Source organism: Pecten maximus, chromosome 2, assembly GCF_902652985.1.
Source record: "Pecten maximus chromosome 2, xPecMax1.1, whole genome shotgun sequence".
NCBI classification, from domain to species: Eukaryota; Metazoa; Mollusca; class Bivalvia; order Pectinida; family Pectinidae; genus Pecten; species Pecten maximus.
The window spans coordinates 7,427,014-7,495,721 of record NC_047016.1 but is presented as its reverse complement, the minus strand read 5'-3'; the positions used below and the strand labels follow the sequence as shown (position 1 = coordinate 7,495,721).

The 68,708-nt window shown below is 35.8% G+C and overlaps 3 protein-coding genes and 1 long non-coding RNA gene across 4 annotated transcripts; 3 read left to right on the top strand and 1 right to left on the bottom strand.

Moving 5' to 3' along the window:
• The first annotated feature begins 16,934 nt into the window (after positions 1-16,934).
• On the top strand, positions 16,935-41,647 carry LOC117315616 (tetratricopeptide repeat protein 25-like). Its single transcript, XM_033869886.1, is given in 15 exon segments — positions 16,935-17,043; positions 17,184-17,311; positions 22,027-22,816; positions 31,229-31,360; positions 34,947-35,097; positions 35,274-35,332; positions 35,885-36,173; positions 36,427-36,833; positions 36,836-37,074; positions 37,076-37,143; positions 37,588-37,795; positions 38,289-38,375; positions 38,837-39,033; positions 39,278-39,346; positions 39,676-41,647. Coding segments are annotated over 13 exon segments (2,778 nt in total). The 5' UTR covers positions 16,935-17,043; positions 17,184-17,311; positions 22,027-22,363; the 3' UTR covers positions 40,095-41,647.
• Positions 38,702-44,565, bottom strand: LOC117315622. Its single transcript, XR_004529728.1, has 2 exons — positions 44,454-44,565; positions 38,702-39,054 (listed from the first exon to the last, which is right to left on the bottom strand). It is a non-coding gene; the product is annotated as an uncharacterized LOC117315622 (long non-coding RNA).
• A 910-nt stretch (positions 44,566-45,475) lies between these two features.
• On the top strand, positions 45,476-53,039 carry LOC117315597. Its single transcript, XM_033869861.1, has 3 exons — positions 45,476-45,655; positions 49,694-49,823; positions 51,049-53,039. The coding sequence occupies exons 2-3, from the start codon at positions 49,703-49,705 to the stop codon at positions 51,879-51,881; spliced, it is 954 nt and encodes a 317-aa protein (XP_033725752.1). The 5' UTR covers positions 45,476-45,655; positions 49,694-49,702; the 3' UTR covers positions 51,882-53,039.
• Positions 53,040-53,152: 113 nt separating this feature from the next.
• LOC117315607 lies at positions 53,153-59,567 on the top strand. The gene is given in 4 exon segments (XM_033869873.1): positions 53,153-54,983; positions 57,127-57,256; positions 57,516-57,733; positions 57,735-59,567. Coding segments are annotated over 3 exon segments (783 nt in total). The 5' UTR covers positions 53,153-54,983; positions 57,127-57,135; the 3' UTR covers positions 58,179-59,567.
• Positions 59,568-68,708: the final 9,141 nt, after the last annotated feature.

Here is a 68,708-nt window from a genome sequence, read left to right as displayed (position 1 = left end):
TGTAATATGTCACCTACATATACAAACAAATAAACCACTGGAAACTGTAATATGTTACCTACATATACAAACAAATAAACCAGTAGAAACTGTAATATGTTATCTACATATACAAACAAATAAACCACTGGAAACTGTAATATGTCACCTACATATACAAACAAATAAACCACTGGAAACTGTAATATGTCACCTACATATACAAACAAATAAACCACTGGAAACTAATATGTCACCTACATATACAAACAAATAAACCACTGGAAACTGTAATATGTCACCTACATATACAAACAAATAAACCACTGGAAACTGTAATATGTCACCTACATATACAAACAAATAAACCACTGGAAACTGTAATATGTCACCTACATATACAAACAAATAAACCACTGGAAACTGTAATATGTCACCTACATATACAAACAAATAAACCACTGGAAACTGTAATATGTCACCTACATATACAAACAAATAAACCACTGGAAACTAATATGTCACCTACATATACAAACAAATAAACCACTGGAAACTGTAATATGTCACCTACATATACAAACAAATAAACCACTGGAAACTAATATGTCACCTACATATACAAACAAATAAACCACTGGAAACTAATATGTCACCTACATATACAAACAAATAAACCACTGGAAACTGTAATATGTCACCTACATATACAAACAAATAAACCACTGGAAACTAATATGTCACCTACATATACAAACAAATAAACCACTGGAAACTGTAATATGTCACCTACATATACAAACAAATAAACCACTGGAAACTAATATGTCACCTACATATACAAACAAATAAACCACTGGAAACTGTAATATGTTACCTACATATACAAACAAATAAACCACTGGAAACTGTAATATGTCACCTACATATACAAACAAATAAACCACTGGAAACTGTAATATGTTACCTACATATACAAACAAATAAACCACTGGAAACTGTAATATGTCACCTACATATACAAACAAATAAACCACTGGAAACTGTAATATGTCACCTACATATACAAACAAATAAACCACTGGAAACTGTAATATGTCACCTACATATACAAACAAATAAACCACTGGAAACTGTAATATGTTATCTACATATACAAACAAATAAACCACTGGAAACTGTAATATGTCACCTACATATACAAACAAATAAACCACTGGAAACTGTAATATGTCACCTACATATACAAACAAATAAACCACTGGAAACTAATATGTCACCTACATATACAAACAAATAAACCACTGGAAACTGTAATATGTCACCTACATATACAAACAAATAAACCACTGGAAACTGTAATATGTCACCTACATATACAAACAAATAAACCACTGGAAACTGTAATATGTCACCTACATATACAAACAAATAAACCACTGGAAACTGTAATATGTCACCTACATATACAAACAAATAAACCACTGGAAACTGTAATATGTCACCTACATATACAAACAAATAATGTGAGCTATAAGGAGATGGACCATAATAATTATGTTAAACATTATTTCTGTAATAAGTGTAACTTTATCGGTAAGACATCACATCGTGTAAAGGGAGACAATACCGACATCCTCCACACGGTGGCAAGCTAAAGTGAAGATTTAATGTCTAGACGACGTCATTATAAAATTGGTGACAAGATCTTGCAAGAAACTATTGACAATAACAACACAAAGTTTCGAGTGGTGCAGTTTGATGAAGACCATTGGGAAAGTATAATGGTCGAGGTGTACAGCTTGATGAATGCCACTGAGAAAGTGTTATGGTCGAGGTGTACAGTTTGATGAAGACCACGGGAAAGTGTTATGGTCGAGGTGTACAGTTTGATGAAGACCACGGGAAAGTGTTATGGTCGAGGTGTACGGTTTGATGAAGACCATTGGGAAAGTGTTATGGTCGAGGTGTACAGTTTGATGAAGACCATGGGAAAGTGTTATGGTCGAGGTGTACAGTTTGATGAAGACCATGGGAAAGTGTTATGGTCGAGGTGTACAGTTGATGAAGACCGTGGGAAAGTGTTATGGTCGAGGTGTACAGTTTGATGAAGACCACGGGAAAGTGTTATGGTCGAGGTGTACAGTTTGATGAAGACCATTGGGAAAGTGTTATGGTCGAGGTGTACAGTTTGATGAAGACCACAGGAAAGTGTTATGGTCGAGGTGTACAGTTTGATGAAGACCGTGGGAAAGTGTTATGGTCGAGGTGTACAGTTTGATGAAGACCATTGGGAAAGTGTTATGGTCGAGGTGTACAGTTTTATGAAGACCACGGGAAAGTGTTATGGTCGAGGTGTACAGTTTGATGAAGACCAAGTGTTACGGCATCTTCGCTAGCCAAGGCTTCTGATTACGTTACACTCCACGAACCCTTGGCAGATATAGTCGTGTTCAAACCGTCGCGCCCTGGAATCCCAGGGCACCCAATCAAATCGCGTTTTACATTCTGGCTTGGTTTCGCAGTAAATAAAAAATGCGGCACCCAGTACAGAGCTACATTGCCGACTATGTCATGGCATTTTACCTAAATACAAAAATCACAATCTTTGGGGGAACATTCGCAGTGTTTGATCAATTCATATAAGTCATTGATCACATATCTCATCGAAATGACGCCAAGCCTCCATGTGTGTTTGTAAACATCACCGATGAAGTAAATCGGTAACGCTTGTTTTGATTGGTCGAAAATTTCATGCGTGAAGGGTGGTAATTTCGAATCACCGCTAGAGGGCCAGAATTGACGCCTATATCTGCCAAGGGTTCGTGGAGTGTAACGTAATCAGAAGCCTTGGCTAGCGAAGATGGGACATGCTGGACTCCCCAATATCATCAATGTACACTGTACCACATAATACCTGGACATGCTAGACTCCCCAATGTCATTATCAATGTACACTACCACATAATACCTGGACATGCTAGACTCCCCAATGTCATTATCAATGTACACTGTACCACATAATACCTGGACATGTTAGACTTCCCAATGTCATTATCAATGTACACTGTACCACATAATACCTGGACATGCTAGACTCCCCAATGTCATTATCAATGTACACTGTACCACATAATACCTGGACATGCTAGACTCTCCAATGTCATTATCAGTGTACACTGTACCACATAATACCTGGACATGCTGGACTCGCCAATATCATTATCAATGTACACTGTACCACATAATACCTGGACATGCTAGACTCTCCAATGTCAGTATCAATGTACACTGTACCACATAATACCTGGACATGCTAGACTCGCCAATATCATTATTAATGTACACTGTACCACATAATACCTGGACATGCTAGACTCCCCAATGTCATTATCAATGTACACTGTACCACATAATACCTGGACATGCTAGACTCCCCAATGTCATTATCAATGTACACTTGTACCACATAATACCTGGACACGCTAGACTCCCCAATGTCATTATCAATGTACACTGTACCACATAATACCTGGACATGCTGGACTCCCCAATATCATTATCAATGTACACTGTACCACATAATACCTGGACATGCTAGACTCGCCAATATCATTATTAATGTACACTGTACCACATAATACCTGGACATGCTAGACTCCCCAATGTCATTATCAATGTACACTGTACCACATAATACCTGGACATGCTAGACTCCCCAATGTCATTATCAATGTACACTGTACCACATAATACCTGGACATGCTAAACTCGCCAATATCATTATCAATGTACACTGTACCACATAATACCTGGACATGCTAGACTCCCCAATATTATTATCAATGTACACTGTACCACATAATACCTGGACATGCTAGACTCCCCAATGTCATTATCAATGTACACTGTACCACATAATACCTGGACATGCTAGACTCCCAAATGTCATTATCAATGTACACTGTACGACATAATACCTGGACATGCTGGACTCACCAATGTCATTATCAGTGTACACTGTACCACATAATACCTGGACATGCTAGACTCCCCAATGTCATTATCAGTGTACACTGTACCACATAATACCTGGACATGCTAGACTCCCCAATGTCATTATCAATGTACACTTGTACCACATAATACCTGGACATGCTAGACTCCCCAATATCATTATCAATGTACACTGTACCACATAATACTTGGACATGCTAGACTCCCCAATGTCATTATCAATGTACACTGTACCACATAATACTTATACATGCAAGACTTCCCAATGTCATTATCAATGTACACTGTACCACATAATACCTGGACATGCTAGACTTCCGAATGTCATTATCAGTGTACACTGTACCACATAATACCTGGACATGCTAGACTCCCCAATATTATTATCAATGTACACTGTACCACATAATACCTGGACAAGCCGGACTCGCCAATATCATTATCAATGTACACTGTACCACATAATACCTGGATATGCTAGACTCCCCAATATCATTATCAATGTACACTGTACCACATAAAACCTGGACATGCTAGACTCCCCCAATGTCATTATCAATGTACACTGTACCACATAATACCTGGACATGCTGGACTCGCCAATATCATTATCAATGTACACTGTACCATATAATACCTGGACATGCTAGACTCCCCAATGTCATTATCAATGTACACTGTACCACATAATACCTGGACATGCTAGACTCCCCAATATCATTATCAATGTACACTGTACCACATAATACCTGGACATGCTAAACTCCCCAATATTATTATCAATGTACACTGTACGACATAATACCTGGACATGCTGGACTCACCAATGTCATTATCAGTGTACACTGTACCACATAATACCTGGACATGCTAGACTCCCCAATGTCATTATCAGTGTACACTGTACCACATAATACCTGGACATGCTAGACTCCCCAATGTCATTATCAATGTACACTTGTACCACATAATACCTGGACATGCTAGACTCCCCAATATCATTATCAATGTACACTGTACCACATAATACTTGGACATGCTAGACTCCCCAATGTCATTATCAATGTACACTGTACCACATAATACTTATACATGCAAGACTTCCCAATGTCATTATCAATGTACACTGTACCACATAATACCTGGACATGCTAGACTTCCGAATGTCATTATCAGTGTACACTGTACCACATAATACCTGGACATGCTAGACTCCCCAATATTATTATCAATGTACACTGTACCACATAATACCTGGACAAGCCGGACTCGCCAATATCATTATCAATGTACACTGTACCACATAATACCTGGATATGCTAGACTCCCCAATATCATTATCAATGTACACTGTACCACATAAAACCTGGACATGCTAGACTCCCCCAATGTCATTATCAATGTACACTGTACCACATAATACCTGGACATGCTGGACTCGCAAATATCATTATCAATGTACACTGTACCATATAATACCTGGACATGCTAGACTCCCCAATGTCATTATCAATGTACACTGTACCACATAATACCTGGACATGCTAGACTCCCCAATATCATTATCAATGTACACTGTACCACATAATACCTGGACATGCTAAACTCCCCAATATCATTATCAATGTACACTGTACCACATAATACCTGGACATGCTAGACTCCCCAATATTATTATCAATGTACACTGTACCACATAATACCTGGACATGCTAGACTCCCCAATGTAATTATCAATGTACACTGTACCACATAATACCTGGACATGCTAGACTCCCCAATATTATTATCAATGTACACTGTACCACATAATACCTGGACATGCTGGACTCGCCAATATCATTATCAATGTACACTGTACCACATAATATCTGGACATGCTAGACTCCCCAATGTCATTTTCAATGTACACTGTACCACATAATACCTGGACATGCTGGACTCGCCAATGTCCTTATCAATGTACACTGTACCACATAATACCTGGACATGCTGGACTCGCCAATGTCAGTATCAATGTACACTGTACCACATAATACCTGGACATGCTAGACTCCCCAATGTCATTATCAATGTACACTGTACCACATAATACCTGGACAAGCCGGACTCCCCAATATTATTATCAATGTACACTGTACCACATAATACCTGGACAAGCCGGACTCGCCAATATCATTATCAATGTACACTGTACCACATAATACCTGGATATGCTAGACTCCCCAATATCATTATCAATGTACACTGTACCACATAAAACCTGGACATGCTAGACTCCCCCAATGTCATTATCAATGTACACTGTACCACATAATACCTGGACATGCTGGACTCGCCAATATCATTATCAATGTACACTGTACCACATAATACCTGGACATGCTAGACTCTCCAATGTCAGTATCAATGTACACTGTACCACATAATACCTGGACATGCTAGACTCGCCAATATCATTATTAATGTACACTGTACCACATAATACCTGGACATGCTAGACTCCCCAATGTCATTATCAATGTACACTGTACCACATAATACCTGGACATGCTAGACTCCCCAATGTCATTATCAATGTACACTTGTACCACATAATACCTGGACACGCTAGACTCCCCAATGTCATTATCAATGTACACTGTACCACATAATACCTGGACATGCTGGACTCCCCAATATCATTATCAATGTACACTGTACCACATAATACCTGGACATGCTAGACTCGCCAATATCATTATTAATGTACACTGTACCACATAATACCTGGACATGCTAGACTCCCCAATGTCATTATCAATGTACACTGTACCACATAATACCTGGACATGCTAGACTCCCCAATGTCATTATCAATGTACACTGTACCACATAATACCTGGACATGCTAGACTCCCCAATATTATTATCAATGTACACTGTACCACATAATACCTGGACATGCTAGACTCCCCAATGTAATTATCAATGTACACTGTACCACATAATACCTGGACATGCTAGACTCCCCAATATTATTATCAATGTACACAGTACCACATAATACCTGGACATGCTAAACTCGCCAATATCATTATCAATGTACACTGTACCACATAATACCTGGACATGCTAGACTCCCCAATATTATTATCAATGTACACTGTACCACATAATACCTGGACATGCTAGACTCCCCAATGTCATTATCAATGTACACTGTACCACATAATACCTGGACATGCTGGACTCGCCAATATCATTATCAATGTACACTGTACCACATAATATCTGGACATGCTAGACTCCCCAATGTCATTTTCAATGTACACTGTACCACATAATACCTGGACATGCTGGACTCGCCAATGTCCTTATCAATGTACACTGTACCACATAATACCTGGACATGCTGGACTCGCCAATGTCAGTATCAATGTACACTGTACCACATAATACCTGGACATGCTAGACTCCCCAATGTCATTATCAATGTACACTGTACCACATAATACCTGGACATGCTAGACTCCCCAATGTCATTATCAATGTACACTGTACCACATAATACCTTGACATGCTAGACTCCCCAATATCATTATCAATAGATCGGCAATCCATTTTTAAATATTGTTGACCAAATCAGATTAATGTGAGATAATTCAAATTGTCTTGAATTTTCCATTGGAAATAATGATTGATATTGAAAAGGAATGCACATTGTTGTGTTCATATACATTGTATAGCGTAATGCCTTGCTTCGAATTGAATTCGTCTGAAGTAAATAGCTAAATATTAGCTGTACACCATAAGCTGATCTTTATCTTTGATAAGGATTCCACGAGGGTTCAAAGGGGCATCATTGTAAATATCAAGGAGGAAAGTTAGACAATCTAAATCGTCTTCACCAAATTAAAGAAAAGTTCAGAAAACATCAAAAGATAATTCATTATTCGCAATTATAACTAAAATCAGTGAAATATGGACAGAGTGCCTAGTAGATATATAGGGAAACCATTGAAAGGTTAAAATGGGGTTTAACCGAACGGCATGACCAGGTATATTGGTTGATATTCGAAGACAACTCATCACCAATATAACTCCTGGAGACCTACACGACTTGTAAGATGAGCTTTAACCACGTTTAAACGATCTTACTACATTTCAGTATCTTGTGAAAACAAATATGCCAAGAATGGGGCAACTTTTTCCCTTCCTGGGCATAACATGATTATCATCATTATTTTTTCTTAGAATATATACTGTGATATTTATAAATATTATTTATGGGAAAGAATACATCCTCTCAATTAATTAGGGTTGCATGAAGAAAAGAAAATAATACTTGTAGAAGAAATTTTCCGAGGAATCGATGTTTAAGATTGATCAAACTTTCAATGGAGTCCTTCAAAATGCAGTCTCTGATGTGACTACTTTACTTCGAATGGTAATAAGCGTGGGTAAAGCTTGGTTAAGCAACTAGAAAACATGACTCTTTGTCCCGATTTCTTTCCTGTGAATCTTGGAAATTCATTATACACAAGAAATCACGTCCTATTATTTCACCTATTCGAGATTTATTCAACGTAATAGGGATATTTCAAGACATTAAATATCCAGGTTATAACAGACGTGTTTACAAACACTATGACTAAATGTGGAGCCCTATGTAGTCTCCATGCTACATCACTGTACAATATAACAAACACTATGACTAAATGTGGAGCCCTATCTATAGTCACCACGCTACATCACTGTACAATATAACAAACACTATGACTAAATGTGGAGCCCTATCTATAGTCACCACGCTATATCACTGTACAATATAACAAACACTATGACTAAATGTGGAGCCCTATCTGTAGTTTCATTGCTACATCATTGTACATGTACAATATAGCTATTAGTTCAATTTGTCACATTGTGATTGTGAATCTATCGCCAGAAACACAATAACAATTACACCAGTGACATCCATCGCTGTCTGAAAATGAAACTTAACACGTATATTAAAACGATTTTAAACGCAAAATGTGGAATGAAATCTATTATATTATCAAATGAGAATGTGATCAATATTCAGTGTGGAAACAATGTGGGTGTCACGTTGATCCAATACTTTATTTGAATATGATTTATATCGTTGAACTTTCTACTCAACTCGAATGCATACAAAGAATTCTAGTTAGCTATGCCCAGATATCCATCGACCGAGGACCATAGTAAACAGATACTAGAATCGAAGCCTTTATTGTGATGATTATATTTAGCACATTTTGGTGTGACAATGCAACATAATGGGGCTGTTACTAATGACAAACAAATTTGAGTTTTTAAGGATATATTGGAAAATCAATTAATCAAATTGTATATTAGTCATTTACTGCTACAGTTCGTACATATATAAAGATGAGACTCTGATAAAATAGCTTTGTCTGTATATACCGCGAAGGACCGTTACAAAAATAAGCTGATATCGTTGGAACACACTCCCCCGTCAAGTTGAAATGCCTGGATATACATATATAAAATACAACGTTAACATTTCATTATATTAGATAACATATATTGGATCTGAAATGAATTTTCTTTTCATACGAAATTTTACGAAACGAGTATTAGAATTGTTATTTTTGCTTGCCTGGTCGAGAAACAAATAGAATTTTGAGACGAGTTTCATAAAAGTGCATGTGAAATGAAAACGTTGTGCAGTTCACAATTCATGACGTCAGGTAATTTTGCAAATAATGATGTAACGTTTCTGACGAGCATAGCAAACGAAAAAAAACCAAAAAAACAGCGTATGGTAAACTAGTGTCATATGCAAAAGTATTACAATGGCAAATTTAATGCAGAATAGGTCGCTTATCTGATTGATTTATATATCAGAAGATATATTCCGACTAATGGTTCTCTCTTGTTGTCTTTCCTTCATGATCAGGCTCGGTGTAAAATTTTCTTCCAGATAATGTAATTAAATCCCACACACATATATTTCTTACTCTATATTGATTTTCGCAAAAAAAAAAAAAAAGGGGGGGGGGGGGGGGGGGGGGGGGGGCACTTAATCTGCAGCAAGGCGACCGGAACGATACAAGGCAGCATTAATTGAACAGGGGGGTTTAGGTATAGCTTCGACATGTAAACAAATTGATTGCATGAGGAAAATGTACTTGCAAGATATCAAAATTTTGAGGTGTTACAGAAATAAATGTATGTTTGACCTTTATGATCATATTACACTGCCTTTCTATGGAAACATAAGTATTTCTTAAGGTTGGGTTTAAAGTTTGTCATGGAGATGTTGGTGTAGAAGAATTCATTTTCAGTGTCTAATTCTTTTACTTGTTCTGAGTGATATTTGTTGGTGACTGCGATTAGTACGCCTCCATGTTTGTTGGGTTTGCGATCTTCACTGTATACTGCGTATTCTTGTAATGGAAAACATAAGTATGAGGATATTCTATTATTTAGCCATGTTTCTGCGCCTACAATGATGTCTGGTTTTGGCGAAATAATTATTTGGTCTAGGTCCGGTTTTTTGTTTGATATTGATTGAATGTTAACTGTGGGCATGCGTATTGGTCTGATGAAATTCTTTTTGTTGGTGTCAGTTTTGTTGCTTTGTTTGACTGGTAAGTAAGATGCTCTGCGTGGTCTTGAACTTGTCGGGTTGCCATTACTGCTGCGTTCTTTGCTAGAGTTAAATTGTGAACATCTCTTTGAAGTGTTGATGCATGTGCTGTCAAAACGTTATGATGAAAAGTTTGGTAACCCACAGTTTAGACAGTCGCAAGACACCCGACTGTAGTACAGGTATTTTAGGAATGGTGGGTTCATTCCTTGGCAGTCAACATGGAACCAGGTGTCACATGAATCACAAGAGATAGCACTCGATTTCCATGTGACTGCCTTACCACGGGAGCCATAGGAGTATCAGGGCTCTCGGGCCGGGATAGAGTTCCGTTTCGGATGATATTGACACTAGTGATATTTAGAGGTATGTGCAGCTGGATTTAATTGTTTTATATTTCATGGGAGACAGGAATGCCGAAAAGCAGTTGTGGGGTGTATGTGTTTTCGTGTGGGGACGAGATCATGATTTGTTGTGTCGTCGGTGTCTGTTTTGTGTGTTGTTTACAAAATAAGAAGGGCTGTGGCAAGTAAAAGGGTGTACAATTCATTCCGATATGTTGGGGGCATACCTGTGGAATTCACGAAGTGTTGCAAGTCAAGAGATGCTCGGCTGAGAGACCCAGAAGTTTACAAGAACGGTCGCGAAATGGCGGGAGATTTGGTTTGGGTTTAAACTAGAATGAAGAATAAGATTGATTGGGAGTGGAATGATGGCGGGATTTGGTCGGAAAGAGATGATTATGTAAGGATAATAAGAGGGCTGATTGATAAGTTGTGAGCCTCATATTGAAGGATTTGAATTTTGCCCGAGATATTGTATTATTTTTCAACATAATCCCCTTCAGTAACAATACACTTTTACCAGCGGTGTTTGAGGGTCTCAATGCCACTTTCATAGAATGCCTTTTCTTGGCTGTTCAGAAAGTCACCCACTGCATGCTAGGGTGCCTAAGATAGCTGTTTTCAGTGTTTGAAATAGATGAAAAGATTGATGGAGCGAGATTAGATGAAAAAGGCAGATGCTCATTCAATTTAAATTTAGCTACAATCGTGAATGGCAGCCATGGCAATGGCAGACTTTTTCACCCTAACCGATTTTGTCCATTTTGCAAAAGCAACTTTTCTTATTTATAAAATATGAATGCAAAACAAAGACATCATAAATAGGTTTGATTGGATTTATTAGTCACAACTTTACTAGAATTGGCAGTCGTCCCAGCATGGGTATAAATGACATGCCACAAATCAATATAAATACAAACAATGATAATTAACGGTTTCTGGGTGTACAGCTCCCCGTTAATTATAAAGCAAATTCAAAGAAAAATCAAGTAATCAAATCAATCAACGGTTCATGGGTGACAACTCCCCGTTAATCAATAGTTTACAAATAATCAATATTTAACAGATTGTAGAGAAAACTGGTGTGGGTTATCACCAGCCTTCTCTAAAAGACTAATGAATGCTCCCGTACCCCAAAACCCATACAATACAGTGACGAGTACTCACGTTTAGTGGCTGTATGTGTGCATTGCAGGGTTCAGGATCAAAGAGAGCGCTCTCTGACACCCCGCGGGATTTTATACTAGCTCACGTGCGGAATGAGCTCCAACCAAGGGAGATAACTCCCCCGATTTTCACTACAAGATTCTGGGTGCCAGCTCCCTGTTAATCAAGATGCCAAATCATTGAAATCAATATTCAACAAATCAATATGCAGCTGCAACTGCATTCAATATAAACAGATCAGCAGAACAATGTTCACAATGAATAAAATGTCCAAATTATTGTAAATTAGACAAATCAGTTAATAAACTGTATCCTGGGCAGCAGCTCTCCAAAGATATATAGCGAAAGTTCAATAAAACCTACCTAAAGTAACTTGTACCGCGAACTATGCCGCGAACTATGCTGAAATACCGGTAAGTCCTGTATAATACACAGCGAATACATGAAGTCCTTAAGGTTGGCATCATTTGTTCCAAACTTCATGTTACAACAGGAAAGTTCCAAAGGATCACAGCCATTTAGTGTTGAAAACAGGTGCTCATGTAAAGACATCAAAGTTGTCCAATAAATATTGTCTGTAATACAGAATAAGAAAAAGACAGCAGCAAAATACCAAACAAAGGGTGGGATATGGGTGGGTTTTGAAATCTTATTTCCTGCTAACAAACAGTTTCTGATACTTAATTGAACGAATTTGTTCCACTGCCAAATTGATTTCATCTTCTTGTTGAAACCGGAAAGAGCTTACAGACAAGGGAGGTAACTCAGTAATGTATCCTATGTTTTATATTAAAGCGTCGTGCTCCAAACTTTTTTCGTTAATACATGCAAGTACAAGCTTTCTTATCTAAACAGAAACAAGCAGTATCTGCACCCAATTTTATAACGTGAATTGCGGGTTATTCCGCAATACGTATTACTTTAGAGCGCTACCTGGTTGATGTAAACAAACTAAATGAGGCCAGTCGTTGGCACACGGCCCTACATAGTCAGAGAATAGTAGGACTTAAACAGAACATCCTTGAGTACCTTCTTAAATGCGAGGCTCACAACATATCAATCAACCCTTGTACTAAGGGGCGGTTATGAGTAGTCAGGGAATAGGTGTTCGAATAGAAATTTAAGGAAGAAGATCCCGTGCCTAAAGGAAGACATCATGATGGTCACGCATGCGCCAACAGATTATTGCAGAATATATTGTAAACAATCTTTTTAAGCCACCTGACTCTCAGCCAAAATACAACAATTCAATAATACAAAATAGTCCAATCAACATACAAATGTATGTCACTGTCAGCGGTGAAATGTGGCAGGTCGGCTGACCGCGAGTTGGGCGGTCTCCCTTTGATGGTGTATATATAAGCACTGGGCCATACTAATGGTATCAACACGTGCTTTACACGAAACCTACTTTGTATATATTATCTAGTTTACTCTGAAGAATGGTTATAGAGGGGTGGGTTCATGAATATGAGTATATTACCGAAATGAGTACTTAATGAATTATATTTAAAGACATAATATGCAAGTAGAATGAATGTAAAAAAAAAATATGTAGCGTGGACATATATGAATGACGTGTGCAAGCCCTCCTGTGAAAGGACATATTTGTAATATATCAACATGTTTTGCCTGAATAAAAAAGATTTTAATAAAAAAAATAAGAAAAAAAGTAACATCACCATACCAATTGACAGACATATTGTGATCAGTTTAAGGTTTTTATTGTGAACAGTTGTGATGCCTTTATGTGGTCATTTTGATAAATTAGATAAAAACATGAACATCCTATAGTTCTGGAATATATTGAATTCTAAACATTTTCATTCGGCTAATAATTCTTCTAGATATTCGATGATTTGTGATTTACCTGTAGCTTTTACTTCGTGAATACCTGACGATTTGTGTATTACCTGTAGCCCTTACTTTGTGAATACCTGTCGATTTGTGTATTACCTGTAACCCTTACTTCGTGAATACCTGACGATTTGTGTATTACCTGTAACCCTTACTTCGTGAATACCTGCGATTTGTGTATTACCTGTAGCCTTTACTTAGTGAATACCTGACGATTTTATTGTATTACCTGTAGCTTTTACTTCGTGAATACCTGACGATTTTATTGTATTACCTGTAGCTTTTACTTCGTGAATACCTGACGATTTTATTGTATTACCTGTCGCTTTTACTTCGTGAATACCTGACGATTTTATTGTAATACCTGTAGCCCTTACTTCGTGAATACCTGACGATTTTATTGTATTACCTGTAGCTTTTACTTCGTAAATACCTGAGGATTTGTGTATTACCGGTAACTTTTACTTCGTGAATATATGACGATTTGTGTATTACCTGTAGACCCCCGTCCTGATGGCCTGTGTAACTGTTAGTAATGTGCTATTGTTTTAACCAATGATCTGGGTACACGAATATCTGTTACACCCAAATCGCAATTATACATAGCGTAGATCTTTTCTACCTAACCAATCAATACGCTGTCACACGTAGGGGAAACTATGATATGTACGTAGCGACTCCTACGGACAAGGCATGGATTGTATGGAAGATCGACCGGGCAAAAGAAATAAACTCAAATCGTGGTACAATGAAATATATTTCTGATGATTTTTACATTACCTTCCTTCTGGGACCATACCGGATTTGGTTGGTTAGAGTTTCTCTTGTAGTAATCCAGTTAAATGACTTTTATACTTGACCCGAATACGGCTGCATGGGAGCTTGGGCCAGCTCAGCGAGATTGCCTTATGATCCAAAATCAAAATGTATCTCATTTCGTGGATAGTTAAATTTCCAAATCGTTTCTACATATGTTAAGTTTTGCTAATTCTACATGACATCAGTACCTGCTTTATCTTTAATTTTCCATAACTTAATTTTTTTGAAATAAGAAATCATTACAGAAATAAAGAAAAGTGACTTAACTTTTTCTTAAATCGAATAATGCTTTCTCATGAAAACTGTTGATCTAAGATATTTCCTTAAGACGAAACCGGTCTTCCTGGCCATTCTTTCTCCTAATCAACTGAAAATTCCAATATGATAACAGTATTTATTACTCAATATCGATAAAATGTATGCAAACTATAACAAAATATGGATTTGTTTGGAGTCCCTTGAATAAGTACAAGGAAATGAGACTAGGTGTTTCAAAAGTGGGAACGTCTTCTGCTTTATCGGAGACACCCGCCAAACAAATCGAGGTCATTAAGTAGAATTCCTAAACCGAGAACTAGCCAGCTATGGTAAAGACACGGATTCTATATAGCAAGCATTGACATGCCTGACGTCATATTGGACAAGTAAATATGATATTTCCAACTGAGGTCATGCTGCCGACCAAAACACTTCCTCGTGGTCTTTATCAACCTACATTTCTCGAGGCCTTGTATTGTTACTTCTCCGTCAGCGGTCGATATCTGACAGATAATGAGATAACAAGGCCTTTGATATCATATCAACACTGTAGGTTGAGAGAGGGGGTGGGGTAGAAATGGAGAATTAATAATTCATATCAACACCGAAGGTTGAGAGAGGGGGTGGGGTAGAAATGGAGAATTAACAATTCATATCAACACCGAAGGTTGAGAGAGAGGGTGGGGTAGAAATGGAGAATTAACAATTGAGAAATTGATATCATCATGCTTATTATACAACTTAGTTGTAAGTTGTCCATTTTTGTACGTCTTAGGTAAAGATCGATACAAGCGGCTGGTGTTGAGAGTCTATAGCATCCTTGATTTTTAGTTCTTCGGGGTATATTTGATCGAAATATTCGATACAGATAATTTTTAGTTAAAAGTTTACACATCATCAATATACCTAAAGATAAAATTGAAGTTCTCATATAATTACTAAGCCTTGTATGAGGCATTAATCGTTAATCTATAGACAGATCTAATCACAAACTCAAAAGTTGTTGTCACTTGGACATTGAATTGTTCTCATGATTTGCTTTGTGGGTTTTCTACGGGCTCTACTCTTATGCTTAAAGAAACATGATCTTGCATAATTAACTTTGTAATATAACGCCGTTTTGGAAAAGAAAACTCTCATTTTGATAGAAAAGAGTGTTTCTTAAGTTTGAAATAGGGAATGGCAGTGTAAAGAGTATACAAAGTAAACAGTTTGACAGAAGACCGTTTGCAAAGCGTTAGTATGAAAACAATTGACGATAAGGAAAGTTTTGTGAAGCAGAGATTAAAATAACCGAGGACACACGTCATTGTAGTTATCAAACCTAGGACACACATTATGGTAGTTATCACGACCACCTATGGATCCTCACTATAAACCACATTTGATTGTAGATTACTGCATACGAGATCACAAACATGATTATCATTTATCTATTTCCATTATCGGTTTGTTAGCTGCATTCCGATGAAATACCTTCTACTGTATCATCAAAACTTGGATTATCGAGCTTAGTTTTGTAATACTTTTAATAATGAAAACATGTAGCTCAATATTCCAACTAATAACCTATCTTAACTCTAGTCCAATTTCCTATCCACAATTTGTTTTATTCATATATTTTATGTGAAATTAATTATTTCTATCGACCACACATGCCGCACAATGATCTTAATCATTTCTTACAATAGCTTGATGTATTTATTTTCATAAAAATAAATCCATTTGTGTTGTGTTTAATGTCATGATAACACACTATACCTACTGTTCAAATTATTGAGTAAATCATTGATCGAGCTGTCCGATCGAAGAGCTACTCCATGCTGTCCCCGAGTAGGTTCCATAGTAGGCTATTTTTACTCTAGCAGTGTAGTGTTTCCTCCTAAACCCTAATCCTTTGTAGCTCTCTGAAGCGCATCGCTGCGTGGCCGGAATATCAGCACATGGACCTCGTTTGATCGCACAACCGACCAGTTACCCATTGTAAGTAGAGTAATTTAATAACTGATTACCCCTGCTTATTACAAGTTCTACTCACAGATAACCAATACCTGTTCTCGTAAAACGGTATCAATGAGTGCGTGTCTTTTGTTTTAAAACTTGGTTAATGTGTTTTTCTACAGATTTTAATTTATCCAAGGGTTGGTACTGTGTATACATAGTAACAGGGTGAAGACGGCCGGAGCGCTGGACGCTACGGAAAATCTCCTGCTGAAACTGACCACAGTAGTCACGACTGACCACAGGTCAAGTGAGTATCTACTAAGAATTTCCTTTTCATAAAACAGAAGTATACCTGCGAATAATTTCTTCTTACAAAAACACCATTTAGGGGATTTTTTGTGTCGGTATCATAAATACTGCTAACCATTGATACTGCGTATGTAGTGATAGGTATAATAAACTGACGTTCATATGTGTAAAACATGCGGCAGGTAAGATATTACGAGACAACGTGAATTCACATGCAGATTGCTGAAAATTGTATTTGGATGGCACAAGGTGAAAATTAATGTATATACAACAAATGTATTGGTAATTAGTGATAGTCAAAGCATATTTTGCATAACCAATGCACATTACTGGAGCAAGTAAATTTCTACATATATATTTTATACCTTAAGTGTGTTGGTAAATAGTTTATCTAATGTTCTATATTTAAAAGGATTTATTAAAAACCTAAAGTCTTGTTGAATTCCATTTTTGCAAAGTATGTTTTTTCTAGGAAACTTTATATATGTGTAAATAATGTGTATTTTTGATACATGTCATAATATATTGCATATATATATATATATATGAGAATTTTTTTTCTATTATTCGTCAATGTACAGCTCGTCAGTTGTATCCTCATTGTCATATTCCCAGTAAAGTTAGCCATGCACGTCATCCTCCCACACATACCATCGGCATTGTTTGCTAGGTGTAATAGTTAGGATTGTAATTTCTGAGTAGAATATAATGTTTTCTTTGTAATGGATTTGCTCTGTATTAAATTGTTCTGTGTCAACCAACACTTCCATCGTTTACCTGAATATTAGCACTTTTCAAAACTGGTTTTGTTAGCGATCACCTGCCTTTACTGATTTGTTAAAAGCAATTAAACACCTTTACAGGGATAATTTCTAGGACAGGCTCTTTGTCGCAATTCATGTATCATTATTAAGAGATAAACGTTCGCCTAACCAAATATTACACTCAAGGTTACAGTTACATTAGTATAAAAGTTGAAAGAACTAGACTGATCCGTCTACAATGTTTTACACGCTCCTGTTAGGTACCAATTATCTGTGATTTATCGTGTAACTGTCAATAATTGGACATACTTTTACTGTGGAAAGTGCGTAACAAATCCAGAATAGTACGGGCGATATTATCACAATGTAATAAGATATATAATGTATCTATAAATGTATACAATAACAGGAAATCCGTAATAAATCCTTTTTACGATTTGATTTATTAGCAGATCCAAAGCTTTAGCTATATTGAAGCTTCGGGGTGGTAGTAAATTTTACATAGTTTCCGTTTGTATCGATATGTATATGAAATTGGTATATTGTGCTGACAGAGGGTAAATATTGACACATTGAGTGTATGTATACAAATACACGGATTAGATTTCTTTCATATTATGTATAAAAACACGAGTCCGGGGTTTAAATAGTGTTTGCCTATCTTTGGTCATGTTGATATTTTCGTCGTTCTGTCGAAGAACGCACTATATAGTTGACGTATATAATGTAAAGTCAACTTCAAATCAACTTTGAGTGACTTCGACCGGACAAAGTGGTCATCCTACTTAATATCACCAGTCAATTATACTGAACTTGTCAGCAGTAATGTCTCATACCAACATCTTAAAAGCCACGACTAAACAAACATGCGTGCCAAATAAAGTGATACAGGTAGCCTATAACAGCAAAATTGATTAAAAAAGTCATGTGATAGTAAAAATCATTAATGAAAATAAAAATATATGATAGTAAAAACCATTAATGAAAATAAAGATATGTGATAGTAAAAATCATAATGAAAATAAAGATATGTGATAGTAAAAATCATTAATGAAAATAAAAATATGTGATAGTAAAAATCATTAATGAAAATAAAGATATGTGATAGTAAAAATCATTAATGAAAATAAAGATATGTGATAGTTAAAATCATTAATGAAAATAAAAATATGTGATAGTAAAAATCATTAATGAAAATAAAAATATGTGATAGTAAAAATCATTAATGAAAATAAAGATATGTGATGGTAAAAAAGTCATTAATGAAAATAAAAATATGTGATGGTAAAAAAGTCATTAATGAAAATAAAAATATGTGATAGTAAAAATCATTAATGAAAATAAAGATATGTGATAGTAAAAATCATTAATGAAAATAAAGATATGTGATGGTAAAAAAGTCATTAATGAAAATAAAAATATGTGATGGTAAAAAAGTCATTAATGAAAATAAAAATATGTGATAGTAAAAATCATTGATGAAAATAAAAATATGTGATAGTAAACATCATTGATGAAAATAAAGATATGTGATAGTAAAAATCATTGATGAAAATAAAGATATGTGATAGTTAAAATCATTAATGAAAATAAAAATATGTGATAGTAAAAAACCATTAATGTAAATAAAGATATATGAGAGTAAACATCATTAATGAAAATAAAGATATGTGCCAGTAATTACCTGTAATGATAACAAAGATATTTAATAGTAATAATCTGTAATTACAACAAAGATATGTGACAGTAATAATCTGTAATAAAAACAAAGATATGTGATAGTAATTACCTGTAAATATAACAAAGACATGTAATAGTAATTACCTGTAATAATAACAAAGATATGTGATAGTAATTACCTGTAATAATAACAAAGATATGTGATAGTAATTACTAATTTACTAATAGCTCCGTTTTCAAGTCAGTGTTTCAAAAAGGAAAAAATACATAAGATGTATCATTAAAATAGTATCACCAATTTATACTATATTGAATTCTATCTATATATGTAAATATATGCGGTGACTGTAAACACAGTGAAAGTTTACAGAAGGCAGTACCCCTACCACCATAAACATGACGATATAAAAAAGAACCAAAAAATATTAGCATTGCTATTTTAAGTAATTTTTATGGTATTACCAAAATAAAAAATTAAGATGGCGATTATGATATTATTAATTATTTCATGATATCGTACGTCATGTTAGAATCCTAGACATGTAGATATCAGGATGAGAATCATTACATACCAACTATACAACTAGTGTAAAAGCAGTAATTGAAACAGAAGGCACAACTACATAATTATTTCTAACCCAATCCCTATGTACTTGTCAAGTACTGTGACAATAGAGTAGAAAGTGTCATTGAACGATCTGAATGCCCATGTTGATAAATCCATATGCCCTAATGTAAAATAGATTTACAGTTTAACAATTTCACACAAAATCAATTTCTTTGCGAAAGAATGTATTGTTTTACGCACGCAATTTCATAAAAGTGCATTTGAGTACATCATGCATCATTTTACAGAATAAATAATGACATCGGTAGATCTTCAGTAAACACGTGTTATTTCTAAACCAATTAATCGGAAACTTTGGCTAGGGTAGACAGTCAGGTAGTATACCTTCACACTATACTACAGATTACCCATTATAAAAAAAGGAGCCGCGGTGGCCGAGTGGTTAAGGTGTCCCGACACTTTATCACTAGCCATCCACCTCTGGTTTGCGAGTTCGAAACCTACGTGGGGCAGTTGCCAGGTACTGACCGTAGGCCGGTGTTTTTTTCTCCGGGTACTCCGGCTTTCCTCCACCTCCAAAACCTGGCACGTCTTTAAATGACCCTGGCTGTTAATAGGACGTTAAACAAAAACAAACCAAACCCATTATAATTGATTGTGTGGGGTCAAGACTGACCGGATGTCGACCGCGGCATGACCAAACTGTACAGACGGATTACGATTAAAGCATTAAGGTGTGAATAGGTCAACCCAATATCGAAAATCGTCACACAATCACATATATTCTGGCAAAATAATCATACTGCAGCTTCATTGGAAATAACAAAAAATATGTTAATTATGTATTTTGGCAATGAGCATCAATAAATAGGAGGTTAATGTATCATGCGGCCTTTACTGTTCTCTCAAATACGCCATAGAGTGTATTGGGATACGAGAGCACACTCCGTTAGTGTACCTTAATGTTCAGCTGTATGGTCGGTATGCAGGTAAATGGTTTGAATTCTTATCATTTCGTTCTACACAGTATCAAAATTGTCGTACGGACCACTTTAAAATACGACTAAATTATTTGATTCTAGTAATACTGATCCGTATAAAGCCCTACTCTTCGATTCACGATGACGTTTATATGGTAACACCTGCATGTCAAAAACTTAATTAAGAATTTAAAAAATAATGTCGCATTATGTTTAAACTAACCAATTCTGCCTCAGAATTGGACCCTGATAACCTTCGATTGGTCTAGCTATATATTTATATATATGCATTTAATTTTTTTCAGTTCGATGTTTTCCTTCATTTCTTATCAATTTGATATTATCTTCTCCAATTACAATGTGATCAGGTACGAAATCATAACATACCTGGTTCTATTTGATTAAAGATTGTATCAGTAAACAAACTTGAATCATGCCATGGTCTATATTTGAGATATACTTTGTTTATCTCCTGTATAGTAACCGCCTGTTAGATCACGACACTCAGCCTGGTTTGGTTTGGATACAATGTGTCATTATTCGACATTATATCACAACATCATACCATGCCGGTCGACATATATAATCTTGGGAACAAACATTAGCCCGGCCATTTAAACGTGTATATCGAATTCACACACAAAGCCATTTTCACCATGCTGTATCACAACATTTCAAACTAGCGATAAGGAATACTATATCTGATAACTTTCATTTTCAGACTGGACATTGACAGTTTCCGGCTCGCTAAACATTAGCCCTGGTATGCGCAGAGAGGAGAGTTTAATTGAAGCTCAATATAGACTGTTATAAAGATGGAATTTCGTTGTATCCTCATGTTGTGCAACTGGTCTGGATGTTAAAATTGATTGAATGTGATTTAACAACAAAAACCAAGATGTGACGTCGTTTTTGCGTCATACTTTTTTCAACACCACCACTCACAAATAAACGGGATGTGATAACAGTAACAAAAACAAACGTTTGGTGGTGGTACTTTACATATTGAACTTCGTTGTGTGTTAGGTCTATAACACTATTAAGCTTAGGTTATCGCCATGACAGTTACCCTACTCGGAAACAGGGGATCATCCCCCAAACATATCAACATTCCTAGGAATTTACGCAAGTTACAGCACAACTTCAATGATGCGCACGCACCCCGATCGGGAAGAATGCTTCCGGTTCCACCAAGTAAACCACCGGAAGCCCATACTGGTGCTCGTCACACACGTGCCTTGCCGAAAGTCCCCCGACCCATGGGAACGTCGGTAAACTCAATATCGGTGAACATCCTCAGCAGTACCGATACGGTGGCTCTCCAGGGCCGTGACGTCAACCCTGCTGCAGTCCCCACAATTCCTCGGCATTCACGTCAGCTTCCGAAACTGCCAGCCGCGGGCGGCAAGACGCAGGAGCGGAAGCAGTTTATGTTAGAGATGTACCGTGCGGAGGGTGATAAGTTTGTGGTAGAAGCAGAGTACGAAAAAGCCATGGATTCCTACAGCTCAGTAAGTACCTATGTCCTCATTTGATTTAATATGCATCAAAAAATCATTTAAACCCATATACAGCTTATCTAATAGATAACTTTCAAAAGTAAAGAAGAATATATCATTTTTTCCGATTGAATAAATATATGATGATGGATGAATCATTTCGACAGAAATAAAGGTATAAAAACGACATCACAAAGGGTATCTAAAGGAGTTAAAACCGAGACCTATCTATACATTGTTATTTAGTTCTCTGTCGTATAAACCAGCTTCACCATCAATCTGCAATTTGAAATCCAAATTGAATAGGTGAAGTGATGGTGCAGATGTATACATATAATTATAAATATTTGATATAAATAGCTATCATAATTAATTTATATGAAAATTGATGGAACTTTAATGGAACCATTTGGATTTAGGAAATATATTATAAATACGCATCTTCAAGCGGATAATATATATTTCTCGTTATACAGTTTGTATACTTTAATATGCAAGATATGAATTGTCGTCAGTAAGTCCTTTTGTACAAAGTACATGTGTACTATGTTTAAAGTTGATGGAAGGGGAGACTGAAGTAAGTGATTAGCTTCATCAACTTATTTAAACTGGATAGCGCTTTGTATGGGATTAAACACGTAAAAGTTTGTTAGACTGCATTTATTGTCAATATCAATGCAATCTGGGTGACATAAAGATAGAGTAGATAGTTAGAGTAGATAGTTAAATTAATTGTTATGTTTACATTTCCCTGTATGCTCATTTGAAACAATAGCATATTGAAATCAAATCCATTACTAATCTAACACACAGTTCAAAACCTTGCCGTGACGAAGTTAAGCATAGCAATTAAATGACGTCATAATTACGCAATTGTTTTCAATCGCAATCATAGCTGCATGTGATTCATCCGTAATGCAGTGCGAAGCAATTCGTGACGTTGATCAAAACAATCCCGCCATATGTTACCATGATTTCAGCACATAAATACATCCCAGATCGATTAACATTGAAGTAACGGTATACTGCGGCGCCAGGTTTGAATATGTAGAGTTCAAGTATATATGAAATATGTGCATTGTTTTTACTTGTAAGATACCAACAAACTGACTCTGGCAGTTTAGATGTTACCAACCAGGACCAAATATGGGCTAAGTGGTCAGATCCTAATAAATGTAAATGGTTCAACTTTCATAAATATTCTCTAACTAAGGAACTGTCTTGACTAGCAATTTCCATCACAAAGCATTACAGAACTAAGGGAAAGTTCCTTAACAAAGATGTATTGCCTTAAATTTAATAATGATTTCTTTGGTTTGTAGGATAACGAATTTCTTTAAGTTAAGTAGCATTGCTTCAACCGAAGCCGCTTGGTAATTTTATTTTTTTTTAATATTTATGCCAAAACAATTTTTGACAATCATGAAAGTTGTTATACTATCGAAAGTTTTGCGTGTTTTGGCTACTTTGGTGATATGACATGGATTAAATGTAATTTCAATATACAATGACGTTTTAGAGCAGGGACATCACATCAAGTAGAAATAGCACACAATACAGCTGTTGGTTAATATGAACAGTCGGAAAAACGCACGTACATATTCAATCATTTTTCACAAGTAAGGAAAGAGAGGATTCAACTAAACGCGACTGTCAATCACTAAATGACAACAGATCAATCAAATTCCATGTGGCCCATGTAAAGTATAAATGTACAAAATATAATAGTGCTCTATAGAAGAATGCCAACACTCCTTTTTTGATTTAATTAAAAAAAAAACCTTAAAATCAAATAGAACGCTGGGTAATTGTTTTGTTGTTTTTTGTTGTTGTTTTTGTTGTTGTTTTTTTTTTTTTTGGGGGGGGGGGGGGGGGGGGGGACGCTTTTCAATTTGGCTAGTTTTGTGCCTTTGCTAGCAATGCTTACCTGTGGTATTATGTAGTTACTTATGAGACCTCCTACCCTACTCTCCCCTAAATATAATAGTTATATACACATTTCCCAAGAAATAAAAGCTGAAATTAGGATTGAGTGTTGAGGGAGCCAACAGATATACAAGTAAAGACAACGAAAATCCATATCAACACAACAAAACAAAATAAAGCGCCCTTTTAGAATTCAGCAAAAAAAGCATTAACATTCTCCATGATTTTTTTCTCTGAAAAATCATGAAAATGTTTACATTAAAAGGAACAATCAGTTTTAAATAACTTACCATCTGTTCAAATTTATTCCTAACCTAGCAATGGTCTGTGAAATTGTGATATCATTTATTTTAACTGATAGTAGTTTTACATTGGTAAACGGATTGTTACCCGATGATAAATGCACTAAAATGATTAACTGAATTTCAAAATATTGTATTGTTCTATTCATCCACAATTTAGATATACCCAAATCCAAAAAGAAGAATTAATCATTCAGTTGTAGATTCATTATTAGTCCTACATATACAAGATACAATATTCAAGAAGATTTATTTAAACTCGTATATGTTAAACAAAGAACATCAGCTGTGTAGAGCTATTTCTACGACTATAGGTGTTCAATCATGCATAAGCAATAGGTCATTATAATTGACATCGAACGAGTATGGAAACATATTGGTAACCTTTTATACAGGTCGAGTGAAAATGGACATTTTCATATTAAGGACCCGGTTCAGGTTTTCGTAATACATTTGAACGCGACATGAAATTGGTGTCATACGAAGAAATATTTCTCTTAAAATCTCGTAGCATTATCAAATCTTAAAACAAAGACATCAACAGTAACCATTTGCCAACTCACTCGAAGTACATTATGGGAACATGATTTAGTGATGAGATATGGTCGCTATGACACAATTCCAGGTCTACCCGCAAATTAACGTGTGTTAACAACTGTTGCTATCATAATTACATCCTCGATATCCCCTTACACTAAATAGACTTGCTCCTGATCAAAGGAAAGTCAATCCTATTATGGACATTTGGGTATTGAGAGCAACCTCTTAGGAGTACCATTGACTTCCACGGTATCACCTAATTTACGGGAAGGATTTAGATTAGCTTGTTTCTATAGGCTTCATTCAAGAGCCGAGTTTAACTATTTGACTTCCAGTCGTTGCTGAGTACTTCAAGATGGTTCGAGCACACATACTTATCAGGACGCTGCTGGAAAAGGCTTGAAATGTCAACACGTTTAAATATTTCTTTTGATACATTGTCGCCTTACCTATCGTATGTAAGACTTGACTCTCGTGATTCAGGCTTGTCTCCACTTAAACATAGACAAACGATTTACAGGTATTTGTGTAGAAATATTTCGAAAGATATTAAAAGACACACATGGAAATTCCAGTTGCCAGTCCCCTAACAGAACCAATTACAGATGAGAGAGAAAAACAACAAAAATAAAAGCAATAGCAGCAATATTATCTGATCACAACAGATTTGTACTGAATTGTAACATCGCCCATCTTCGCTTCATTTCCTGTAACAATGGATAACAATTGATGTGTTATACCCCCGTAGCGAATTTAGAGGCAAGGTGGTGTGGTGGGTGGTGGTGGTATGAGTTGGCCCCCGGACGACAGTTCTAGTTCTGAATTGTAACATCGCCCGTCCTCGCTTCATTTCTTGTAACAATGGAGCACAATTGATTTGATTATCAACATCATTATTCAGCAATAATGTGGAATCAATACAAATAAACATTTGTTTCCCAGTTAGTTTATAGTATGTTAACCTGTATACAATAAAGTAACAGGATGTCAATGATATTCATCTACTTGACATATTCTGAAATATACATGTACATCTTATTATGGACCTTGTGTGCGTCTCATAAATAACCCCTTGTTCTGTGGACACCTTTACCACTTTTGAACAAATAAATTGTCACTTCCTCAGTGGACAGCTTTACCACAAATAACCAAATAAATTGCCTCTTCCTCTGAAGATCGTGTCGTCACGTTTCATATGTCAATAATGATACCAATCACCACATGATACAGATTTACTGTCGAGGTAAAATGTCTTATCAAAATCGAATGTAATCAGGTTACTAAATTTAAATTGTCCCGATAGGTTAGCTTTTCTTTACAAACACCAGCAACCCCTAATTAGCCCTTCTACATATGATCTGTACATTCTTTTTTATCTATATGTATAATATTATCTTTTTTAATCTATATGTATAATATTGTCTTTTTTATATATATGTATAATATGGTCTTTTTTCGTTTGGAGTTTCAAGCTTATATAATGACTCCAAGTAATCCGATGTTAGACATAAACAGGACGCATTAACTATACATTTTGAAACACTTTAATTGCAGTATTTTATTTATTTTACCCCATAATTATTCATGTTTACCTTTGCTCTGTCCTAATCGACTCGGATGTTAGATTCAATACAGCTCTGTCACTTGACAGTCCAATGCCCATGGGATCAATATCATATAGGCCAACCCTTAACATGCCACAATTCGTTAAAACTCCGAACACAAATTGCAGCTTGATATCAATGTGGTTTCTGTGTACTTGGAACAAAAGCCTAACGCGGTGACGGTTATGTATGAAATATTGACAGTACCACATTAGTAAACATCGAAATTAATAAACAGGATAGAACCTGATCTTTCTTTATTAACTTTAACACAAGGATCAATACATATTGACGAATAAGCAATATAACATAGATTACGATATTGGTCAGTTTGGCCGAAATTGGGATATCAAAGCTTGGACACACAATCACGTTTCAAGGTAAGATCCTTGGTAAGATCCTTGATTACGTCTATCAGTTGTGTGATCAAATTAAGGGTTCTTTCATCAATTCGCTAGTGATACATGTATATCATGTTACAAGGTCACTCACCATAGATCCCTGCCGTATACGTCTTCCTCGTGTGGTACATATTTGACATGCTGAATAAATCTTTAATATAAACATACAGATGTTATTACTGGATTTTTTTGTGTGAAAACAAGACTGAAATATGTACTGTTTATTAGACGGTTCCGTGAGACAAAATTATACATTATTTTCAAGTTGTGTGCAAAAAGCTACCTAAGATAATAATTTTAGACATATGTTCTAGAACAATTTGGTTAAAGTGTTGTGGGACCACTGGGCGATTTCGCTATGCGTGGGTTGGGACGGGGGTCAAATTGGTTGATTTGCTTTATGCTCAGCTTCATATAAGTGTGTCTAAAATTCTCAAAATAAACCCATATTCATACGGTCGAAGTGAGCCTTAGTGAGGTCATCGCATGTCATTCAGTGTTCAAATTTGGTGTGAGAAACGTTCACGGCGATTCCAGTTGTCATATATCGGCGACATGTATTGGGTACCTATATCAATGTGATATCAATAAAACAAACTAGTAAAACTCAAGCAAATCGAAAGTAGAATTCTCGTAAAAAAAGATCGTTTAAAGCTGGATTAAAAAGCAATGACATCGCCAAAGGTCTGATGCATGCACGATAAGATTGTGAACAGATATTTATTTTTGTTTTTACTAATCTATGGACCGTGATAAATAATTTTAATTACTCTGAAAATGTTTCATGCATAATTGTATCTAACGACAACGAGATTATATCAGAACGATGTACTGCTCTGTGACGAATAGAAGCGAATATTGTCATTTACTATAAGTATGTTTAACATTAGAATTCCGAGTCTAACTAATAAAGCATTTTGTCAGTAATTTGACAATATTACGAGGATCTCGAATGTAAAATTGATGTTCCTGATGTATCCAGTCATAACGATATAATTGATGACAGTATACTAGGAGAATACATATGGTCTGACAGTAACCAAGCTAATACATATGACCTGACAGTATACCAAGAGAATACGTTTGTTGTGTTTTCTCTATGCTATCAAGCATAACAGATTATAAACATTTTTCAGAATACCGAGTCAACAGATCAAACATATGATAATCTTTTACAGTAATTACGTCATTAACTGATATCGGGCTGACCCCTGTTAGACCTATCAGTGATATTGAGCATGATAAACTCTTTCATTGATATTATCTTTCCCATATTTAACTTCCATATCGAGACTACTATGAACAATTCGCCAGTGTGTTGCCTCTAGCTGGTGTAATTCAACTTAATCTTAAATCATATTATATAACTACAGGCATTTTGTGTGAGGGCATCGTGGTTATGCCAATACTCACTTCATACGAAAGTACGGTTATATCTTCTAATTCATTTTATATGCAACAATAGATAGTCATATATAGATATATAAATAAGTGGTTTTAATGACTTTTGTAAGCAAAACTATGCACACTACTCATTTGTTGGATCAGGACACGGCGTAGGGTACCCTTGTTTTAACGGTAGTCACTCAAACACCGTTTGTGATAGGACAACAAATTCGTCAAAATATATTCAGTAATGATGAAATAATCAAGACAGCCACACCATGAACACATCATCAAAGAATCATGTAAAACAATAACTATCGAAAAAATGTTGCGTTTGCTTCTCCGCTAGTATATCATATTATTTTGTCATTATTTATTTTATCCTGTTCAACAATACATACATGAAATGCTCTAATGTTTGGGTTGCTTTTTGTTTTCTTAGTACAAACGCGGGCAACTTTTTAATTACAGTTTTTCTCATTAAATGTAAATATTTAGCAATATCAAAAGCAGATAGATTATGTCGGAATGGTATCGACGTTCATGGATAAAAAAAAATATATTCACCAGTTAACTGACCTACAGTACCCATAGCTATGTACAACCCGCGCTTTGGAATTCTGTACTTACTGTAGTGAGTTTCTACTTGGTATGGGTACATGTATTTACCCCCTTATTCAAAATTTGATGGAAAGTTAGTGAACCGAAAAATATTGACGTCAGACATTGAAAACACATCCGATAGTGTATTCTTACCACAATTGATATTTGATTTGATATATTGAAAATATATTAGAATTGTAATGACACTAGAGATAAGCCTCTACTGATCGAGGGTATGTGTGTAGTGGTATATCAGACTCTGTTGTTGTTAGGGAGCATTGATGCAGACACATCTGTCATACTGATAAAGTACGGGGAATTGTAGGTATAACGATCTGGGTACACGGCTAATTACCCATCGACAGTAACATTACAAAAACTCATAGAAATATTCACAGTCCAGCGTGTCTTGATGTCGATTGCTACCAAAGAGTTAATGGAAGTAAGGTGTGCACAGAAAAAAGGCTATTTAATGGAACTAAGTCGACGTGATTTCATTTTTTAATCTATGAATATTTCCTTGGGGTTTAATAAGATATTAGTTTGATGAGAAATTAAGTACACTGCTGTACTTTCATTATCTAGTCAACCATATATTCAGTTTAATAGTAAATAGTTTAAAGCATGATTTAACTACATAAACAATAACAGGTGAAAGGTTATCTAACCAATGTCGTTCAAGTCACAATGTCCCTTGCATGTGTTTGTGTAATCTTAATAATAATTACAAAAAAAAAATGCCACATTATCACAGCGCGATTTGTGTGATCTTAAAAATAAAATATAAGAAATAAATATAAAAGTAAAATATTTTTACGAAAAGCTGTCAAACTATCACAGCGCGATATATGACGTTTAAGAGAATCGAAGGTGTTGTATACATATATGATCACTTTGCAAGAAGAGCGATTTTCTTATATTATTAAATAATAGAATCAAATAAAGGATACAGAAAATAGGTCATTGTTCAACATGCGTCTAAAATCCTATATTAAAAAAGTTGAACATCAATGTATTAAATTCTCATTAATCCACGGATTATCAAACACAGCTTGTCGCCATACGACAATAGCGCATACCTGTTCAGGTAAAGGCTTAATGCAAAATCTGGCCTAAATCCCCGTTTGTTTATCTCGGCTACACAAAATAGGCCGACGATTGAATTATGAAACATAACATAAACTGTTATTGTAAGTAACGAAGCACCAGACTCGTCTATATTTAGAAATCATTTTAGAGATAATTACTTCGACTGTACAAGTGTTCCGACTTTGGAGAAGTTGACAGTGATGTCAGTGTTCCTTTCCGTATTAGATGGGATATAACGGACCCGATGTATGATATGAACGTAATATTCATGGAGGGCCGGTTCCCCGCCACCGGGGCGGCAAAACGAAAGGTACATATCAACTCATATACCTGTCAGCTACTGTTTTTTGTTGTTGTTTTTTTATTAATCTTCTTTATTTTCAGTAATTTTGTTGAGAGGGAACATGTTTTGTGTGTAGTTTGACGTCACGATAAGTTGCTGAAGTCGATTTATCCTACCATATATCCGTGATGACAACTTCGTGTTGTATCTATAACGTTCTAGATCTAGATAAATGAAATCTAAGTTACCTCTATCGTTAATTTCAGAAGTATTTCAAATGTATTTTTCAGGCACTAAAACTTGTTCCTGACAACAAGGAGACTTTCGTGGCCAGGTCACGCTGTAATCAGCTGCTGGGCCGAAACCGGAAGGCGATGTTAGATGTGGACTCCGCATTGGCCCTAGATCCGCTCTGTCATGAGGTAGATAGATTTAATTATATTTAGACTAATCATTCAGACAAAACAGTTCGGTGATGATAAAATTAGGCCTTTCTTTCTCTTACTATACATTTTTTTATGTTGATATGGTGGAATAGTGTACTGAAATGTTTACTTGATATTGCTAGCGCAGAGGAGCTATGCTTTTTAGTACAATATCCTTGTATCCTACGCTATGAAGGCGGTAGAACGGAGGAGCTAAGCGATTTAGGATAATGTCCATGTATCACAGGCATAGTAACCACATGGTATAATCCATCCGAGCAGGATGTTTATCCAATTTAAGCCTTAATATTGATTAACTATTTTGTTTGAACCTCTAATAAGTATCAAGAAACATTGTGATACGTCTGACAAGGTTTTCCTAACGAGGTTAAATTGTGTTAGAAGTCAGTATGTTTTCAAACTGTTAATTGAGTACATACAAAGGACGCAATATTTAGATGTAGGCTTACATTGCCTCGTCATTGCAAGGCATTAATTTGTCAAGAGATGCAAAAACTTAAGGTATTTTAAACCGTCACAGTGTTTCTCAATTAGGCTAAGCTTACCGCCCGTCAGTTAACATGTACGGTAGATAATCTGTAATTAAATTAGATTAAAAACCTCGGTTTGTTGATCACAGAGTTGATAACAAAGGTTAAATGTCCATATTTCTATCATTTTATCATCCGGTTTATGCAAAGATATTTTACCGTGAGATTTATGTGTTAATTCTTACGTTTAAATGCGTGTCCCACTATAGACGGAAGAAAAGGCCCGTTGTTTGTTGGCCGTTAGAGCTGTTATCGTCGACCATACGTAGCTAAATGAGGCTGATAAATAAAAAAAAAAATACATTACGTATCGGCCAAGGAGTACTTCGGGCGTCTATGGGGTTTCTGCGTTACTGTCCAGATCGCCAACATGATAACACGCGATCATTCCACCACCAGTGGTCAGGGTATTAAGGATATCTCTGACAATCAAAATTGACGATTGAATCAGGATATTGTGAAGTGTAGTCAATAAATACTTAAATACCTGTTTATTATCCTGGTTTAGTGATTTTTCTGTGTTCCATTTTCAGATTGAAGGTTGATTGTAGGTAATCTAATGGTAATTGGTAAAGGATTATTATGATTCAAACATTAAAGGTTGTATGCAGTTAATTACTGATAAAACATTTCCCTGTTTTGTGAGGTTGTGTTGTTCCATTATCATTCCGGCTACCAAAGGCCAAACAACAACTTTTTTTGCCATATAGATTCAAATGATTGTACAAAAGACACACAAAATATTTGCACCAAAACAAGTTAAAGTTAGATACAGCAGAACCAAAATAAATTAAACTGTGTCATATAGCTGCTTTGCTTTGAAGTTGTTCCATCACAAATGATGATATACACTGTAGTAGTATTTGTATTCAAACATATTACTTAGCTCTTGCTGACCTTGGCAAAAGACGTCTTTTTTTTCATTTGTCAATTGATAAAAACAACAATAAAAGAGAAATATAATTATTGATCATGTACACTGTAATTGCTGTATAGGGGTTACACTGATATATTTTAGAGTAAGTAGAGTAACAATACCTCAGGTTTTGAATAAAAAAATAATAATAAAAAATAAAAATCTCGAATTTTTGCTAAGCTTCCGTGACATCAATGGACATCTAGGTAACAATGAATCATGGCAGGTTAATTACACCACCGACTGACGTAAACATAGTTACCTCAAAATATGGGCTTGTGTCCAGCTGGAAACATGAAACAATTTTAATCTAATTAAGTTTCAATTTCTTTTCAAAACTGATTGACACGAAATAATGCATGACACATCGTATACACGGACCACAAATTGCCAAAACTCCCGTTTAAATCAGATTACGTTTAAACCTGCATGTATAGAACCGCGGGACAATCGCCAGATATTTAAAATGCGCACATTCATTTCAAATCTAGTGTTTTGACAACAATGATATTTTTATTTATATTTATGTTATGTCTAGCCAACTTTAGAGGAATCAGGTCCAAAATAACATTTAGAATGCCCTTTGATCTTTAGAGAAATAGCGGGTCACTATCCATAACTTAGATATGAACAAACTAAAGGTTATCTTTAAACAATGGACACTGTTTCATTTTTTTGACATTTTGCATTAAACTCACAGATATACTTCAGTAATATTATCTGATATCACACGATTTGTCGTGATACTGGAATCATACGATTTTTGAACCACGAATCAAAAAGAATTCACTTATATTTGAATGCACAAAATCTATACACGAGAAAAGATAGTATCTCTTTCAAAAGGCGGTATCGAGTGTAATGTACATTGTAATATAAGCAGAATGAACAAGAGATGCGGTTCAATGCTTCAAAAACAAAACGAGTTTAGTTTAATGCTTCCAGTCCCAAAAGGATGTGATTACATCAAAAGGATGTATGTCCCTGAAATATTTCAGAAGAAATACAACTTTTGGTGATACCTGGGAATAAGTCTGTGATAAATAAGTAATTAGAGGTATATTGTAATTGTTACGTCATTAATACAGTGTTTAAATGATTATAGCAACTCACTTATTAACAATGTTACATGCTTATATTAGATATGGTCCAGTTTTCCTCAATTCTCATTTGCTAAAACGTGATCACGTGGAGATTAATGTTTTGAAATATCAACATGATATTTTTATTTTCAGAAACGCCGAGTCGATATTGTATCTATGACGTCAAAATCATTGTGTCAGCACAATGCCCCACTGTAAATGTCCTGTTATCAAGATAGATATAATGCAATTCCAGCCTTTTGCCAACAAGTAACCTATCGAATAAGATTAGGGACATTTAAGACGGGTAATGCGGTATTATACAGATATGTTGTATCGAGAATATTATTTGGGGTTGATTCGCTTCTACCATATTGGTATAACATCATATCGACCTCACCGAAGGTTCATAATTGATAAATATATTAACGTCATCATAAGGATGGATATTTAGCACAAAGTCCTTCCTTGATTGTATTTAGTTTTATTCGGGAGTACACTGACGTGTTGATAAATGCTGTGCTATCAGTTTCAGCAGATGTCTAGATATATCGCATGGCCCATCCATCCTCTCTCTATCATGCAAATAAAGGGGACTTCAACAACGCTGTTTTCTCACTTTTGTTAGTAAATTTATGTTCCTGTCTATATAGTTATCAACCCCTCCATCCATCTGCAATAGTGAAAGTGTTGTTTCTCTTGTGTACGTATTTAATACCTTGTTAACTCAGGTGGATATCATATAGGCTATGTTCTTTTAAATAGTCATGGTAAAAAGGAATACGTGTCTCCCTCCTCCACCATGCCATTCATATAACGTTTAATCTTCATAATCAATAGTCATGTGTATGGCATGTGCATTAACTTACAACATCCCTCACCTCCTAATATACGTGTTTATGGGGATTTAAAGATACTTAATATCTTTAAATGGCGATATACTAGTTGGTATATAAAAGATGACATACTCTCCTGATAATCCAAACAATATATGATGAAGACAAAGATGAAATAGAAATGTTTTGTTGTTTCAGGCACTTTTCCAAAAGGCTGAATTGTTGTTCTTAGAACGGAATTATGAGTCGGCATATAAATACTACACCAAATTATGTAAACAGAGACCGGATGTACGTAAGTTCCAGGAGGGATTGGACAAGGCCACCGACGCCCTCAACAACACTTCCGGTTAGTTTTTACTTTCTATGTGGATAAAACGAGTGTAAACAATAATTAAACGAAATACAGAAAAAAGGTGTTTATTCTGCATTTTTACATTTTGCATCAAAACAGATATAATGTTACATATCCTACTTATGTTTAACATCAATAATGCATTGTTTACTTATGATTTCATGGAACAGGCCGACGAAGGCAGATGACACAAGCAGGAGATTTATCTAAACTGGGTAACAACTCCAAGGTAATATCTCTATGTGAAGGAAATTGTGATTGATTTACTTCATCATATTGTACTTATTTCTTTTAGCAATTCTTCTTACCGGGAAATAAAATACAGTAAATACCCTTAATCGCGTTTAATAGATGCATAATTGTATCTTCAAATTTAACAACAACAACAAAACAATAAACAAATAATAAAACGATGAAATACTACTTATAGATAATGAAAAATCACTCAGGATGTCTTCAATAGATAGGCACAGGACTGTCCATGTCAATGAAGATAAAAAATCGAACTGGATATATCAGAAGTATAACGGAACTCATTCAAATCTTAGCTACACAGAAAGGTGTCAAATCATTCGTGTGTTTATAGTAGAGTTCTCTTGTCCCACATCGGGGAACATAAAAGATACACATCATTCGTTACATAATGTGTTTATATTTTGGAAGACACAATTCTACCGAGTCTTTTTCTGCCTGGAGAAAAATCATTCAGGAATGACAGTATACATGTATTTTCACTGTATATGTTCTTCATTTTAAAACTAAATTTTGATATTCATTCCAGAATCGCAAGGATCCCATCCGAAGACGAGAGAGAAATAACATAGCAAAGTTGTCTCCTATTGCTAACTCTGTAGAGAGAGATGCACCAACACCAACCTTTGCCCAGAGACAACAAAACCCATTGGTCCGCAGGGAACAGGGGCGTGGCTCAAATGAAAATCTGAACCACGCCCCAGTCACGCCTACTAACCTTTCGGGTGAGCAGGATGTGACGGAGAAGCGGATAAAGGAAGTGTTGGGGAAAATGTACAGTGATAAGAAGTACCTAGAGAAACTCATCGAGCAGACAGGTGCGTCAAGGAATTCATTCAGTATATTTTTAGGCACATAGTAACACTCCATATTACTTCGATGAATACACTTTGCACTATCATCATACCAAAAATCTCTTTTAAAGTTAAAACATTTTTTAACTGATTCATATTATCTAACTTTCAATGCGATAGGTAGGGTGTCAATAAAGTACCCTCAAAAACGTATATGAGAAGTGTTTTGTTCCATGTAAATAATTGTTTTCTTTATGGTATTGTCGTTCCATTGTAGACGTGCCGCGCGGTAGTGTAGATCTTACCAACATGGCAGAGACGGGTTTAAACTTTCTGTACGATCGTGTGTTGTACTGGGTACGACAGGGACGCATCATTCCCCCTGAGGCTCCCACCACACGACCCTCTACTTACAAATCCCAGAGCAACGCCAGCACAGTGAAGATGAAATCGGCAAATACACACAAGGATGGCAAGGAAACAAAAGAAAAAGATCCAATGCCACCTGGTTCTTGGTTCAGGTATCTTGATAAGAAAAAAGCCGCCGAGGCTAACACTCGAAAAGCCAATCCTCCTCAGTTCCTTCACGTCCTTGAAGGGCAAAAAGTACATTTAAAGGATACTGTGGACCCACAGCGTTCTCAGCGACCCGTCATTCGGCGACCCAAACAGGAAAACACCCTTAAGGCAGGAGAAGGAGGAACAACACACTCAAAGATAATATTAGTCAGCATCACACTTCATCTGACTCAGACTCCGGCCTCAACATTAGCTTTAGCACTTACAAGGGCCACAGTGACCTTGACCTCAAGTCAAATGGAAGTGAACGACGCATGTGTCAAAATGTTACGGAGGAAACTCGGAGTCCTGAAAATACACTCAAACCCCCCAATGCAAGCACAGACATGTCCAAATACAATCGGGGTCCGGCGTCGAATCAGACGAGAACCAATCATTTCTTATATAAATAAAGTAATGGAGGATATTGAATTTGGTAAGTATTGGAGGCATTTAGAAACTAGAATAATTCGATAAGCATTGGAAGCATTTACAAATCCGGAGAAAGTTTTATGTTGATGTTGGTTAACTTTTCAGATTGTCGCACACTATTTTCTTTCAAAATGCATACAACTGTTTAGGCCTATCTTAAAGCAGTCTAAAATATAATCGCGTACTCGTTCAATACTCGACATCTATTGTCAACACTTGCGTCCCTTAGCATCAATGCGAGTCCTAGAACAAAACAGGAGCATTAAGCAGTTCATTTCATTTTGGCTCAATTAAGTCTATCGCATTATCTCGTTTGTCTTTTGTATCACCCGTTAAAATATTTCACTTTAATATTGTTGAGAACGTACGTGTTAGATAAGCTTTTACTGTCGTGTTCTTCAGTAGAAGAGTATTGTGTCGCGCTGACCTTGTACAAATATCATTACAGCCTACGTAGAGGGAAAATATTCCGAATGCGCCAGGAAAGCTGAATCTTGTTTGAACACTATGAACAGTTACAAGATGGATGATATCCCGAACGTGACGTCAATTACTGCCAAGATTTACTCATACATTGGAAACGCTGCCATTGAGATGAGGGATTACGTCACTGGTCTCGAATACCACAAACGGGATCTCGAAATCGGCGAGAAAAGGTAAACGCTATACTATTAATTAACTAAAATTTAAATTCGTGTTCTGCTGACCCTATTTGTCCAGCGACAAGAAACGCCAATATAATGTGTTTGGCACCAATGTTAAAAATGTCGATTAAACCAGTACATTAATATCGCGATGTGTACGTATTTACTGAATGTGTTTACAATTGTATTAAGACTAGGACATTAGAGAGGTTTCAGGCTATAGATACATACATTGCATAAGTCACGTGATCATTTTACTATAGATACCATTGTATGGCACAATATTACAAATATAAGGTAGTCTCCATTTCAGATATGAATGTCATGGCCTAAGTGTTATTGGTTATAACCGCTTGAATCTCTTACACAACTACGTCCCATACCAACTGAACACCGGACTTTGGCAAACCAAGAAAATTGTATATATCATAAAAATAGTATCATTAAAATATTAACATAAGTATATAACTTTTTTATCTAATCAATATATATCCTATCGTTTTAGCAATGATTCGGAAGCGATATCACGTGCCCTTGGAAATCTCGGGAGAATCTACGTGTTCCAAAGCAAGCACCAGAAGGCACTGGACGTGTAAGTATGCCATAGAATCACGCTTCATCGCTAAGTGGCATATCTGTATTCTTTAAACGGCTAGGAATAAATTTCTAAGGAAATAGTTGATTTGTCAGCAGATATGAAAAAAAGTGATTTTCACAAAAATAATAAATGTAGATCCTCAATATTATCATTTTCCAATAAGTGATACTGCTTGTCAATTTCCTATACTAAGTATATTCTAACATCTAATATCGCTCTTGTCGTATTTCAATAAGCCGACTCCCCACCACGTATTAGCTTTCTCTTTATAAATTACATCCAAATCACATACACATAGATAATATTGGGATTTTATTTTAATTTCATGTGAGAAAACGGTTCCCAGTATCCTATGAAAACTACTTTACATTCTAATGCTTAGAGCTATAATTATAAAACCTCTGCAGTTAAACGCATGGTATTGTACAAACATTATGTACGTTTTCCGTCCAAAGATTTTCCCGGAAGATACAGTTGTGTACTACCCGAGTCGAGTCTGCATGGCTGTACCACGAGATTGGCAACTGTTTCCTGGTCCTGGGGCAGTATGAGTATGCCCGCGAGGCGGCGCGGCGATCGGTGGAGGCGGCGGAGGAGGCACTCGACTGGAACTACCAACTGCAGAGTTCAGTTCTCCTAGGAGTCGTAGAAGGTACATTACCCGCCATTCTTTCTGAAACAACAACATATCCGAAAGGAATTGAAAAACTCGTGTCCATTTGATATTAAGATAATGAGTATTCCCCAAATAAATATATTCGCAGTCGAAAGTGAGAAAGGCTAATAGAATATACTGTATAAAGATGCGTTAACCGTTTCGAACATTTTCATGTCAGGTGGTTTGTAATCCTGTCATGACACGCGTAATAATGTATATTTGTGTGTCTACTTTGCAGTTAAGCTGCGTCATTACCATGCAGCTTTCAACACTTTCGAGAAGGCAATGGATCAGGCAAGAATGCAAGGTAAAACTCACCTTTGCCCCTTGACACCCTCTTCAGTCTTGCACTGTATCTCATACCCTATATACTCGTGATCACTCGAAGAAGGGTGTAATCAAGAGTATTAGGACTGGTGTGACAGAGTGAACTGTGTTTTCTATGGTTCGTTTGATATTGCTATTCCCCACAACCTCATATCAACTAAACGGCACATTTTATATAACATCATTAATATAGATAGAAAATATTTCAACACATGTTAACTGGATATCAATTACATGACTTCTACTTAAGAGAAAGACCAATGATAATAATCACGCTAAAAAATCATATGTGTGTTTCTTTGTTACCAGGCGACACCAAAGCGGAAACTGCAATTCGTGATGCCTTGAACGATGTAAACGACAAGATCGTTGAAGAACTTAAAACGAGGTCAAGATCACAGGCCGACTTCACAAGGTCAAGAGGAGACTATGCTAAATCTCGAGCGGAGTGGTCTGACTATTCTAGTATTTATATCCCAGAGGACGACGGTGACGTGTCATTGACCGAAACCGGATATGACACAGAAAATTTACAACTTGAACTTGACCGTCTGAGGAGTGACCTTGACACTGCAATGTTTGGATCAATAGCACAATTACAAGAAGGCGGAAGAAGATCTGGTGGCCACGTGTCCTCAGAGCTCAGAAAACCTTTGCAAAATGTACAAATGTCAGGACGCAATTCTGTCACAAACTCTGTCATCAGATGCAGCACAGCCCTGGCATAGGTGTACATTACGTCATCAAAATATGTGCAAAGTTATTAGAAGCAAGGCACTTAGTTTTGATTTAAAACATTATGGTTTTTGAAAAGAGTTGAAGAAATTAGTGCTGCACTTCCATAAGTAATTAACAACGACAAGCATTTCGTAGAAATGTGAGAAAGGACAACGAAATGGCGGCATGACTGATATTAAACTTGTATATATTGAACGCTACTTTCATCGGGACAAGATGTTGATGGTCGTTAATTCAAACACTAGTTTACCTTTTGTGTCAGAGTGACGTCTAGAACGTTGATGGCGTATTCATCAACACTTTCCCTGATGATAGAGTACACGGGTCTAATTTGTTTTATAGAATTATAGCAATGATGGATGTGCCGGTCTGTTAGTCCTTCTAACCAAGGGGGGACTATTTACATATCTCATCACAACAGGAGTTGTGTGTATTTTAGATGGTCTTAATGTTTCGTTTCGCAATTAAGATTTCTAAAACAATATGTTTGATATGTAAAAGCAGAGACGGATATCATCTGACGGCACTACTTTGTCCGTTTGATAATGTAGTTTCAATGGTGGATACACTACGTGTGATTTTATGAGTTTCGTTAACCATATTTCGAGCTATTTTCGATCACCTGGTCTAAAGTTATTATTGACTTTATCCAGTTATTCGTGTACAGTTGGCAACACATATCCAAAGACCCTGGACCGATTTTATAATTACTGATACTTTCGGTTTTTGGATTTTACACGATCTTCGGTTCAGGGTCAAAAGTCATGGTATACTGCATGCTATACGTGTAATCCTGTCTAATTCTAACCTCCAGAACCACGGGCTTACACCTGGTCGTTTACAGGGAGTGGTTGCACTGTTTTCTGGAAGTGTTCGTTTAGACAGGTTTGAACCCGATACGTGCAGTCGTTACAGTGCAGATATTGTTCCAACAAGTACACATTTTCGCAACGAAAGCATAAAGCAGGCGATATCACACATCTGAAGATCAACACCAACGTTAAAATGGATTACACCTACAGAGTAGTTCATCGTGATCTCGATGCCAAGCACTCTCCTCTTTCAAACACATTTGTTTTCGTCTAAGAGGAGATAATTGGCGTGATGTCATTCTTATCGCAATCTAATTAAAATCTTAATGCTTATTCTCACTACATTCCATGAATGTTCATGGAACGAAGTGAGAATGAGCATCTAGATTTTAATCAGATTGTTATTATCTACGCAAGCGAACCGTCCTGGTCACTGTCGGTTCACAGATTCATACTAGCCATATCACAAATAAACCACGTACATGGAGACCATGGTCCATCACGTGCATGTGTTCGCAATATGATGGTTATGCTTTATTTTATTTCGCTTTTATTTCGTTTCGTATTTATATACATTTCGAGTCGAAATAATGCATAACCTGAAATTGTTGATTATTTTTGTTTTATTTTCCATTCTGTTGTTTGACTTTGCTAGCATCAGTCAGTAGTTTATGTTGTTTGACACTGTTTATAAACAACTGTACAATAAATGTCTGTTGTTTCAATATCAACTTGGTTTTATCATCTATAAAAAGGCCAAAAGCAAGACAAGACAAATGTCGTCATTGATATCACATGTCGTGTACAAACACTGTACTATCAGATAAAACAATATAACACAGTATCACCTGTCGTGTACAAACATGAAATATCAGATAAAACAATATAACACAGTATCACCTGTCGTGTACAAACAATGAACTATCAGATAAAGCAATAAAACATTGTATCACATGTCGTGTACAAACAATGAACTATCAGATAAAACAATATAACACTGTATCACCTGTCGTGTACAAACAATGAACTATCAAATAAAACAATATAACACTGTATCACCTGTCGTGTACAAACAATGAACTATCAAATAAAACAATATAACACTGTATCACCTGTCGTGTACAAACAATGAACTATCAAATAAAACAATATACCACGGTATCACCTGTCGTGTACAAACAATGAACTATAACATAAAACAATATACCACGGTATCACCTGTCGTGTACAAACAATGAACTATAACATAAAACAATATAACACTGTATCACCTGTCGTGTACAAACAATGAACTATCAAATAAAACAATATAACACAGTATCACCTGTCGTGTACAAACAATGAACTATAACATAAAACAATATAACACGGTATCACCTGTCGTGTACAAACACTGGACTATCAGATAAAACAATATAACATGGTATTACCTGTCGTGTACAAACACTGGACTATCAGATAAAACAATATAACATGGTATTACCTGTCGTGTACAAACACTGGACTATCAGATAAAACAAGATAACACAGTATCACCTGTCGTGTACAAACAATGAACTATCAGATAAAGCAATATAACACTGTATCACATGTCGTGTACAAACAATGAACTATCAAATAAAACAATAAAACATTGTATCACCTGTCGTGTACAAACAATGAACTATCAAATAAAACAAGATAACACAGTATCACATGTCGTGTACAAACAATGAACTATCAGATAAAACAATATAACACTGTATCACCTGTCGTGTACAAACAATGAACTATCAGATAAAGCAATATACCACGGTATCACCTGTCGTGTACAAACAATGAACTATCAGATAAAGCAATATACCACGGTATCACCTGTCGTGTACAAACAATGAACTATCAGATAAAACAATATACCACGGTATCACCTGTCGTGTACAAACAATGAACTATCAGATAAAACAATAGAACATTGTAATAGTTTGTCTATTGATTCTTACCACAAGCAGACGCTTGTGAATATATACATGTAATTAACGTATATTTGAATTCCAATATAAAATAATGAATTTGGTTGAATTATTTTTGCCTCCTGCACCTCAGTATCAAGATTTTTACATCCCTTTCTACTTATTACGAGTTTTGGTCTCGCTTATCTCACACGACGAAAGCAGTTGATATCAACGTGATACATGCGTAAAGGGGAATAACTCATACAGAATAATTTATGAATACATCATAAGTCAGTTGAAACCACAATAGATACAGGAATCAAAACAGGCCTTATGTAGATTTGGGCTAAACGAGGTTGTGGTGAGGAAATACTTCAATACATGAATTTGAGTTGGAATCACATTGGAAATTTTTGAATTAGTATGTATCGCTTATAATTTGAATTAACTTGAAACATTTTGAAAATAATTCTAGACAAAAGTTAAGGTCTTACACCTCCAACAAATAGTAAATGTTTGTCAATTGAAAACACGAACAGACTATTATGTATTTTTCTTCAACAATAAAAGTTACACACTTAACACTAAAAGCCACCCTCGGAAATTTTCATCTTTTTTATCATTAAAATAAAAAAATAATAATCCATTTCACTCCGCCTCCATGCGCCGAAAACAGAAACACAAACCAGTAATGGCGATCGCACTAAGAAGCGAGGAAGGCTACAAGTGTACATCTCCAGAAAAGAAGGAATTATGCGTAATTTAGATTATTCACTTGTAGCCTTCCTCGCTTCAGGTACATCTTTATTTAAGGGCAATAAAAAAACGTTTAAATGTAGAATGTGCATGCAAAAGAGATGCTATAAAAACTAGACCCATTTTTATCAAAGCAAATAAATGTATGTGTAGTGTCTTTTCAGACCTACTGAGAATTGATAATAGTATTGATGATTATGGGGGGGGGGGGGGGGGGGGGGGGGGGGGGGGGATATGTGGACCGTATATTAACTCTTTTTGTCATACTTTTAAGAAATGTTGATGTTAGACAAAACTGAACCGTATGGAGGAGTTTTTAAGATAAAAAAAAAAACTCCATTGAAATAAATTACAGCAATTTTATATCCATTGGTGTGCAAAAGAATAAATGCTGTCTCGTGAAAACGTTTGCGAGAAATACCAATTGGGTGTAAACTTCAATGAATTATGTTGAGTTTTGAATGTAGTAGCAAGGTCATATCAGCTAATCTTATTTCAACGAATATAATACTCGGCAAGCCTCGGGTTTCACCCATTTTGTGACCCTCGGGTGGAATATCCTTATCCTTCTACCGATTGTTGACCTCCTTCAACATTATGAAGATGCTGAACCGTATGGAGGAGTTTTTAAGATAAAAAAAAAAACTCCATTGAAATAAATTACAGCAATTTTATATCCATTGGTGTGCAAAAGAATAAATGCTGTCTCTATCCTACACATACACATAACGAAGGAGTCATTTTCTCTCATATCACTCTATCACCTTTCTGGTAAAATATATCTCAGCCACTATTTCCCCCTTTTTTCCCACAAAAAATACGTATAGACTAATATTCTGAAAGATCATACCCATGTTCGGAAAACAGTTTCCACACAAGTTGCATTCCCGTTATGGTTCAAAGATGACTGGAGGTACTTGGCCGACTTTTGACGTGTCCGTGGTCGAGTCGTCAACATCTGAGAAAAAGACGTGATTGATTTGAAAAATTAACGAGGAGATGAGTTTTTGTAATAACTTACCACTAGTATCACAACGTATAACTATGGACAGTGACATATAAAAGGTCCCTGTGATGCATGGCTACTCTATCACAGTATGGTTGGTAAAACGTTTTAATTCGAGTTACTTCCCTTAGTCGTAAAAGGCTCACAAAGGCTTTCAAGACATTTTATATTTATTCTGTAACACTTGGACTCATTTCAGACCTACATTTACCCAGATACCGGTAGAAGATCTTTCGGAACACTACATCACGTTTCTTCACAATTGTCCTATTTTTGATAATTACGTGTAGTAAACATTTAACATCCCCAAAGAACGGCAGTGTGCGAAAATATTTTATCAATTCTGATTTACATCACAAGTTTTCTTTTATTATTATTATTTATACATTCTAATGAGGTATCCTTACCAGAGACTTATAATAGGTAGCTATACACGTCTTATAGTACAAATAAAAAAGACAAAGTGTTTTATTTACTGTACTTATATAGCGTCTGATGAGCTGACTTCTGTAATAGAAGTTGTGATTTTGATGTGGAGTTTTCTAACAAATATGCAAATACATATATTGCATATGATATAACAGACCACGGACTTGTATCTAATATAATATATATCCCTGATATAATATATAATGTGAATATATGTCTCTGATTATTTATCCGTGGGTGGACAAACAGATAGGTGGTGACTATATGGGTAAATTGTAGTGAAAACCAGACTTCTACAAAATCAACCTTCCTTGCGTGCTATTGTCTGCCCACCTACCCGAATCTATCTTGTGAACCTCTGGTCTACGGCTATAGTTAGTCACAAGTAAATGGCCAATTAACAGTTTATTCAGTAAACTGACCACCTTGTGAGCTTATCTTCCCTTCAGACACCGAATGGGTCCGTTGAAATACTGGAGTGGACGTACACGCTGTGTAATTAAGGGATTCGACCCGGTTCATTGATCGTGAACTATTTGTATAATGAGGCGTGGGTACATATAGCCTGACCACCAGTATATCAGATCTGACCAGTGTACAGCACGAAGGGGAAACAGGTAAATATACTTAGTACCGTATATCGTTTTCATCATTGTGTCTTATTAGCTTATACAATTATAGTGTGTGTATGATTGCTATCTTCTGTAAAAGAGTTTAATCTGAATAATTATGGATTTTGAGCACGTACTCAATTTATCCGGAGACATGCATAGCGTACGTGCTTACATGATTTATCATTACTCGGCTTATATCACAAAAATGTACGATCCATACATGCACATCGTTCCACCAGAGACATTATACATCTATATATGTCTCTGGTTCCACCATTCAATAAACTACATGTATATATTATCGCCCTGATATGGATATTAACTGAAACCACATTTCATAAGTTTGTCGGATATACATTTTTATACGGTATCATGCGAATCTATCGACGCCGTCATCACAAATACTTAAGATATAAGATGAATGTATTAAGATTCCCAGACAGATTGAAAAGACACACCACTGACGATATATTAAGTCCATGGCTGTATTTTTTCCACACAACCATTGTTCCAGAGACGTAAATCACACGTACACATCCCTCTCTGTATACATGTCTGATTTCTCTATTGGAGAATTATCATTAAGAGTCTCAGCTATTTATTTTAAAATAGAAGATGACTGAGAAATTATACAGTGTGTTTATATACCATGGTATATAGCATATGAAAATAGTAAATTACATATAATGTAGGCTTTGCTGTGTTTTGGCCAAATAATACAAAAACAATACAAATGCATTTGTCGAAAAAACAACAGTATGTCTAATTAACCTAAAATTTCACTAAATTGGACATACATTTTGTGGTAATCGACTATTTCACAAGAAATATAATCCTTTTTTACCAGAGACCTTATACTAGATAGTTATATACAGGTGTCCCGACCTAATGCCTTTCAGTAAATGACACTCCCTTTGGTCTTGCTTGTTTTTGTCCCCTGGCAGATATCTGTATGCGTAGCACTTAACGTTCCCTATTTGACATTCAACTTAAACATTGTTAAATGGGTGGATATGAGAACTGGTTTGTATGTGCGGTCCTGGTCATCAATGTATCGGTGGGGTAGGATTTCTCCAATTATCATGTCCATGATTTTTTAACAGTGTCGTGACATTTCCAAGTTGCACACACGTAGTTTTACCCTGGTGACGTTAGTTCTTTATAATAGAGTTATCATACTTAACCGCAAGCTAACAAAACAACGTGACAGTGTCTACTCAGCTTCGTACGTAAAGTGTACCCAGTCATGGCTACACAAGGGATGTTTGTCACAGCTGGGCGATCAGCACCGTAAGCAGTGTCACGTTTGAAGGAACGTGTTTACATAGCCCTAGGACGGCAAACCACGAGGCGTGGACAAACTAGTACAGGTACACCAAAAATCTGCCGTATGTTTATTATATACAATGTCTTTATCATTTTACGTCCCGGGGTATATATGTCAGTAAATAAAAATATACATATAACGCGTCCGAATGAAGGCTTGTACATGCCACCCAGCCTATATATAAGATTTTTTTTTTTTTTCAATTTCAAAATATTTTATTGTCAACACAACAAGTATAATAACAAGGTAGTTTTACATAAAAATCATCAAGATTTGGTATAAATAAAAGGGATTGGACAACAGGCTCAGCCTATATTAGTCCTTTCCTATAGATTTCCTGTTTAATGAACATATGAGTATAACAAAATGAGTATGTAGTAGGAAAATATTAGAAGTTAATAATTGATATATATAAACAAAGAAAACACATTCTCACTCACTCTCATACTACTATGTATTCACGATGTATTTTCAGTTGATAGAACAAATGCATATATAGACATTACTTATAATTTTGAAAGCGTTTACTTTTTTTAAGATCTGTTTAAATCAGTTGGCAAGTCAATGACACCATATAATAGAACTTGAAGATTGACATATCCTAGAAGGTTATAAACCGTTATGATGTGATGTCGAAGATTGACATATCCTAAAAGGTTATAAACCGTTATGATGTGATGTCGAAGATTGACATATCCTAGAAGGTTATAAACCGTTATGATGTGATGTCGAAGATTGACATATCCTAGAAGGTTATAAACCGTTATGATGTGATGTCGAAGATTGACATATCCTAAAAGGTTATAAACCGTTATGATGTGATGTCGAAGATTGACATATCCTAGAAGGTTATAAACCGTTATGATGTGATGTCGAAGATTGACATATCCTAGAAGGTTATAAACCGTTATGATGTGATGTCGAATGTTAAAGTAAAGTGGACATTGGAAGAAGAAATGAATTACATTTTCAATATTAGCACCACATGTACAAGAACCATCATCAACCAAATGATCCATACATTTATCATCATTTAAATCACTAGCTATATAATAGAAATATGAGAAATCATTGTCGGAAATACAGCTTTTAGTTTAGATTTAAAGCTAGAAATTGAAACAAAGTTTCTTAAAGAGTCCTCGCGAGAGTTCCAGTAATTCGTAGTAGAGGGGAAAAACTGTTGTTATAATGGTTAGTTCTCTTCATTTCTAAAATTATAAGTATTGTTTGTATTTATGAATGGTTGGATGACATTATAGAGATATGCAGGTGTATACTTATTAATGATTTTATACACGACTGTCAGTTTGTGATTATGTCTTCTGGTTTGTAATGTATCTAATTGTATACTTCTGAGTAAAGTATGTGGTGAGATGTGCATCAGGGTCGTAATTATGATCTACAATTACTTATAAAGAGGTATCATCAGCAAACAACTTAATATTTGACGTTACATTATCTGTAATATCATTAATACACAATAAAAATAGAAATGGTCCAAGAACAGTTCCTTAAGGAACACCAGCATGTATTGACTTGATGTTTGACTGATAGTTATCAATAATTAATCTTTGTTTTCTATCAGATAAATAGGCTTTGAACCACTCAAATAATTTTCCTTTGACGCCGTATTTTTTTAATTTATATAAAAGACCTAAATGTCATACTCAACAAGTTGATTAACAGTTGAGTCTCTAGGTTGAAATCCAGAATGATTTTCACTTAGTATATTATATTTCATTATGTAATTATAAGTATACTTGACAAATTTGTTCCAACATTTTAATAACAGTAGAGGTAATGGCTATGTGTCTATAATTGTTTAAATCACTAATATCACCCTTACCTTTGTAAAGAGCATTTACATCAGCCGTTTTAAGAATGTTCGGAATTCCACCTTGAGATAGTGTTAGATTGAATAATAACTTGAGAGGATAAATTAGAAGGGTTGATAATTATTTTATGATCCGAGGTAAAATTCCATCAGGACCAACAGGTTTATTAGAATTAAGAATATGAAATTGATCTTTGATATCTTGATCAGTAATGATTATTTCGGACTTGTGCCTTAAAGTCAGATCCAATCGAAGTGAAGAAATCATTAAAAGTTATAGCTTTATCAAGAGGATGAACACGTTTTACCATTAATATTCAGTGGGCTTGAGTTAGCATTAGTATTATTCATTTTAGTTACTGACTTAGCAATACTCCACCATTTCCTTGGATGTGCAGACTTATTAGTAGGTTCCTTTTGTAATTTTTCCAAGTAATTACCTTTAGCATGCTGAATAACTTCATTAAAATGTGACGATAATACAACATTACCTATATTGTGTGACAATCCCAGTTAAAATGTGACGATAATACAACATTGCCTATATTGTGTAACAATCCCAGTTAAAATGTGATGATAATACAAAATTACCTATATTGTGTGACAATCCCAGTTAAAATGTGATGATAATAGTCGTTACATTTATTGTGTGACAATCCCAGTTAATCCCCTTCTTTTATGAATGTCTTTTAATAACTATCTGGGAATATAATATTCACTTTGTTGCATTCTCTCTGATATTTCCCGGTTTCCCTTTTTCTATCATTTTATTTCCATTTCCATATGTCAGTATTCTCTGCTGTTTTTATATCATTATCATTACGTATGTAAAATTCTGACAAACCGTGACATTCCTCAAAACATTTTTCTATATTTCTAGAGATCCAAAATGGCGGCCAATCGAGGACACAGCAGTTACCGTATCCTATTGATCCTGTTGACATGCCTGGCATTGGGAGTGACGCTTTTTTTCAACTATCTGGGGTCAGGTGACGCTGGTAAATCCCTTGGTAAGTTATATATATATATATGTATCCAGTATATTATGTCATATTATCTATTGTAATTAAACAAAAGACATGTTGTCAAATATCACATGATCAGTCGGCTAAATCTCGTCAATTGATCAATCAACTTTATCACATGAGAAGATGAATCTACTTGAATGAGGCGAGTGATTTTCCAGTTCCATGTTACATATTTACACAGTAAGTTAGTATCAAATATCATTCGGTATAATATGTTAACAACAGAAATATACAACTGAATCTACCAACACTAGCATAAAGGAGATCACGTGGTGATATGACAGATGTCTACTTTTCGGGGAATATGATTGTGAAATGTCAGATATTTTTAGAATCAGAAATTGTTCCTCAACAAGGGGGCATAACCTCTCTAAGATCTATAAAAATGACGTTCGAGATTAAATGTTAGAATATTTCCGTTTACACAGGAAAATGACGATACATGGAACAATCTCCCGTCGAATGTAGTAAAGCAAACACTTCCAAGGCAATTAAAATATAAGTTTAAGATATAAATATACAAACACTGGAAAATTCAACCAAAGAGATACCTTTTTAAAAGAAAAATTGAACTGTAAATGTGTCATTTTTTATATATTATTTACTGCAGAGCTAACTGTCAAAGGAAATGTAATTTTCTACTTTTTCGGCTTAGCCGTATAATATTATTTTGGCCCCGGATATGACGCGACAGGTGGCGTTACTGGGCAAGATGAAGTATGTGATTGGTCAATGTAGCGTTAAATGCAAAAAACAAATATGCAGTTAATAACAAAACACAGTTAAGATTGAATGCAAGCTGAATAAGTTGATCTTTTCAAATGACACATTAATAAAATTATATTTTTGATTCAAATGCAGTCTTATTATCGACGAAAAACTGATCTCATATTGTTATGTGCTGGAAACGCATTAGTTTGTTGATTTATTTCGCCAGCAGTTTAACATTATAACCGCCAGCATTAAAACTATGCCGTTTATCTTTTTTTAAAAGATTTTTCTTGTTTTCAGAATAAAATCTCAAGGTATCTCTGTATAAATGGTATCGCCTAGTTGTACACCTACTCAACTTAGGTTAACCCAAAAGCAATAATGAGAATGAAATCGAAATGAATATTATTTCGTTGATAAATCTCGATGTGTTAGATTATATATTGAAAAATACTAAACTTGATAACTTAACAATTGTTTCCCTGGTATATTACAGGTATCTACGAGAGTAACACCGGGGACGTGTCTGATTACTTCTATCTGGAGATAACCCCTGCTGGCTGGACATTCACGATATGGGCGTTCATCTACGCTTGGCAGATCATTTGGCTTATATACGGACTTTCTACCATCTGCCGGAAGTCAGAGAGTGGTATTTACATCTACCAACTTCCGGTTATGCCTCCTGCAATATATATTGTTTACATTCTCAATCTTGGGTTCAACGTTGGCTGGATGGTACTATTTGACCGGAAGTACATAAACATTTCCCTTCCGGACGCTGCCCTCATGGCCTTCACCTTGTATATAATACTTGGTATTTCCTGTCGAGCTGTACGCAACAACATAAGTAGCTTGGTTAAGGATGGGGCTGGAAAGGAAGCATGGTTCATACGATTTTTTCTCCAGAATGGTATTGCATTTTATGCTACCTGGGTCACCGTTGCTACCCATCTTAACGTCGCCATGGTGATGCACTACAGCGGAGGAGTAGCCAATGACATATCTTGTACCACAGCACTCGGACTGTTGATATTTTTCGTGATTTTGTGGTTCCTGACCGAGACCATCCTCCTAGACGTATACACCAGATATGTGTTCAGTCCCTACATCGTCCTCGTCATAGCTCTGTCAGGGTCGCTGGCGAAAAACTTTGACCTTGACCTTCGTTATCGAAACTCGATTCTATCGGTCCTACTTTTAGGCATGTCTGGATTTTTCTTGCTTTTAAAAGTTATCATCATCCTTGTCCGTCACAACAGCACACCTCTGTCTCCCACAGTCTACACGCCCACAACTTCAGAAAAGGCGATCAAGTCGGAAGCGTGAACATTTTCTCAAATTTGTCTCAAAAACTTCACTTGAAAAATATCTGAATAAGATCATTTGTGATATCGTTCAAACAAAGTTTATATAGTGGAACACTCCTGACTTAAGGTAACGAGCATTGTGTATACATGTATGTTTACTTGCTGGTGTTACTCCACGCGTATCACTTTGTATATAAATATCTAATATATGTTGCATGATAATATGTTGTATGAATATATACATAAATATGTACACCACTACATGCGTAATATCACTGGAAGGGGAAATCAATTTGGTCCTCTTAAAACTGAAGTATGTACCACAATGAAGCCTGCATTAATCCACCTATCGAGGTTATAACGGTATAGCTACCTTAAGTATCACCCTCACTGAAATTATATTGATCACTATATTAGTCACATTGTAATGAAACTAGTCAAAATGTATATGAATGTAATTTAACATAGCAGGCCAATCTAATTAACATTAGACTTGTAATTCCGACCCTTCACCCCGGAGACAGATGGAATTTATATATCTTTTTTTATTTTATAGATTTGGATAATTGAATTTTGTAACATCAGACACGGGCCGTTTAGTGTACCACACGGTTTCGGCTATGGTATACAGTTCTGTTTTAATAGTGTAACACGTTACACTTTTACATGGTACATATGACTACTCTAATTTTATTTAAAGGTGTGCTTTTGGCATCCTTTTAATGTTAAAGGAATTCAATAACTAACAACACAGAACGGCCACATCAAACTTTTTCAACCGTTAAGTACATGTAGTTAAATGTTTAACAAAAAAAGAAGTCATATGTACCGTGTAAAAGTATAGCACGTCACACATTTCACTACAAAAGAACATGAATGTGTACCATAGATCAAAGTGACCAGTATATTTAGTATAAAGGTATTTAAAAGTGACCGGCCCGTAAGAGCTATTTTAGATAGAAACACATGTATTGTATTGTTACCCGGTCATTTATTGGGAAAATTCATGTGAAGCAATCACATTGATATCATCATGATTAAATAACATGAAGTCTTTCTGTTCTATTCTTTTTGTATATGATACATCTTTGTATATATATATTCATATATATTATATACTGACGGGCCAATAGCCGGAACGTTTTATATAAACGATTAATTAAATGATCTAATAACATTTGCCTCTTTTAGTAATTTTTATCGGTTAAAATTACCTAAAAGTCCAGGAGCACGTGGGATGGTAGTTATCTCCTAGGTTCACTGATCTCCATGGTATAGGTTGAATTGTGGCAACGACGGATATTGTATTTTTGCTTTCACTTAAAGTTTAGGTTTAATGTCATACTTGTCCATTAGACCTTTACAGAGATGTGTGTACATCACGAGACCTTTACAGAGACGTTTTTACATCACGAGACCTTTACAGAGATGTGTGTACATCACGAGACCTTTACAGAGAGGTGTGTACATCACGAGACCTTTACAGAGACGTATGTACACCACGAGACCTTTACAGAGACGTGTGTGTACATCACGAGACCTTTACAGAGACGTGTGTACATCACGAGACCTTTACAGAGACGTGTGTACATCACGAGACCTTTACAGAGAGACGTGTGTACATCACGAGACCTTTACAGAGACGTGTGTACACCACGAGAACTTAACAGAGACGTGTGTACACCACGAGATCTTTACAGAGACGTGTGTACATCACGAGACCTTTACAGAGATGTGTCTACATGACGAAACCTTTACAGAGAGATGTGTATATCACGAGACCTTAACAGAGACATGTGTACATCACGAGATCGTTACAGAGACGTGTGTACACCACGGGACCTTTACAGAGACGTGTGTACATCACGGGACCTTTACAGAGACGTGTGTACATCACGTGACCTTTACAGAGACGTGTGTACATCACGAAACCTTTACAGAGACGTGTGTACATCACGAGACCTTTACAGAGAGGTGTGTACATCACGAGACCTTCACAGAGACGTGTATACACCACGAGACCTTTTCAGAGAGGTGTGTACACCACGAGACCTTTTCAGAGAGGTGTGTACACCACGAGACCTTTACAGAGAGATGTGTTTATCACGAGACCTTAGCAGAGACGTGTGTACATCACGAGACCTTTACAGAGACGTGTGTTCGTGTGTATATGTATATGATGATTCCTCGTATCATTTTTGGAATTAATGTTTTATTGTCCCTTTACGAATATTAAATGTTGAAATATATTTAGCTCTGTACTGCTATAAAGAATACATACGTAACGCAACGTCTTTATTTGGTAATATTATGTCTTTATTAAGTAATAGCATATCTGTATTTGGTGATAGCGTGTCTGCATTTGGTCATAGCATGTCTGTATTTTGTGATAGCATGTCTTTATTTGATAATAGCATATCTGTATTTGGTCATAGCATGTCTGTATTTGGTAACACCATGTCTTTATTTGGTCATAGCATGTCTGTATTTGGTGATAGCATGTCTTTATTTGGTAATAGCATATCTGTATTTGGTAACACCATGTCTGTATTTGGTAACACCATGTCTTTATTTGGTAATAGCATATCTGTATTTGGTGATAGGCTAAGCATGTCTTTATTTGGTAATAGCATGTCTGTATTTAGCTCTGGCAATATGTACATATATGTAAGAAAGAAAAAAGGAGTAAACCCCGGCATCTAACAAGCTGTTGGGCATTCCGCGTGAACGGAGTAGTTGATGGGAATGATCCCATGTGAATGAGAGGAGTTCGGTCCCAATATAGTAACATAGTAGTTGTAGGCTTAAAGCCTGAGTACCTCCACCACTTTTGACATTTTCATTCTGTCTTTTATCTGTTGCAAGACAAGGGCGACTGAGTAACAAGCAATACCACGACATCCCAGTTTTACATAATGTACACGTGTACATGGCTATGCAAGCTACGAAATGATCTATCGTTACGGCTCAGTAGTTATTTCAACCGAGATGTCACGTTTTAAAAAACGTGTTTGTAAATGAGGTATATAGCTATAGGGCGAAAACTATATAAGGGTATGGGGCGAGCGTAGGATGCAAGAACAGACGTGCTAGTATTTACTTAGATCGAGACATCACAAAGGTAAGACCAAACTAAACATTGTGTACATCTCGTGATTCATGATAACTTGTTGTTATTATCATTCGGCTATGCATCGTATTGTTATACTTCGTACGTGATTTTTTTTTTTTTTGTATTTTGAATTTGTTCAGATGACGACACGCCCAAGTGTCGAAACTAGTCAACTATTTGAATGAAGCCTACCAACCAGCTCGACTTTATTATGGTCCAATAAATTTCATTTGGAAAAAGACCATTATCTAAGCACAATCTATTCAAATAGATAATATTTCTTCAGTATTCTGATAAACCTTGGATTAACTAAACAATCAAATGGTTGGCTTTCTCTAACAGCAATAGCTCTTTATTTGAAAGTACTATCTATCACAAGAAAATTTTGCGATAAAAATGTATATATATGTAGTACTAAAACTGACTTTGACTACTTTCAATTTAGATTTATTTGTGATCATGTTAGTTTTAATTTGGTAACTCAAGAGACATTTCGCAAAATAGGTTTCACCTTTTAAATGAATCATTAAAATAAGTTTTTATCACTATTTCTATACATGTAGTTTGATCAATTATTCAATTAATACCTTCTTTCGTATAACATCTCAGTCAATTGTCCATTGTGTTACGTCAGAGGATTATCATTCTAGTCCGCTGGTCAGTTTGATACTGACCTCAGGCTAATTTGATATCTTAGTTAAGTGACACCTGTCGCTGAAATATGCCATAGTTTACATGTGTTTAAACATCGATATACATGCTTTGGGTTAGGTAAGTCCTGGACTTTGTACGGAACACATGGGATTTATTGTGGATATTCCATAATAACCCGCCGTACAAGATATAAAGTTATCGTACATCAAATTTCATCGTTTAACTAAACAAGTTCTTCCTTTTTCACAAACAAAACAACGGGAAATTCTTTATGTTAGCACCCAAAGGTCACTCCTGTACATACGGGTGAGCTTAGAGTTACAGTTACGTGGTTAAACGCGCATTGCTGTGCCCCAGAACGTAAAAGTGCCATTTTTTAAAATTTATTACGCACTTGTTTTGTTCTTTCAATGGAATCATGTTTGTCATTCAATAAGAAATGAATAATATCTGAAACGACAAGCAGCACATTGTCACAAGGACGTACCTTACAGGTGATGGAAAGCATTCGTCTTACTCTGCTCGGATATCTTCGTAGTATCTAATAGGGACATTTTCATTAATTAAAATGCTTCCCTATCTGTCATATTTGTGCAATCTGCTTGACAGCTGACATTTGCATTTATAGGTCAAAAGAGAATCAATGTTTATGTGTATGCTTTTATAAAGTCAAAGCCGGTCAAACAAATATTTGTACTACCTGTTATAGACAAACGTGAGCAAAAAGGCGTATTTTGTGGAATAAACTTGATCCACATGAGCTTACTATATTCTCTAGAAACTTGCATTTTATGCATGTTTTGCCGAAACTAACAAGCAGCTTAACAGATTAAACATCAACAGGAAGATTCCTGTTTAGCCATGATACATACTTACAATTGATGAAGTTACTGCTGTTCCATAGTACCAGAGTAGTGATTGCAGGCTTGTAGAATATCACTGAATTTTCTATTGGCATGAAAACATCCATTTCAAACTTGTCTATAGACAACTTGTTACCTGTTTGGTAGTGTTTATCTGGACTATTTAGAATCGACTGTTTATCTACTGAAACTATCTAGAAGACTACTAAGTACCACTTTGCTACATTCCCTCGGACATTTCGCCGTCTCTCCTTTTTCTATCATTGTATTATGTGATACCACTGTCTTTACTTTAAACATATTTTATTTCAATTAAGGAAAAGGGATTAGGCACAAGTTATTGCAACTTACTAAGGCCTTCTCCCATTACACATATAAACACATGTATATTACATATAGAAATAGGCATAAAGTTTGAATGACTATGAAAATTTAATACAAACACAATAGTTCACAAGAACTTTATAAATATTTTAAAATCTGTTGCTGGATTTTATGAATAAATGCATAAGTCTAAAAATACGACCACTGTCAATACGTATATAACATTCTGATAAACCGTGATACTCGGTAAAATGCCCCTACAGTACAAGTAGATAACGTCCTCATGAGCATTTTTTTTATCATATTTCCAGATATCCAAAATGGCCGCCAATCGAGGACACAGCAGTTACCGTATCCTGTTAATCCTGCTGACATGCCTGGCATTGGGAGTGACGCTTTTTTTCAACTATCTGGGGTCAGGTGACGCTGGTAAATCTCTTGGTAAGTTATATATATATGTATCCAGTATATTAGCCTAGTCATATTATCTATTGTAATTAAACAAAAGACATATATTGTCAAATATCACATGATCAGTCGGCTAAATCTCGTCAATTGATCAATCAACTTTATCACATGAGAAGATGAATCTACTTGAATTACACTACCTGGGACTGGTATGAATTTCCATATATTAGTTTGATATAAGTGTATATAAGCAGACAGAAATTGATACTATTGTTTCCCTGGTATATTACAGGTATCTACGAGAGTAACACCGGGGACGTGTCTGATTACTTCTATCTGGAGATAACCCCTGCTGGCTGGACATTCACGATATGGGCGTTCATCTACGCTTGGCAGATCATTTGGCTTATATACGGACTTTCTACCATCTGTCCGGAAGTCAGAGAGTGGTATTTACATATATCAACTTCCGGTTATGCCTCCTGCAATATATATTGTTTACATTCTCAATCTTGGGTTCAACGTTGGCTGGATGGTATTATTTGACCGGAAGTACATAAACATTTCTCTGCCGGACGCTGCCCTCATGGCCTTGACCTTGTATATAATCCTGATTATTTCCTGTCGAGCTGTGCACAACAACATAAGTAGCTTGATCAAGGATGGGGCGGGAAAGGAAGCATGGTTTATACGATTTTTTCTCCAGAATGGTATTGCATTTTATGCTACGTGGGTTACCGTTGCTACCCATCTTAACGTCGCCATGGTGATGCACTACAGCGGAGGAGTAGCCAATGACATATCTTGTACCACAGCACTCGGACTGTTGATATTTTTCGTGATTTTGTGGTTCCTGACCGAGACCATCCTCCTAGACGTATACACCAGATATGTGTTCAGTCCCCTACATCGTCCTCGTCATAGCTCTGTCAGGGTCGCTGGCGAAAAACTTTGACCTTGACCTTCGTTATCGAAACTCTATTCTCTCGCTCATAATTTTAGGCATGTCTGGATTTTTCTTGCTTTTGAAAGTTATCATCATCCTTGTCCGTCACTTTCGCGTGCCATCGTCTCCTACTAGCTATTCCCCAACAACTTCAGAAAAGTCACTCAAGTTGGAGGCATGAAAGTATTCCAAAACCTGTCCTCTATCTCAAAAGTCTCCGCTCTTAACTACAGCGGAAGATATATTTTACGATATATCTCGAAATGACTTTGCTACCCATGAGAAATTTGCTTCATCTCGTTGACGAAATTATGGAGTATGTACATCATGTAAGGCCAATATTGAAGTTGGAACAATGGGAATAATACATGTAATATATTCTATAGTGTTGCTTACGGACAATGTATTACTCTAGATATTATAGAAAGCATGTCACCCATGTAGTATTTCTAATGTCTACGCACTGATATCACACTTGAATTGGGAATAACGAGACAATAATGCGTTGTTGTAATAACAAATTAGCTGTGTCAGATTACGGACTTGGTATTTCGTTGTAATTGGATTGATTTCAAACCTTCGATGGCTTCCGCGAAATTGTCTGCAGTGAGCTTGGTTGGCTTCAAACACCATATACCGAGTTATCGAATAGTCAACTAATCAAGGTAGAATATAACATGAGTCTTCTTGCTACCAGGGATTGACAAACAAATTGTTACCCGGGGATTGACAAACAAATTTGTTAACCGAGGATTGACAAACAAATTTGTTACCCGGGGATTGACAAACAAATTTGTTACCCGAGGATTGACAAACAAATTTGTTACCCGGGGATTGACAAACAAATTTGTTACCCGAGGATTGACAAACAAATTTGTTACCCGAGGATTGACAAACAAATTTGTTACCCGAGGAATTGACACACGAATTTGTTACCCGAGGATTGACAAACAATGTTACCCGGGGATTGACACACGAATTTGTTACCCGAGGATTGACACACGAATTTGTTACCCGGGAATTGACACACGAATTTGTTACCCGAGGATTGACAAACAATGTTACCCGGGGATTGACACACGAATTTGTTATCCGAGGATTGACACACGAATTTGTTACCCGGCGATTGACACACGAATTTGTTACCCGAGGATTGACACACGAATTTGTTACCCGAGGATTAGCATAAGGATTTGACATTTTTTTGGTCAGGTCATTTGTGCAAGTACTGTAGTTGATAATAAAAATAAATCGGACGATACCATTTTTTTTTTATTATTATATCGGTATTCTTTGTTGTATTTTAAAACTTAGATGTCAATAACAGGAAATATATCATTTTACTACTGTATTAATTTTGTACGAGCTTTTACAATAAAGTCGATGCGATATGAAGTCATGCGCGTTAAATGCTTGTTAATATTCGTAGTACCTGTTGTCACAGCCCTAGTTCTCATTTGATATTAAATGCAACCAATCTGGATTTGACTTAGATTTGTATGATGCTTACATTTTTGGAGATACAGTGTCCATACAAATCTGTATTTTTGTTATATTTTGCTCTGGTTTAATCTACTTTGGGTTTGAGTTACGGTTTGTCGGTATTCTTTGTTGTTGTTGTTTTTTTCACTACAAAACGTTACACTACACTACACTACGTCACACTACACTACACTTCGTCACACTACACTACATCACACTACACTACACTACATCACACTACACTACACTACATCACACAACACTGCTCTTCGTCACACTACACTACATCACACTACACTACACTACATCACACTACACTACACTACATCACACTACACTACACTACATCACACAACACTGCTCTTCGTCACACTACACTACACTACATCACACTACACTGCTCTTCGTCACACTACACTACACTACATCACACAACACTGCTCTTCGTCACACTACACTACACTACATCACACTACACTGCTCTTCGTCACATTACACTACACTTCGTCACACTTCACTTCGTCACACTACACTACACTACATCACACAACACTGCTCTTCGTCACACTACACTACACTACATCACACTACACTGCTCTTCGTCACACTACACTACACTTCGTCACACAACACTGCTCTTCGTCACACTACACTACATCACACTACACTACACTACATCACACTACACTGCTCTTCGTCACACTACACTACACTTCGTCACACAACACTGCTCTTCGTCACACTACACTACATCACACTACACTACACTACATCACACAACACTGCTCTTCGTCACATTACACTACACTACACTACACTACACTACACTTCGTCACATCACACTACACTACACTACACTTCGTCACACTACACTACACTTCGTCACACTACACTACACTAAACAACATCACACTTCACTACAATACACTACATCACAATACACTACACTACATCACACTACACTACATCACACTTCACTACATCACACTACACTACATCACACTACACTACATCACACTACACTACACTTCGTCACACTACACTAAACTACATCACACTACACTACACTTCGTCACACTACACTACACTACATCACAATACACTACACTAAACTACATCACAATACACTACATCACACTACACTACACTTCGTCACATTACACTAAACTACATCACAATACACTACACTTCGTCACACTACACTACACTACACTTTGTCACACTACACTACACTACATCACACTACACTACACTACATCACACTACACTACACTACACTTTGTCACACTACACTACATCACACTACACTACACTACATCACACTACACTACACTTTGTCACACTACACTACATCACACTACACTACACTACATCACACTACACTACATCACACTACACTACATCACACTACACTACACTTTGTCACACTACACTTCACTACAATACACTACAACACACTACACTACACTTTGTCACACTACACTACACTACACTACACTGCTCTTCTTCACACTACACTATACTGCACTGGACTGCACTACACTACACTTCGTCACACTATAAAATGAAGTAAATTATATTTCGTCACAATACACTACACTTCGTCACACTACACTACACTAAACAACATCACACTTCACTACAATACACTACATCACAATACACTACACTACATCACACTACACTACATCACACTACACTACATCACACTGCACTACACCACACTACACTACATCACACTACACTTCGTCACACTACACTACACTACATCACAATACACTACACTAAACTACATCACAATACACTACATCACACTACACTACACTTCGTCACACTACATTACACTAAACTACATCACAATACACTACACTTCGTCACACTACACTACACTACACTACACTGCTCTTCTTCACACTACACTACACTACACTTTGTCACACTACACTACACTACACTACACTACACTGCTCTTCTTCACACTACACTATACTGCACTGGACTGCACTACACTACACTTCGTCACACTATAAAATGAAGTAAATTATATTTTGTCATATAAATGAACGCTTCAAATCATAAATAGAGATCACTCACTCCCTTCTTATTACATTCAAACTGTTTTTGCAAATATGTCACATTAAATTACTCTGTCATATATTAGGAAGTGTCGCAATGTTAATTACTCTGTCACATATTACTAAGTGTCGCAATGTTAATTACTCCGTCATATATTAGGAGGTGTCCCAATGTTAATTACTCTGTCATATATTAGGAAGTGTCCCAATGTTAATTACTCTGTCACATATTACTAAGTGTCGCAATGTTAATTACTCTGTCATATATTAGGAAGTGTCCCAATGTTAATTACTCTGTCATATATTAGGAAGTGTCGGAATGTTAATTACTCTGTCATATATTAGGAAGTGTCCCAATGTTAATTACTCTGTCATATATTAGGAAGTGTCGCAATGTTAATTACTCTGTCACATATTACTAAGTGTCGCAATGTTAATTACTCCGTCATATATTAGGAAGTGTCGCAATGTTAATTACTCTGTCATATATTAGGAAGTGTCGGAATGTTAATTACTCTGTCATATATTAGGAAGTGTCGGAATGTTAATTACTCTGTCATATATTAGGAAGTGTCCCACTGTTAATTACTCTGTCATATATTACTAAGTGTCGCAATGTCAATTACTCCGTCATATATTAGGAAGTGTCGCAATGTTAATTACTCTGTCATATATTAGGAAGTGTCGCAATGTTAATTACTCTGTCATATATTAGGAGGTGTCCCACTGTTAATTACTCCGTCATATATTAGGAAGTGTCGCAATGTTAATTACTCTGTCATATATTAGGAAGTGTCGCAATGTTAATTACTCTGTCATATATTAGGAAGTGTCGGAATGTTAATTACTCTGTCATATATTAGGAAGTGTCGCAATGTTAATTACTCTGTCATATATTAGGAAGTGTCCCAATGTTAATTACTCTGTCATATATTAGGAAGTGTCCCACTGTTAATTACTCTGTCATATATTAGGAAGTGTCCCACTGTTAATTACTCTGTCATATATTAGGAAGTGTCGCAATGTTAATTACTCTGTCATATATTAGGAAGAGTCCCACTGTTAATTACTCTGTCATATATAAGTAGGTGTCCCACTGTTAATTACTCTGTCATATATTAGGAAGTGTCGCACTGTTGATTACTCTGTCATATATTAGGAAGTGTCGCTATGTTAATTACTCTGTCATATATTAGGAAGTGTCGCAATGTTAATTACTCTGTCACATATTACTAAGTGTCGCAATGTTAATTACTCCGTCATATATTAGGAGGTGTCCCAATGTTAATTACTCTGTCACATATTACTAAGTGTCGCAATGTTAATTACTCCGTCATATATTAGGAGCTGTCCCAATGTTAATTACTCTGTCATATATTACTAAGCGTCGCAATGTTAATTACTCCGTCATATATTAGGAAGTGTCGCAATGTTAATTACTCTGTCATATATTAGGAAGTGTCCCAATGTTAATTACTCTGTCATATATTAGGAAGTGTCGGAATGTTAATTACTCTGTCATATATTAGGAAGTGTCCCACTGTTAATTACTCTGTCATATATTACTAAGTGTCGCAATGTTAATTACTCCGTCATATATTAGGAAGTGTCGCAATGTTAATTACTCTGTCATATATTAGGAAGTGTCCCAATGTTAATTACTCTGTCATATATTAGGAAGTGTCGGAATGTTAATTACTCTGTCATATATTAGGAAGTGTCCCACTGTTAATTACTCTGTCATATATTAGGAAGTGTCGCAATGTTAATTACTCTGTCATATATTAGGAAGAGTCCCACTGTTAATTACTCTGTCATATATTAGGAGGTGTCCCACTGTTAATTACTCTGTCATATATTAGGAAGTGTCGCAATGTTAATTACTCTGTCATATATTAGGAAGTGTCGCAATGTTAATTACTCTGTCATATATTAGGAAGTGTTGCAATGTTGATTACTCCGTCATATATTAGGAAGTGTCGCACTGTTAATTACTCTGTCACATATTACTAAGTGTCGCAATGTTAATTACTCCGTCATATATTAGGAAGTGTCGCTATGTTAATTACTCCGTCATATATTAGGAAGTGTCGCACTGTTAATTACTCTGTCACATATTACTAAGTGTCGCAATGTTAATTACTCTGTCATATATTAGGAAGTGTCGCTATGTTAATTACTCTGTCATATATTAGGAAGTGTCGCAATGTTAATTACTCTGTCACATATTACTAAGTGTCGCAATGTTAATTACTCCGTCATATATTAGGAAGTGTCGCAATGTTAATTACTCTGTCATATATTAGGAAGTGTCCCAATGTTAATTACTCTGTCATATATTAGGAAGTGTCGGAATGTTAATTACTCTGTCATATATTAGGAAGTGTCCCACTGTTAATTACTCTGTCATATATTAGGAAGTGTCGCAATGTTAATTACTCCGTCATATATTAGGAAGTGTCGCAATGTTAATTACTCTGTCATATATTAGGAAGTGTCCCAATGTTAATTACTCTGTCATATATTAGGAAGTGTCGGAATGTTAATTACTCTGTCATATATTAGGAAGTGTCCCACTGTTAATTACTCTATCATATATTAGGAAGTGTCGCAATGTTAATTACTCTGTCATATATTAGGAAGAGTCCCACTGTTAATTACTCTGTCATATATTAGTAGGTGTCCCACTGTTAATTACTCTGTCATATATTAGGAAGTGTCGCACTGTTGATTACTCTGTCATATATTAGGAAGTGTCGCTATGTTAATTACTCTGTCATATATTAGGAAGTGTCGCAATGTTAATTACTCTGTCACATATTACTAAGTGTCGCAATGTTAATTACTCCGTCATATATTAGGAGGTGTCCCAATGTTAATTACTCTGTCACATATTACTAAGTGTCGCAATGTTAATTACTCCGTCATATATTAGGAGCTGTCCCAATGTTAATTACTCTGTCATATATTACTAAGTGTCGCAATGTTAATTACTCCGTCATATATTAGGAAGTGTCGCAATGTTAATTACTCTGTCATATATTAGGAAGTGTCCCAATGTTAATTACTCTGTCATATATTAGGAAGTGTCGGAATGTTAATTACTCTGTCATATATTAGGAAGTGTCCCACTGTTAATTACTCTGTCATATATTACTAAGTGTCGCAATGTTAATTACTCCGTCATATATTAGGAAGTGTCGCAATGTTAATTACTCTGTCATATATTAGGAAGTGTCCCAATGTTAATTACTCTGTCATATATTAGGAAGTGTCGGAATGTTAATTACTCTGTCATATATTAGGAAGTGTCCCACTGTTAATTACTCTGTCATATATTAGGAAGTGTCGCAATGTTAATTACTCTGTCATATATTAGGAAGAGTCCCACTGTTAATTACTCTGTCATATATTAGGAGGTGTCCCACTGTTAATTACTCTGTCATATATTAGGAAGTGTCGCAATGTTAATTACTCTGTCATATATTAGGAGGTGTCCCACTGTTAATTACTCTGTCATATATTAGGAAGTGTCGCACTGTTGATTACTCTGTCATATATTAGGAAGTGTCGCTATGTTAATTACTCTGTCATATATTAGGAAGTGTCGCAATGTTAATTACTCTGTCACATATTACTAAGTGTCGCAATGTTAATTACTCCGTCATATATTAGGAGGTGTCCCAATGTTAATTACTCTGTCACATATTACCAAGTGTCGCAATGTTAATTACTCCGTCATATATTAGGAGGTGTCCCAATGTTAATTACTCTGTCATATATTACTAAGTGTCGCAATGTTAATTACTCCGTCATATATTAGGAAGTGTCGCAATGTTAATTACTCTGTCATATATTAGGAGGTGTCCCACTGTTAATTACTCTGTCATATATTACTAAGTGTCGCAATGTTAATTACTCCGTCATATATTAGGAGGTGTCGCAATGTTAATTACTCTGTCATATATTAGGAGGTGTCCCAATGTTAATTACTCTGTCATATATTACTAAGTGTCGCAATGTTAATTACTCCGTCATATATTAGGAAGTGTCGCAATGTTAATTACTCTGTCATATATTAGGAAGTGTCGCACTGTTAATTACTCCGTCATATATTACTAAGTGTCGCAATGTTAATTACTCTGTCATATATTAGGAAGTGTCCCACTGTTAATTACTCTGTCATATATGAGGAAGTGTCCCACTGTTAATTACTCTGTGTTAAATTTAAGAGTCGCACTAAAAATCCTCTAGCACATCCAGAAATTCATAATCTCGAACCGATTTTTTTTAGCAAATGTGAAGCTTGTATATACTACTTCATACTCAATATACCAATTATAGCATACATTTATTTTTTCCGTTTTATGCATATCATAATACAGGAGTTATTTATATACATGTATATATGTCACATGTAAAAATCACCACATACAGAAGATGTTTCCATTACATGTTCTTTATTGTCCATCACAATTTTCTGGCATTTGTCTGCAAACATATTAGAAAAACATTCAGTTCTTCGCAGACAATATATTTAACAAATAAATTATTCATGATAAAAATAATCAAAGAATGATCTATAATAACATTTTGATAATAATGCAATTGCATTCAATAAATTACATTAATCAAATTATTCATACAATTACATAATACTCATTCATTTCATGTACGTTCAGATTACTTATAAACTTGTATACCTGTCATAAAACATCTCCAATGCATCGCCACCGGATATTGCATTAGCTGAAGCGATAAAGTTGAAGCGGGCGTCTTTGTTGATGGTAAGATTTCATAGATTTCCCCTATAAAATATTGTTCTTGCAAGCTAATACTATTTTTGTGTATATATAAGAGTTCTACCTTTATTATGTATTAACGATAGAGCCTTGATTACGATTCAAATGTCGTGTTGACGGACAAATATATCGCCTAATGCAATCGAAATGTCACTGGTGATCATGTTGTGTCATACAATCTGTGTCAAAATGAATTTGTGCTTTTTATTGACGGAAGACATTGTATATAACAATACTATTATCAGACGCAAGTTTGAAGCCTATCTGCGTTGTTTTAGCTTGATATTTCTGCTGTTCTATATTCTTCAAATAAGTTTTAAAAGTGAGATCCATCGAATGCTTGTTGAGAAATAGTAATGGCAAGCTGTGAAACCGAAAATGGGTACCTGAATGCCATTTTGTAATTCCAAACAGTCGTGAAATAAAGCTAGCACAAATATGGATCAAGAACCTTCATGTTAAAATTGAAGATGGTCGCCTGTTGATTCCAACGATATCAACTTTTCTTCATAAAACAATTCTTTGTTTTCACTATTTCTAAGAAACTACTAGAGGGAATGCTTTACGTGAAGATTCGGGAAGTATAGATTTCACTGAATTTCCATAGTTGTGCACACACAATTATTATTATTCAAGATGGTCAGTTGGTATTCATCTTAAATTTATGTTTCTGTTCAACAGTTAAGGGTAAAAGGACAGCCTATGATACTTTTAGTAGCGTATTTTAGATATCAAAGTACTGAATGTTCTCAGTTACCTTGGTCAGACGAAAATATATATGTTGAACGATTGTCCAAAATCGAAAGTGGTCATATGGTATTTAAGGATTGAATCTTGATTTGGTCGATTTCATGGGGTCATGAATTGAGTTGCTCTTGAGACAAATTCAACATGAACTGCTTCAATTTGTCTCAAGAGCAACTCAATTCATGACCCCATGAAATCGACCAAATCAAGATTCAATCCTTATATTTCAATTGTTTTTTTTTTTCGAATAAAAAAGTCGGTCTAGATATTAATGTCTCGAAGCTTGTGCAAGTCCAAATGCGGAAAAGTCCGAGGAGTTCCGGATTGTGCATGTCTAGTCGGTCGAGTAAAATAGTCCGCAATTTTAGGATTAAAAACAGCATTATTTTGTCAAAATAGAAGTATCTAGCATATCTGGTCTTTCATAAAATACAAGAATACATTATAAATTTGATAATTTTAATAATTAATCCATGTTTATGACAACAATGTAGAAAAAGTGAAATCGTTCCGCGGAAAGATTTTAACCATGTATTCATACGCACTGATCAGTGTTAATCTGGTCAAATTCATGAGCAAATGAAACAGATTAAGTTTGGTAGTTTCATTGAGTCCAACTTGAGTAGAAATGGAAATATTAAGATTTAAATCATAAACATTCATAAACGAGTGAGATAAATTGTTACATATTCAAAGAATGTAGCTGTTGCAATCTTATTAAAATGCAGATCACCATTATATACAACGTTATGAAGTGGTGTATCATGATGAACGTAAAATTGATCCCTTATTTAGACCCCACAATTGTACCCCTCCGGCCGGGGTCGTAGTAGTAGTCCTAGTATATATCGCCTATGAAACTATTATGGCCGCATATTATCGTACAGATGTATCCAGGAACTACATCTCTATTGAAGAAACCGCTACCCTAGCTCATCCTTAAAAAAAAAAAAGGTAAAAATGCCGATGAATAGCTTTTCCTTTTTTCACGGAAATGAATTCGAATTGGCCACTTTCCCTAATTACCGAGCCAGAAAACGGTATTTTTTCGGCATGTTGATACTGACGACGTTTTATTTTGGTATGTTATTTTTTGGCGATCTCATGCCAGGCTCCAAATCAACTAAAATATGACCACAGCCGAAATGTCCCAAAGTACGGTAATCACTTTGAATTACTATGATATGGAACGGGGTTACAAAAAGTTGGCATATCCGGCAACACCAGCATAATGTTATCATAGACTGTTCGATCTACAAAGATTTGTTCGGTGTGAAATTCTGATGAACTTATAACACGATTGATTGGTGTATAACTTTAGTAGGGGGCCGCGGTGGCCGAGTGGTTAAGGTGTCGCGACACTTTAACACTAGCCCTCCACCTCTGGGTTGCGAGTTCGAAACCTACGTGGGGCAGTTGCCAGGTGCTGACCG

What these genes read in the sequence shown, in the direction of transcription:
- LOC117315597 (XM_033869861.1), top strand. Translation starts at nt 49,703, where the DNA reads ATGGCGGCCAATCGAGGACACAGCAGTTACCGTATCCTATTGATCCTG. An exon ending in TGACGCTGGTAAATCCCTTG is followed by an intron (nt 49,824 to 51,048) that starts GTAAGTTATATA and finishes GGTATATTACAG; the next exon opens with GTATCTACGAGAGTAACACC.